Source organism: Diceros bicornis, chromosome 37, assembly GCF_020826845.1.
Source record: "Diceros bicornis minor isolate mBicDic1 chromosome 37, mDicBic1.mat.cur, whole genome shotgun sequence".
Taxonomy (NCBI): Eukaryota; Metazoa; Chordata; class Mammalia; order Perissodactyla; family Rhinocerotidae; genus Diceros; species Diceros bicornis.
In genome coordinates this window covers 32,291,324-32,363,412 of record NC_080776.1, presented here as the reverse complement: position 1 = coordinate 32,363,412, position 72,089 = coordinate 32,291,324, and positions in this window count along the sequence as shown.

The following is a 72,089-nucleotide window of genomic DNA, read 5'->3' as shown; positions in this document are numbered from 1 at the left end:
GAAGATTTGAGCCCCTGGAGCCATTTAAAATTTAGGAGAAATCAGCCATGAAGACCTGGACACCACCCTCAAGGGCAGTTCCTTGCCTTGGTCTGTGTGGATGTACGGTGAAGGAGGGTGCTCCTAGGCCCCAGTGGGTGTCAGAGTCCCTGGCCCACACCACGTGTTGTCCAGCCCGTCCCCAACACCTCCACTCGGCCTGATGGAAGAGGAGACCAGTAACCAGTGGGGTGCTTACCTGCTCCCCAAACCTGCTGGTCCAAGTTGCACTGCAGGGATTCCAAAAGAGCAGAGGATGTTTTGGGGGGCAAAATAACATGTTCCATCTGTCATTCATTGCTCCTGACTAGACACAGTTCGTCTTTACAACTGAGACCAAATGGATGGTGAAGGAGTCCTGAGAGGAGAGGGGATGTTGGAGATGCATGACAGCTATTGCTGGGTTAGCCGGTGTCAGCAACACCAGAGCACCCTTCCTGTGACCCCATTCACTCCCATTCAGCTCTGTGCTCTCTGAAGTCCCAGGAAGCAGGGGCCAAGGCTGGGGCCTTAGGAGTCAGACGGGCCCGACCAGCTATGTGACCATGGGCCAAGTGCCTCCTGGATAGGGGGACTCAGGGAGACATAGTATGTGCCGATGCTCACTTATTATTATTCTTCTGATTGCTGTTGTCTTTCCCCACCCCAGACGAGACGCTGGGCTGGATTCAGTGCACCTGCGTCTATGGAGTGTCTGCCTGTGGCAGGTGCCAGAGGGGCAATGATGAAAAGGATGCTAAGGAATACTTTAGACCCATCGCAGGCACCACTCAGGAGGCGTGGGAAAGTAGAGGGTGGAGTTCTCAGGAATGGATTGAGTCTTTAGAATATTTGTCCCCAAATGTCCTTAAATAAGACAGACTTTTGGTGCTAAAGTGCTGCATTATTAAAACAACATGACAAAATAACCCTATAGGAATTGTGTTCACGGGTTTCCATATCTGAGGGTCTCATCTTTGCAGGGCCTTGATCGAGTGTCGGGTCTGAGAAATACCAGACTTGCTGCCAGTGGCTGAGGACCCAGATGCCAAGATGTGGGGCTCTGAGCCTGCTGGCTGGACAGGACACACTGCTAGCACGGGCTGTCTATGGGCATCCGATCCTTTCTTAACCTACTTGGTGTCAACACCCATACTCTCTAGTTTTGGGGTGAGACTTTTTCTAGCAGTGACAACTTGGCCCTCAGCTTCAAAAAGTATGAACCAAAGCATATGCTTGCCTTTTGAAATGCTGGGGCCGAAGGCTCTGTGGCCGCCCCATTTGGCCGCACTCTTCATTCCCACACTGGAACATTCACGCTATGTCTGCAAGAACAAGCTACTCCCTACACATGCAATACAGCAAAGCCTTTTTTTCCAGGAACACACATGACATCCAGAGAGCTCATCATGGAGACACTGGGACCCCAAGGGGTTTGACCATGTAGAGTTCATCTTTCCTGCAGACATAACATTTCTATTTCTCCCTTTCTACCCCTGTTACCTTTTTTTGGTTTCTTACTCAGTTGAGTCCCTTGGGAAGTGGCTGCTGAGCTGTGTAGGAGAGCGAGAGGGGTGTGGGGGCTGATGCCTGATATGAAGGAGAAGGAAGCCCAAAGAGGCAGGAGACCCTCCCAGGAGCCTCACTGGCCCAGCAGGGAGGTGGGAGCCATGGCTGCCCCTGGAGGAGCCTACAGAGTGGAAAGGGCAGCCCAGCACTCCTCCCCAAATCTCCCCATGTGCTCCCTCCTGGGGCACTGCCACCGGTGGCCTTCAGCCAGCTGCTGGTCTTGCAGCTCAGTGGCGAGCTCTCTTGTGAAGAGGCTCTGAGCGGTGCTCTGTGAGGACAACACAGCCCATCTGCCATGTCATGTGTGCAGGTAAATGCCCCTGCTCACCTTTGGGGAGCAGATTCTCCGGGTCCAGGAAATGTCCCTCCTGAGGGGACACTCAGAAGAGGGAGGTCAGTGATCAAACCACAGCCCCGACCTGCTGCAGCTGGTCCTGGGGCCAGTCTGACTGTCACTGCCTCACCTCAGCTGTCCCTTCTCAATGCTACTCACCCCCTGAGACCCCCTCATCTCAGTCGTTCCCCGGGTGGGTGATGCCAGACTTCCTCCTGCTCACACGCTGGTCAAGAGGGCGGTGCATGTCCACTCATGGTCACTATGCCTAGGAGCAACTGGTCTGCACATATGAGCTGCTTGCCCACTGAAATCTAGTTACGAAAGTGTTGGGAAGAACCATCTGGAGCAGGAGTCACGCTGGTCTCCTCCCAGAGGAACTCAGTTTGAGTCTGCCCAGCACTTCAAAGGCCCTGCCATCCAACTCAGCAGAAGGAAATGACCCACAGCCAAGAAGCTGGCCCTGTGGGGGCTCACTGACCTCAACCCTAACCTTGCTGGGGTCAGCCTTGAGGGGTCCCAGCCATAGGTGGGGTTTGCAAAGGCCACTAGGCCAGCTAAGGTCGCTGATCACTGCACTTTTGCTCCACATCAAGTTCAGAAAGTCCACTCAACTCCTCCACTGCCCCTTCTGAGAGGAGCAGCCCCCGGCCACACCTCCTCCATCCACTGTCTTAATCCAGAATACTTTCATCACCCTATAAAGCTTCCTAATGCCTATTAGCGGTCACTTCTCACTCCTCCCTCCCTTCCCCACCCTCTGACAAACACTAATCTACTCCCTATCTCTATGGATTTGCTGACTCGGGACATTTCTTATAAACGGAATCCTACAATATGAAAATACCTAGCATGATGTTGTGAAGGTTCATCCATGTTATAAGTGTGTGTCAGAACTTCATTCCTCTTTATGGCTGAATGATATTCCATTGCATGGAGAGACCACCTTTGGTTATCCATTCTTCCTTTGGTAGACAGTTAGGTTGTTCCCATCCTTTGGCTATTGTGAATAATGCTGCAATGAACATGCTCATTCATGGACTTGTCTGAGTCCCTGTCGCAATTCTTTGGATCACACAAGTTTTGTAGGCTCTCAATGCACCTTCCAGGAGTTTTCTATTTCCCTTCACAAGCTGTACGTTTCATTGTCTTACTGTCTGGCAGACCCAGTCCAAGGACACTGGAAAGCTAGTTTTGCCATTGATCTCAAAGTGCAAGGGTCACAGGGGTGAATTTTTTCTTTATGAGCATCTGGACCAATGAGGGTAATTGACTACAAATACCAGAGGAAACTCTAGCTAATTTAAGCAGAAATAAACTACAAGGAGATGATCCTATAGTTCACAGAATTCACAAATATCTGGACAATCAGCCTGGAGAATGTGCAGGAAGCAGGGGGCAGTGGGACACCCCAGCCCCACCCTAGGAAGAGCCCAGTCAGTAGGCCACCTTGGGCCTTCAGACATGGGGCTGAGGCCACAGGTATCATTCATTGGGATCTGCGCTGTGTTAACACAGCTCCCTGACAACACCTTGATTTCAGACACTTGGTCTCAGAACCGTGAGAGAATGTTTCTGTTATTTTAAACCACCAACATTGTGGTGATTTGTTACAACAGTCCTAAGAAACTTACACACACACACACACACACACACACACACACGGGCCAATCTCAAGCACAGAGGCAGTGCTCTCCACATCAGGCTGAATCACAACCCATTGAAACGCCCACTTGAAGACTGGAGAACAACTCCTGCACATGGTCCTGCAGGGGCTGGGCCAGGTATCTTCACATAGACACACCTCCTATACCTTTTCTGTGCAGACCAGCCCTGCCTCCTTGTCTACTGGACAACGGGACGCCTTCTTGACTCAGCTGAAGTGGTGTTGCTCAAATCACCAATTTCAACAGACCACTGTTGTTTTTCTAATTCACGCAGGTTCCCTCTGGAGGCTCTGGGGAGGATCCATTTTCTCACCTTTTCCAGCCTCTAGAGGTCACTGCATCCCTTAGCTCCTGGGCTCCTCCTTCAACTTCAAGGCCAGCAGTGTCCAGCAGAGTCCTCCTCACATCACATCACTCTGACTCTGCCTCCGTCCTCACGTCTTCTCTCCTCTGACCCTCCTGCCTCCCTCTTCCACTTGTAAGAAATATGATTACTCTGGGCCCACCTGGACAATCGAGGATGGCTCCCATCTCAAGGTGAGCTGACCAGCCCCTTAATCCATGAGCACTTTCATGTCTCTTTGCCTTGAAACCTAACATATTCACAGGTTCAGGCCCTTGACTGGATGGGAAGGGCATTGCATGCAGTGTTGTAAGAGAATCAGTGAGGATCCGTCTCTCTGACATGAACAATTCCAAGGGCCTCTGCGTGGGGCAGTGCACACAGAATGCAAATATACCTTCCTGCCTACAGCAGTCATGGATGGAGTCATTGGTGTGTGAGGAGCCATGAAAGGGGAACACAACAGGGTGGCTGACCCTCCTCAGGAGCAGCTGGAAGAAGTCTCAAAAAAGAGAGCCCTGAGCGTTGTGATTACCATATGCGTGATGCACCCCAGTAGGGGTGCAGCATGGTTGGGGCTGGAGGGTTCACAGAAGGTTATGGGGTCTGGTAAAGTTGGATTCACTCACCCCTTGGAACAAGAACTTGGTAGCAGTGGGAATGTTCTGGAGCCTTCCCCCTGCCATGCCCTGACACACACACCTACACATGCACTCACACAGAGACACATATGCAGCACAATATGCACACACAAAGACACATACACAACTCTGCACATGCACACACTCAGAAGACACACATGCACACATGCGTCTACGCACATACACATGGATATGTGGGGGCACAAAAGACATATATGCACTTGTACACATGCTGCATATAAATAGAAAGAAATATATGCACAGAGAGTCATGTGTACACAGGCATACCCACATGCACACAAACACACAAATGCACCCACACATGCACAGGAGCAAGATGATGCCATTTGCATTTGGTAGAAAGTTCTGGGAGCAGAATGGAGGAGGAACGAGGGGCAGGGAAAGCAGAGACCACTCAGGGTGTGTCAGTCAGTGCAGTCACCCCAGTACTCATAATACTGGAACGGGGGAAGGGCAGCAGTAATAGAGGGAGGAGGTGGATTAGGGTCGTGTGTGGGGCCAGCAGACCTGGTGGTATGGGTAGCAGAGATGAAGGTCAATGTGGTCTCCCAGGGTCACTGGGGGCACTGATGGGAATACAGAACACAGGAGCCTGGGTACATTTGAGGGAAAGGAGATCAATTCAGCCTGCAAGGGGTGAGGGGGCTGCAATGGGAGCCATGGGCATACTGGTGGGGACATTTAGAGCAGGCTGGACACTTTGCTTGTAGTTCAAGAGGTCTGGTAGGAAAGGGCAGGGTGGCGACATCAGCTCCAAGGCTGGAGCTGGATCCTGGACTAGGAGCAGCTCTCTCAGAGGAGCTTGGAGTGACGGGGACTGGTCCAGGATCCCTGGGGCTGGGGCAGCAAAGACCATGGGAGTAGGGAGTACATACGAGGAAGCCATTGCTTTATCTTGCTAGCACTTAATGCAGAGGTGTACTGCTTCCCATTCTGATAACATTCTCCCTTCCAGATAAGCTTTCTCAGAAGAAATCAAACCCAAGAGTAATGATGGCTAATTATGCAGAATTAAGAACATAAATTCACAGGATCCCCCCCCAAAATGATTTAATCACCATCTACATGGCAAAATGAGGGGCCTTTATGAAGATGAGGGAGGGGCAGGATCCTGTCTCCAGGTCAGCCCAGGGCCAGACAGGTAAGCAGGGAGGAGGTGTAGGGTCCCCCACCCAGCCCTGCAGCTGTCCCTTGTGACTGCTGGACTGAGTCTGCTCTTCGTGCTGTGAGCTGAGGGACCCAGTTTATTCCTACCCACACTGTGGAGGTCATTTGAGAGTCTCTGGGAGGGCTGGGCAGTGGGCATGTGTGTGTCCCAGGTCAGCCACCTGCACTGGGTTAGGGTCTCAGTCCTGTTGTTCAGAACCCCAGGTGGACTTGGGCCAGAATTTGCTCTCTTCTGTCTTTGATGGTGTCTCCCAGGCAGAGCGGGACATCTTCCTGCCCAGCAGGGGAGAGGGGAACTCAGTGAGGCCTTGGGCAGATTTCCATCCACAATGGGTCCTTGCTAACCCCTTACTCCTGGTGAAGTTAGAGCCAAGTCAGGTAGCCTTTCTAAGACATAGTTTCCTCAGAGGCCAAAGTCATGTTTTGGAAGAAACTTTGCATATTTTAAGCCCATCTATAAATGTGAGGACTGTTGTCCCTATTATGTGTTTATATTTTGCTAGACTACTGCGCTGGGGTTGCCTTTAAAAATCAAACACATTGTTACAAAACGTGTTATCAACTTCAAAAATCCATGGTGCTGTTGGAACAATGTTTGAGGTCTGCAAATATCTAGGTGCCACCCAGTCCCTAGTCACTATCTTCCCACAGGGACCGTCACATCCTCACCTCCTTGGGACCCCTCTGTGCCTCTTGTTGGTACTTATGTGACCTGGACATCCCTGACACTCAGGCCTGGGCTCCAGGCATCCCCAACTGTACAGTACAAGGTTCCTGCCCCCTGTCTGCCCACTTGCCTCCCTATGCCCACTGTCCCTCTCTGGGAGCTGGTCAACTTGCCGGCCTCAGTCTTGTCCACCCAGGCCTGAGGACCCAAGTTTCCCTCTCTTTGCCTTTGCCTTCTTAGATGCCCGTGTCTAGGTCCTCCCTCTCCCCTACCCCTGAAAAGACTGGTCTCATTCAGTCCTGAAAGTTGTCCTCAGCCTCTCAAGGAAAGTGAGTCCCAGCAGACCCAGGAGTGAGGTGACAGCTGGTGCTGGGAAACCAGATCCTGGTGGTAGGTCACACCCAAAACCTGGGGAATATCATGCAATGTGTACTCACTATCAGAATGAAACTGTACTTGATTTCAGGGCAAACGGTTTGGCAATAGTAATGGTTAGAGGACCTGAGGCCTTCAATGGTGTCAGGACAAAGGAAAGTCTGGACATATAATCATCGTAATGTTCATCCCATGTTCCTCAATTAAATGAATTGTCGGATGGATGCTGGCTGGCTGGATGATGAATGGATGGATGAAAGGGTAGTTGATGCAAGGATAGTGAGTGGGTGGGTGAATGGATGGATGGATGGATGGGTGGATGTGTGGTTTACAGTTGGATGGATGGATGAGGGATAGATGAATGGATGAATGAATGTTGGATGGATGGATCGTGGGTGGATGCATGATGGATGGATGGATAGATGGATCGATGGATACCTATGAGGCCAGGATTAATAAAGCACACATGGACACCTCTAAGGTAATGGGGTCTAGATCCACTTGACCATCACTGTGAGCTCCATGCACAATTGCTCCATCCTCTCCTCTTGCTTGCTCACACCTTACTTGATCTGGATTGGGGGCATGTCCAGTTCTGAGAGGGATCCAATTCCTTTTGGAGTTCTCCTCTCAAAGGGCCCATTACCTGCCCCTCCCCTTCAGGATCTTAGGGCCATGGCAGCTCCTATGGAAATCTTACAGGACGTTTCCTATTAGTGTCAGCTTCCTCTGCTGATCAGATGGGAGGGTGAACCCAAGTGTGGGGACACATGGCTGTTTGCCTCCCACAACTCCCTCAACCATTTGATCTCTCTTTCCCTATTTCATCCAACTTCACAGTCCATATTCCTTGAGCTATGCACATCTGCTCCGATGTTAGTCATTTTAGAGACATCTGGGCTCAGTTCTTTCAGTCTTTTACATTTTTCTCCCTAAAGCCCTTATTACAGACATCCCTTTATTCCAGCTTTGAGGAAAATGGTATAGAAAGCCCTGGGCTAGACCAGTAACCTCGAGGAAAAGTGGCATCAGCCGTGCTGCCATTCAGCTTCACAATGAACTTCAAGGTCATTTGGTTTTCAAGATGCTCATCATGCGTGTGTTCTTCCTTCCCCTCCCACTTCCAAGCTCCCCAATCCTGAGCCTGGGGTCCTGGAAACAGGCCTCACCCCCCACCTGTGCTCTGGGGCCAGGTCGCAGCCTGCCAAGTTGATCCAACATCCTCTACATTATTAATGTGCTGGTTTTTCTAGCAGACTCAACACAACAAAGATGATGGTGATGGTAACGAACGTAACGGTGAGTCACCATCGTGTACTGAGAACTAATTCTGGGATGGTTCTCTGAAAAATACTTTACCCAACTTACCTCATTCACATCTTGCAAAAGCCCTGTGCTGCGGGTGCTTGAGGAAGGGGAGTCTTTGTACTTCTCATGTGAGCTAGGAATTCAATAGATTGATAGGTATTGGTGATCTCTGAGCCTGGAATATAAGCTTTGGACTGGCTTCTGTTGAGACAAACAACAGAGGTCTCTTGTCTCCAGGACAGGTGGGCAAATGGGCAAGGGGCAGACAGTATCACTGTCATCCTGCTGTAGCCGGTGGGGACCAGGTAGGCTCACCTGTCGGCTCAGCACTGTAAGTGGGATGGGCGGGGGCAATGGTCGGGATATTCCCCACAGTAGGCTGACAGCCTCTTCAGGATCCTGTTGGGCGCTGTCAGCAAGATGAGTTTTATGAGTCCTTAGAATAGGCCTGAGGGGGCAATTCTGAACGTCTGTTAATGAGAGGCCAAAATTCCCATCCTTCAGGGGCAAGAGGAGTTAGTCGGGAGGTTGTATGTTCCGTAGATCATTCTCTCTGCCCACCACACTTCCTGTGTGTTGTTTTATAACATCCTGGTCTCTGGAAACACAAAGAGAAATCAGATGGAGTCTTCAGCCCAACCTTCACCATCTCCTTGAGCAGCAGATGGACCAGCTTGTCCCAAGAGGGATGACAGTCCTGCCACCTGCAGCCCGCAGCCTCATCATGCTTGAGATGGGAGGACTTCACCAAGGAGTGTGTTCCTGGCTGAGATTGGGGGAGGAGGAGTTTGTAAGATTCATTGGACAATCTCCTGACCGTTCATTCTATGGGGCCACATTGGTACTTCCTGGGGACATTGGTGGGGGAGGTCGTGGGGGTCCGTGAGTTCAGAAGATCATGGCAGTGGAGGCTGATGAGAGGTGATGGAAGGGGCTACAGGATTGACCCTATCGTTTAATTTTGTTTGAGTAAAGATGGTGCATAACCCCAGGCCAGGCAGGGGTTGGGCCAAATGGATAGGCTAGTGGCACTTCCTTGGGTTGGGGGAGGCGGGATGGGGGTTGAGTGAAGAATGAGGAGGGTGCCTTTTGGTTTCAACAGTCGGGGCTCACCCCCTGGAGACCTTGGGATGCTTCTATCACCAGAACAGGGCTCCAAGGTGGCTTCTGTTGTCCAGGAAGCACAGCGGATGCAAAGTGTTTAAAGTGCCCTTTGTGGAATCATCACCTCGAAATTCAAAATCTGTAAGTGGCCACTGGCTCAGCTGCATGGAGGGCCTGGGCTTCCAGGGGGCAGCATTTCTGCAGGAATGTGCCAGGTGACCACCTAGACTGTGAGTTTGGATGAGGACTCATGTGATAGAGCCCCCCTCGCCTGTCCCTTGAAAACCTCAGATCATCACCTAGGGAGACAGTTTTCCCTCTACTGCTCAGAGCCATCAGTCATCTCGGCTGGTCCCCACACACAGCTCGTGTTCTTTCCACACCATATCCACGAACCGACTTTCTCCAGTTTCCCAGAGCCCAGACACACTCTTTGCTGGGCAGCCCTCCACCTGTGAGCCTTTCTCACTGAAACTGGCCCCATCCCCAGGGACAGGACACCTGTGCTTCCCCTACCTCACAGGGTCATCACCCTCAGGGGACACGACACCATGCTGATACAGTTCCATCATCTTCGCTTATTCCACCCAGAGACCCAGTAAAGAAATTTGGAGCTCAGGTCAGCTGCTCCTAAGCTCCCTGCAGCATATGGGAGTACTTGTCCAAACAAGCCTCAGGGAGCCTTGGCTGATGGCAGTGATCTGAGGCCAGCAGAGAGACGTGGAGTGGACAGCATCCCTGCCAGCCACCAGACACGTCTACTCTGTACTGCTGGGGATCTGAGCCTGCATCCCTCCTGATCTCGCAGCTCCCTGCACTGGGGCCTGCCCCACCCTGTTCTCCCCCCTTCAGGCATTAAGACCCTCCCCAACTGCATGAACCCCCAACAAGTCCAACATGGCCCTAACCCATGTCGCTTCCAGCGTGGAGACCCATCATCAACAGCTGGTTCATCCTGGAGAGGGACCATGGCATCGCTTACTTCCAAGACAAGATGAATAACCAGGACATACAGATGATGAAGCTCTTCAGTGGGGGTCTCCACAGGGCAGGAGGGGCCTTAGAGGCAGTCGTGTGGCCACACAGAGTGGGCTGCCTACCTGGGCCAGCACATCTAGCAGCTGCACTGAGCCTGTGGGCCAAACTGCACCCTGTGCACTGATGGGGGAGTGTTTGTCTGTGTGTTCACCTGTGTGTGCACTTCGAGGTGTGGGTGTAAGGCCGCACTGTCTGTCTCTCCACCACCACTGTGAATCGACCCCTTTTGGTCACCCTGCATCCACCCAGATGATCTTTCTGGCATCCTGGAACCTCAGGCCCTGTCCTCCGCCCACCTTCACTCAACCCCCACCACCCACTGCCCTGGCATCACTCTGCGCATTTAACCATCTCCACCATGACCGACACCCCCATTTATGGCCAGTTCACTCTAGCCACTACCCGCCAGTGTCTCTCCAGCCCACCCACTGAAGGTTCCCTACCCTGATGAGTCCTCAGCCCACTGGGTCTCAGTCTGCCAACCTTGCTCCACGTTCGCTTTCCTTCCCCTATGTCACGTCGTTCCTTCCTCTGCACACAATGAGCTCCAGGACAGCCCCACGCTCCTGTCCTGCAGCTCTGTCCCGTTCCTTCCATGGTCCTGGCCAAGTGAAATCCACCCTGGGACCCAGCTCTGCACCTTCTCTGCACCTGCCCCAGCTGTGAGAGGGGCAGAGGCTGGTGCAGAGCGAGGGCTGGTCCCACCGTCACATTATGAAGGCAGACCACAAGGCCCCTTGGTCCTGCCCGCACCCCTCCCAGTGTCCTCAGGTCACCTCACTTTTCCCCGCTCTAGGTGCATTTCACATGTCCCTTCTCTCCTCACCATCCACCCCTGCTTCCCTGTGCAGGACAAACCTTTACTGCAAACAAGGCTGAGTGCACGGATTGTGCACACTGCAGTGTGCACGGCTCGGTGGAGCAGGATGTGGGTATGGTGTGCACACATGTTGCCAGCTGGGAGAGGGCTGAGGTGCAGCTTATGAGACTCAGACTCCCCTAGGGAGAGGTCAGACCCCGGTGGCTGGGAGAGGCAGACACCTTGGAAGTGACAAGGGCCACACCAAGGGACTGTCCCCTCTCCAGGATGAACATCTCAGGGGGCTTCAGGTTCTAATGGGCCAGGCTGGGAAGATGGGACTACACTCAGGAGGGGCTGGTGGCTGATTCAGGTGAGGGGGAATCGAGTGTAAGGTCACTGGCTCCTGGAGGCCGGGCACTGACAGCTTGAGCCCCCTCCTCTTGGTGTGGTCCCCCTGCAAGCCATCAAATGCAGGGATGTCCCTCATGGAGGGGCTTTAGCAGGGTGGACAGAGCACCCCTGAGCCCAGGGAGTTCCACACCATCTCATCCACAGAGGGCAATTCTCTGCTTTCCCGGTCCAAGGGTACCCTTTCATGTGGAGTCTTCAGATAAGGGGACCACCCCAGGGGCCTCAGCCACTCATGCGGCTCCTTGGCTCAGGTGGCTCCTGTCCCAAATAGAAAAAAGTACAATGAAGAAAATAGACAGGACCCATAATCCCACCACTATATCCACCTCCCCTAACTGCCAGGACTGGTCCTTTGGGTTTGAGTGTGGATCAAACTGGAAAATTCGTTTTTGCCTTTTCATGGCATTTCCATCACCCTTCTGACTCTCCAATGTCCTCGCTGGAAGGACTAACCAGCTAGAGATCACCCGGTTAGTTAACCTCCTGTATTTATAGAGGGACAGGAACCGAGATGGGGAAGGAAGGAGGAGCCCCAGGCCTTTGACCCTTCCTCCTGCACCTCAGCATCAGCTCTGCTCTGTCCCCTCACCCTCACCTGGAGCATGTGTCTTGACTGGATCCCCATCCTGCTCCTCCCTCCGCCACAGGCCATCGTCCACCAGCTCCCCAGCCCAAAGACTTAAGGATGGCAAGAACAACTACAAGAGCCATTATTTATGGAGTTCTTGCGCTGTGCCAGCAAGGAGTTAATTGTCTCACTGAGTAAGAGAGAGGTTCCAAAAGTAACCCATTTTACAAATGAAGAAACTGAAGCCCAGAGAGTTAATCTCATGGCCAGGGTCTCTGAGGTAGGAAGAGGTTCCATCCAGGATATGAATGTAGACCCATAAGTCTGGAGTCTCGCACTAACACGTATACTTTGGGACTAATCAGTAAAAAAGTTTATAATCATGAGATTGGATTTGCAAGTTGGAGCATAGCATACATACCAGCAAGTACAGAAATCATACTTGCATTGATCTGTGAATTATCCAAAGGGAACACAACCGCTAACCAGTACCCACAAAAAATAGAACATGACTAGCCCTCCAACGGCCCTCTTATGTGCCCCTCTCAGGTCACTGACCTCTCTCCCCCAAGGGGAACCAATATTCTAACTTCTGAATTTGTTTTTCTTGTCTTTGAACTTTATTTAAATGGAATCATACAGAGTGTCTTCTTTGGTGTCTGGCTTCTTTCATTTTGCTTGTAAGATTCATCAATATTCTTGAATGTGGCTGTATTTAGTTTTTATTTCTGTATAGTATTCCACTATAAAACATATAACCCATTTTATTTATCCATTCCACTACTGATGCGGGATGAGTTGTCTACAATTTGATGATATGTCAAAAAATGCTGCTCTGGACAACTTGTACATCTTTTGGTAAACATATGAACATATCTGTGTTGGGTATATACCTAAGCGTGGAATTGTTGGGTTATAGAGTATGTGTACGTCCACCTCTAGGAGATACTACCAAAGAGTTTCAAAGTGGATTAAACAGTTTGCACTCCCAGCTGTGTATAAAAGTTCCAGTTGCTCCGCATCTCCACCAACGCTTGGTGCCGTAAGAGGTTTGATTTGAACCGTGTTGGTGTATGTGTAGTGGTAGCTCATTGTGGTCTTAATTTGCATTTTCCTCCTGAGTAATTACGTGGAGCCCTTTTCCATTTCATTGTTCCCATTTGGTTATCGTTTTTTTGAAGTGCCTTGTAAAATCGGCCCTTTTTTTCTGGTGGATTGTCTGTAATATTTTTATAAATTTATGCAAGTTAGTTAAATATCCTAGATAAGAGTCTTGTGTCAGATAAATAAATGGCAAGTGTTTATCCCCTTTGTGCCTGCTCTTTTTCCTCTCTTAAAAGTTTCTTTTCACTGACAGTTCTCATTTTTAATAATTTCCTGTTTATCTTTTTGTTCCTTATGTTTACTATTCTTTGTGTTCTGCGAAATCTTTGCATGCCCCAAGATGTTGAGACTGTTTTCCTAAGGTACCTACTAGAGAAGTTATTGTAAAAACCCCCGTTTAGATTTAAAATTCACCTGGAATTGATTTTTGTTGGTACAGCCTGTATGGAAAACAGTGTTTCTCAAAGATTAAAGATCAGAGTTTTCTCAGAAGATTACCAATGGAACTCTCATGTGATGCAGCAATCCCACTACAGGGTATAGTTCCGAAGGAAATGAAATCAGTATCTTCAAGTGATATCTGCCCTCCCATGTTCACTGCAGCACTTGTCACAATGTTACCGAACCAAAATGAGTTCCCTATTTGGTGAGTTGAAATCAAGGCCTTTACCAGAAGTAGTTCTCACACAAAGTGCAATTCATTTGCCGCAAATAAGGGGACCATAGGGAATCACTTCCAAAGCTGTGGCTCTCTCAGCAAGGGAAAGCAAGTGCCTTTTAATTTTGGTAGGGAATAAATATTCAAAAGGAAAGTTTCATCATCACGTATAGAGGTGGGTACAAGCTATCCCAGGCGTTGTTTGAAAACATGCTTTCTCGTATATTTCATGTTATGCTAATAAGGATTAAGCTCCTCCTGGGGTGGAGATCTTAACACTAAAATGAAGCAAAAGTAACTTTGGACACTTCTTGGCCCATCTGTGCAGACGTTGCTTTTGCAGTGGGGTTTGGACTGGTTCAGGGTGGTTGGTGATTGCGTCTCTTAATGTAACTTAGAAACAACTTTGAGAAAGAGTTAAGGGGCCGGCCTGGTGGCATAGTGGTTGGGTTTGGGCGCACCGCTTCAACAGCCTGGGGTTCGCAGGTTCGGATCTCTGGAGCCGACCTATGCACCACTCATCAAGGCATGCCGTGGCAGGCGTCCCACATATCAAACGGAGGAAGATGGGCACAGATGTTAGCTCTGGGCCAATCTTCCTCACCATAAAGAGGAAGATTAGCAACAGATGCTAGGTCAGGGCTAATCTTCCTCACCAAAACAACAAAAAAGAAACAGTTAAGTGCTTTCGAAACTGCCTTTGAATTACTCGGGGCAGTTAGTTGGTGACAACAATAGCCAAGATATGGACACAACCTAAGTGTCTGCTGATGGATCAATGGATTAAGAAACATTACATGTATCTACAATTAAATATTAATTAGCTTTAAATATGAGAGAAATCCTGTCTTTTCTGGCAACACGGTTGAACTTGGAGGACATTATGCTAAGCGAAATAAGTCAGACACAGAAAGACAATCACTGCATGATCTCATTTACATGTGGAATCTAAAAATGTCAAACTCGTGGAAACAGAGAGTGGAATGTGGCCACCAGGGATGGAGGTTGGTGGGTGCAAGGGGAATGGGAGATGTTGGTCAAAGGGTACAAACTTTCATTACAACATGAGGATGTTCTCAAGATCTAATATAGAACGAGGTGAACAGAGTTAATAATAATGCATTTTATACTCAAGAGAATTGATCTTAAGAGTTCTAGCATTAAAAAAAGGGGGAGTTATTACAGGAGGTGACGGAACTGTTTGTTAGCTTGATTGTGGTATTCATTTCACAATGTGTACATACATGAAATCATCACATTGTAGACCTTCAATATATACAACTTTTCTTTGTTAATCTTACCTCAATACAGCTGGAAAAATGTTTGTGCTGACTTCAGAAAATGCTTACGAATTAATGTGAATGAGGAAAACAAGAAGTGAAAGCACAAATGCAGCAGGGCCTAGGAGAAAATTTGCTAAATGTTACCCATGGGTGATACTGGCCTAGAGCAAGTTGACTCGAGGGAAGCCGTGTTGCAACTTAGAGTAACGTCTGACTAGCTCACTCAAGCTCTGTGTGTTTTACCTTGCACATAGCCTAGGAGATAAACAGCTCTCGGAAATAATCCTGGCTGACACACGTACCTCCCAAGAGTGATAGATGATAACTTTATTCTTTTGAGTTTCTTAGGAACATGACGACCTCCTCAGGAAGAACATCTATGCCGGCATCCATCATCGATGACAACTGAAAGACCTGGTGTGATGTCTCCAGTCTCTGATGCCAGATGGTCAATGTTCCTGAGCCCCCTCACAGCCCACTAGTCCCTATAGAACTGCCACAGATTATGTTTAAGATGGTCTCTGGGACATGAGTCCATCATCTTCCGATTGTGCTAGCTAATCGAGTAAATCCCTTTCCTCACCATCGACTCATCTTGTGATTGATTGGCTTCAAGGTTGCAGCAAGCAGAAGGAGCCTTTGCTCGGTTACACGGGCAGGGATTAGCAGCGATTATTAATTTCTTCTTTACACCTTTCTCAATTTCTCACGTTTTTTAAAAGCACATTCACTTCACCAGGAGAAAACCAGCAGCAATTGTGAGTCACAACAAAAGGTGGAGAGATGAGAGTGTGCACCCCTATCCCTCCTGGCCCCAGGAGGGCTGGAGGGAGAACAGTGGGCAGTGCAGGCAGCCCTGAACCTGCTTGTCCCAGGGTCTCCTTCCCCAGAGCCTTTCAGGTGTCCACCAGGCCCCACCAGTGTGGCTGCGGAGCTCCTGCTGCAGGTGGCCCCCATTAGGGTGAAGTCTAGCTGAGTGGTGGCCTCTGAGTGACCAGCAGGACCTGCTTTGTCATCTTGGTCACAGGTGGGCAGGACCGAGAGGGTTGGTAGCTCAGTTGGAGAGGGGTGGTGGGAGGCTGGACAGGGGCTGGGGCAAAGTAGAGCAGGGGCCTGGGAGGGAGTCCCAGCAAAGGAACCAAGGGTTGGCCAAGGGGTGGGGCTATGTCTGAGAGATGCTGAGGAGCACAGGGGGGTCACTGGGGCTCAGGGAAGCTGCCCAGGGCTGACAGTGACAAGAGTCTCCCTCAAGGTCACACAAGGCCCCTGACCCTGTGGCCTTCAACCCAGCTCCAAGGCCAAGGGGATCCTTTCTTAGAGAATGTGAAAGGACCAGAGCACTCTGGGGCTCTAAGTGTTTCAAAGTCTTTATTAATATGCTCCAAGTGCAGAGCGCCCATGCCATCAGGGACCAGCCACCTGTGCTGATTAGGAGCACCTTCTTTATCCCCAGTGACCAAACGAGGCCAGAGCTAGAATGTCCTTCCCCAGTCTTCCCAGGGGTTCTCACCTTGGCACCCTGGGTGTGGGTGGGGGTGGTGACAATTCTTCAGTCTGTGGCATGTTCTGCCCCCTTAAATGGCAGTGCTCTCCCCCGTTTACCGGAACAGCCCAAAGAGCCTCCACACATTTCCCAAAACCCGGGAGACACTGCGCCTCCCAGGGCAGGGTGAGAACCTGGCCAAGCTCAGCAGGTAGAAACTCCAGGAACACTTTTCCTGACCCTCAGTTCCACACCAGGTGTACTTGCTAGCTGAAGGAGGGCATTGGTGACACTTTTTGCACCTCCAACTCCCCATATGACATGGGGACAATGCTGCTCCCAGGGTGAGGATTCTGTGCCGTTGAATGAGATCAGTGCACGTGCAGCAGGCAGTGCAGCGGTAGTTGTCAAGGTGAGTAGAATCAACACAGGGAGGGCAGATATGGAGACACGACTGCACCTGCTCCTCCAACTCACCTAAGGATAAAATGTGGTAAAATTCATGCCTTCCCACTCATCTAAAATACCAGCGCCCACCTTGAGCCCTTATCCTGTCCTCCCCACAGCCCTGTGAACTCTACTCTGGGCCATTCATGGGACCAGGGAGTTCTGGGACTCAGGGCCAAGGTTTTCCCTGAGATTTCACATCTGGGTGGTGGTTAGGGAGGGCTCTGCTCCCTTCTGCTCTGTGCTTGATGCAGGACACCTGGGGCAGCCCTGAGCTGGACCATCAGTGATCTGAGGCTGTTCTCCTTCATTCTGCTGGGCTGACAAGGAGACCTGCATCTGGCAAGCTCAGCCATCTGCGCAGGGGTGGAAATCCCCGTCAGCAAAATGCCAGGGCTGCCAGTGCCATTCTCTGCTTGACGCCTCAGCTCTCCTGGGCACCGCCATCTTGCATGAACTTTGCCCTCACTCCCTAGTGGAAGAGCCCATGGCCACGGTTCCTACTGGCTGAAGGCAAAGGCACCGAGGGCAGCCAATAGGTAAGGGAGGCCTGAGGAGTGAGTCCTGTTGGTGTTGAGCATCTCTGGGCCCTGGCTGGACAGACAGGTGCACGAGAGGGCAATGGTGTTCCTGGGCCAGGCTGCTGAGAGGCGGAGTGAGTCAGTGACTGGAGCCCCCACCTGGGCTCCCGGGTGTGTCTTTGCATCTGTGCCTCTCCCTGGTGAGGAAAGCTCACACCCTCTGCACCACCCTCATACCTCACCCCTCCCTGCCACATCCCTGTACATTCCAGAGTGGTGAGAGCTCAAGGAGGGGAGAGTGAGGGACGGGGGAGCCCTGACAACCCCTTGTCCCTCACCCCTAATTAGAAACATGTGCTCTGGCTCAACCCTCAACATGGCCTCCACTGGGTCCCAAGAAACCCCTTTCTCCATCAGCCCCCAACCCTAATCCATCAGAGAGATGTGCAGTGCCACCTCTGCACCTCCTTCCTCCACGGAGGTCTCCAAAGCCCCCCAGTAGGTGCTGCCCATGCCACTGCCCTCAGCCCAGGGCACACATCTGAGCTGGAGAGGCATGCAGACCTCTCCTCTCCAAGATTCAGGGGGTCCAGAGGCCCCCAAGAATCAGAATTCTCCCCCTCCCACCAACTCCAGGCCACAAGCCCCTTGAGGGGAAGGAGGGATCCAGGTGACCCAGAGCTGCCCACTCTGGCCTCTCCCACCAGGCAGCATGGCCTCGGGGCCCAGTGTAGTGTCCAGAAGAAGATGAATGGTCTTGTGTTCCTTGTCCCCTCTGAGGGGACAGAGGAGGCCATGGAGGTCAGGAGAGAAGGCTCTGGGGAGATAGGAAGGGCCAGGATCCCACCCCAAGCCAAGGCCCCATTTGCCTGATAATCAAAGACGAACCGGCCCACCCACCTGGCAGCATTTCCCTGGAAGAACTTTAGGAGTCCCACGGCCACCCTGGGCCGCCTTTCTGAACCTCTGGATCTGGATGTGGGGACAACTAGGGCCCTTGCCGGCCCCAGCTAAGAGAGGGGCCTTGGGGAGAACTAACATGAGAGCAGAGCACTCCAGCCCCGTGACTGAGGAATTTTTGATGCCAATCTCTGAGTGGACACTGGGCAGGGGTAGGAAGAAAATACTCCCAATATATCTGTGCCTACTGTATGCCAGGGCAGGGAGCAGACAGTCAATGCTGTCACATTCGTGGAGGAATGAAGTTGGTGTCGCTTCGTGAGCGGAGCCTGCGGGAGGATGACGGAGTCTCCCAGCAGTGGAAAGAAATGAGCTTTGGCCTTTCAGGTTCCTGGATACTGTGCTGAGGGAGGGGCAGCAGCCCTCCATTCACAGAGGCCTCCTGGGAAGGGAGAAACCAGGGTGGTGGACGGTGGTCGGCCCAGCAGAGGGCAGGCTTGGGAAGAGTGGCGGGGCTGTCCTGAGGGGAGTGGAGCCTTGCTAAAGGAGAGACCCCTTCCCACCTCTCAGACCTATCCAGCTCTTTTCTTTCTTTCATTTTCAAATTAGAGGCAGCAAAAGGACAAGCTTAACTGTCTCTCATCCCCTTTCCATACCTTCAGCTTTGATGTTCAGCCCTCCCATGATGCCTGCTCTCTCGGGAAGGTAAAGGCAGGAACTGGTGGCTGAGGCAGCCTCTGTCCTTGAGGCCGGTGACACCAGGAGCGACCAGAGTGGAGGTAGGAGCCTGCGGCCCGGCCCCTGGCATCTGTGGGCAGCCTGGTGGTGAGGGAGTTTGTGGCTCTTGCTTCAAGGTGGTGGGAGGCTGTGAGAGTCAGGAGTGCAGGGTGGTCCCTGCCCTGGGGGCAGGACAGTGTTCAGTGGATGGCCACACGTGTGTTCATATACACACATGTATGTGTGAGCATGTACCATGTCATCCACATTAGTGTGTGTGAGCACACATATGTAGAGCCCAAATCCTAGCTGAGGGACTGACCTATCCAGTATTTTGAGGACTCGGTAGCATTCTTACCCGGATGCCACATGTGGAATTGATGGTGGTGTGGCAGGCCTTGCATGCAGGACTGCCCCAGCCCACTTGACTGTGTAATTCTGCCCTGTGGTGGGGGCAGAGGTGTCCCCAGTAGGGGCTCTGCTGTGCTCTGTGAGGCCTGGCAGTCCATGCAGCCCAAAGGGGCTAGGCCGACTGAGCCGGCTCTTCAGAAGCATGCAGTCCTCAGGATACTGTTCACAGGGAGAGGTTTTGGGTGCTGGTGCCCCCTCCCCTACTGCGGCTCGTCCCTGAAGAGGGTCCAGCAAAGTTGGAGCAGGAGTGGGAAGGGGGTTTGAAAAAGAGGCCAAGTCGATGTCCCAAGTCACAGGCCAAGCCCAGTGCATCTCCCTGTCCCCTGCCTCAGTTTATCTTTTCAGGAAATGGTCCAGGGAAGAACTGAGCATGGTGGGCTCCGTGCTGGGGTCGGGGAGTAAGAAACAAAATCCCACGCCCCCCTCTTGCTCTATGCCAAGATCATTTCCGTTACCCTGAGATGGGGTGAGGGGATGTTGGGGGTACAGTGGGACTCTGGGGGGCCTTGCCCTGCCCAGGACCTCGTCTTCGGGGGTCTGGCCCTCACCTGGCCTGCCCCAGGTCACCAGCTGTAGCAGTGGCACTTACATCTGTCCCAAGGTCTGGAGAGGGGAGAACCGGGCAGCCTTACACCCTGGTGGGGACCCTCACGCTTTCTTTCTTTCTTGAAGAAACACGAAACCCTCAAGATTCATGTACTGTGTGATGGAGAGAAACAAATACCAAATGTTCCCCCAAAAAGACAATGTATTTTGTACTTTGTAAAGTGTTAATTAAAACGGAGAAAAATATCATGTTGGCTGAGGACGTCTGATTTTGTGCTGCTCCAGGGCCACATCTCATCTCTTTCCTTCTCCATTCCATGGTCGAGGAACATGGCCAGGGGCTGGGAGGAAGGCAGAACAACCTTCCCGTCCACACCCAGCATCTGAGAGAGGGCACATCCCCAGAGCGAGAGGGGCTGTATTAGTTACCTGATGCAGGGTAACGAGTTGCCCCAAACACAATGGATTAAAATGATTGTTTACATGTCACCGTTCCTGTAGGTTAGGAATTCGAGAGCAGTTTGAGCAGTTGTGTCAGGGTCCCTCAGGAGGCTGCGATCATCTCAAGTCCTGGCTGGGACTGCAGGATCTACTTCCCAGATGGTTTATTCACAGGGCTGGCAAGTTGGGCTCAGCTGTTGGCAGGGAGCCTGTTCCTCTCCACATGAGTCTCCCCATGGGGCTGCTTGAGTGACCTCACAATACGGTGCCCGGCTTCCCCCAGAGCAAGGGATTCAAGGGCCAGTATAGGAGCCAAAATGGTTTTTTGGCCCCGAGCCTCAGAATTCACATGCCTCTGCCTCCACCGTACTCTGTGAGGATACAGCCCCGCTCTGATTTGACACAGGAGGAGAACACAAAACGGTGTGAAACCAAGAGGGCAAGATCACTGGGGCCATCTTGGAGACCGACTGCTATGCCCATCCATCCTCCCAAACATCTGGCTTAGGTGGGCCTGGGGGTCAGGGGGCCTGCGGGCAGGACAGGGCCTTGCTGGTGGCAGGCAGAGGATCAGGGGCTGGATTCCGGGCCACAGGGCCTCTGGCCCAAGTCTGGAGCCCTACTGTGGATGTCACACCCCCAGGGAGGTCCCTGGTGCTAGAAGCCCAGGAGGTGATGCCTCTCGACAAGATACCCTGGGGGCACGAGGGAGGGCTCCATGCCCAGCGTCCCTCCTACAAGGGCTCTGGTATTTGGTTCCTGCCCTTTTGGCAAGTAGGCACTGGGGATGCCAAGGCAGGACAGAGGTCTTGGACCTTGGACACCCTTCACTGCCCCTCTCTGACATTTTCCACGGAGGGCCGGTGTGACCAGGGCAGGGCTGAAGACCTGAGCCTGCACTGAACCCCACCAACCTCCATCCCCACCCGCCTCACTCCCGCCCGCAGGACAAGCAGACCTGGTGTCTGAAGGGAGTGACAATGGGGCTGAAGCTCTCTCACCACCCTGAGCCCAAGAAAGTTCTGGATGCTGTGAATGCTTTCCCTTCTGGGTTACTCAGACTACGCCCCCCTCCTTCATTCAGAGACCCCATTGGAGCTAGGACATCCACAGTGACTCTTGATGTCCCCCAAACTCTCAAAAGTTACAAAGGCCTCCAGAGCCCGACCTCCCTTTCCCACCACTCACTCACAGTCGCTGTCACTCAGGCGGTGCTGGACCTTGTGCCAGGTGCTGGGGACCCCGAGGAACCTGCTGTGGCCCCTGCACCTGAGTCTCTCTAGGAAGTGAGAAGACAGGGAAAGGAGCTATTCCAGGGAGTGCAGGGCCAGGCTAGACCACAAGGGTGTGCTGTGCCCAGGGGTAGGGAATGACCACTGTCCAGCAGTAGGGGGCAGACCAAGAAGCCAGGACATTAGGGTTGAGCTTGGTAAGATGGGGACCCAGCAGAGGGAGGAGCAAAGGCGCAGAGGGTGAGAGGGAACCTTGGCTGGAATGGAGGAGTGTGGCGGGGGAGGGAGGAATGGATGGGGCAGGTAAGGGTTGAGGCTGAAATGCAAGGTGGGTGCTCAGGTCCGCCAGGGGCCTCACCCTCCTACAGGCCATGGGGAGCCACTGAGGACTTCCACGCAGGGGACAAAACTTAGCATCTGAGTGGGGGTCTGCGTTATGAAGAGGGCTGATAGGAGGAGGGAAAGGGTACTGCCAGGGTCCTGGCCTCAGTTCTCAGGAGGGGTCCCTGGCTGGTTCAAGTGTCTTCTGTGTGCAGAGTTGGGGTGGTGGGGGCAGTGGCGCATGCAGGGAACCAGCAGATGTCCAGCCAACCCTCAGAATCATGACTTTGCCTCCCCGCCCCCAACCAGGGCATAATTCCTCCTGGACCAGCTCTGGCTGCTTCTTGGCAGGTTCTCACCGCAGCTCACATTCGGATCCCCAGGGGGGTTACCCATGCCAGGACTCCACCCCCAAGAGTCTGATTCAGTTTCTCTTGGATAAAATAACGGTTTAAATCTTCCCCCATCCTCTCTCAAAAGGTAACGTAAGGAACTGGGCCACAGGAGGAAAAAGCAGCATCTGTGGTCACATGGCCCCCCTGGTTTTATCATGTGACATTCCACTGGGGGGGCGGGGGGGCTCATGATGGTGAAAACGAGCTCTCCAAAGGGAATGTGTGAGATGAGATGGTGGGGGTAGTTGTACCACATAGACAATACACTAAAACCACTGAACTGTACACTTTAAAATGGTCTTAAGTTATGTGACCCACATGTCAATGTTTTAAAAATATCGATGTCATAGAAAAAGCAACAGGAATGGATGCTGGGCGTGAAGGATGGCCAAGAAAGAATGTGAGTTATTCTGACACTCTTGAGGGTTAAAGGAAGTCCCTATCAACATGGCAGAGGCAGCACAGAGAACGAGGAGGAGGACGGAGGCAAGAACCCGGAGCTCCCACGTCACAAATGTTGATGGGGGAGCACCTCATTTGAGCTGTTTTTCCAGGAGCTCTGGACCTGAGCTGACCCAGCGGGAAGCTGTGCAGCATCAGCGAGACCCAGGCCCATCTGCCACCTTGATGAGCATGGGGCACCGGGAGGGTCCTGATGTCCAGGGAGAACCTCAGAGAGCAGGCAGAGCCTCTGAGGAGCCTGTAGGGAACAGCCCGTGTTGTCTTCAGGGCAATTAATACTCGGTGTTTTGGACTCAAGATCACTGAGCGTGTCATGAATTACGTGGTAAAAGTGTCCAAACTTAAAAAATTAAATGAAGGCCCCAGTGATCCCACTCCTTAGGTATACACTCGAGAAAACTGAGAAGACGTTCATACAGACACTTGTATGTGCATGATCCAAAAAAATAAAACGCTGGGCCAACGTAAAACTCATACATGAAGTTCTGGCATTATTCATAATTGCCAAAAATTGGAACCACCCAAATGTCCACCAACTGTTGAATACGGTACATCAAAACAATCAATCAGTAACCTCCCAGATGATTCTATCATACAGGCACGGTTGTGAGGCCCAGGGTGAGGCGTAGAATCTGCCCAAAGGAATCCCCTCATGAACAAGGCCTCCTTCGGCTGCTCTGGGGGCAGGCGACGTCGTCTTGATTTCCTAGTTTGAGGCCAGACTCATTAGATGCAGCCTGCCACCCGATGCACCAGCTGGAATGAACGCGTCCTTCTCACCACTGCATCCCCTGCACATGGCAACTCCTGGCGTACAGTCAGACAGGAACAGGGACCCAATCAGGCCTTTGCTTCATCTTCAGTGTTCTCCCGCTGTAATGAGGGTGGATGACTTAGCTGTGGAACAGCTTCCGGTCATGAGCCTGAGCCTGTTCAGTTTCCGTCTCTGAGGGTGGACTCACACGGGCCATTTTTCTGTTGGGCACAGATTCCTGTGCTCTTCTCTGGCAACAGCTGGCACCACCCTACCAGAGCGACAGCAAGACCAAGTCTCTCCGCTCCTCATGAGCAGCCCCCACACCAGCTACATCCCACTTGTTTGCCTCCCTAGCAAGACAATGGACTCCTGGTTCGAGGAGGTGACCACACTCTCGGGATTTTTCCTTTTAAACTTGACTGCTCAGCATGCCCTCAGTGTGGCCCCAAGAAAATCACAACGAGAGGGACTCCAAGCACTGTCTCCAGCTCAAGCTCAATCTGGGCTGTTCCGTGTGAAATATCAAGGTTTGTGTGGAAGAAAGGCTGGGCTTCTTGGTCGCCACAGCATGAGCACCTGAGGGTAGCTGGGTGATGCACCCTGGGAGAGAGAAGGCAAGTGTGGGCTCCTTGGGGGAGGGGATACATTCCTGGGGCTCAATCACAGGGCAGGGCTGGCCCCAGGAGAATGGAGGCCTCACAGAGCCAACCCAGTCCTGGGGGCCACCCCCAAGGCCATCTGAAGTGGTCTCTGGGAAGGTCAGGCAGCATGGTTAGGCCGAGGCACCTGAGCAGCTCCCATGCAGCCCCTGCGGGGACAACGGCCCTCAGAAGGTGTGAGTAACTCTGCTGCTTGCCAGGAGGTGCTGGGACCTGAGCATAATGTGAGAGAGAACAGTGTGGATCTTCAGAAATGCAGCCCGAGTGTCTACCCTGTGCCAGGTGCTCAGTGAGACTGTCACCTGCTGTGCCAAGTCAGAGCACTCTTCCTGCCGTGTGGTGCTCAACGTCTGACTGTGTCACATGAACACAGTGAGTACACAGTAGGTGTTTCCTGACCTCGTGAAAATGTGAGACAACCACATATTCAAGAAACAAGCATGATCAGGACAGGACTCTCCTGAGTGAGTCAGGGGCGGACCTGACGAAAATGGCAGGCCAAGTGTTTTGGATTCACTGATGTCAGGGTCTGCCTGCCAGCAAGCGGGGCCCCGTCCCCGCCAGAAATCATCATTGAGTGGCAGCCTGTACGCCAGGCATGTGGTCAGGGAACAGAAGACCGAGACCCAGGCCCCTGGGAACGGCTAGCCACTGAGGGAAACTGTGGTGGCCACCGTGTGACGAGAGTCCGTCCACCTTCTCAGGCCACACCTGCCACTCGGGCTCTGCACTGCCCTCCTCTACAGACCCCAATACATGCAGAAGTACAGAGGCTGAGTGTAAGAAGTCAGGACAGCCAGAGGACACGTCGGAGTGGCCCGTGGTCACTGCATTCAGGGTGTCCTCACACACTCGCTGAAGTGACAGGAGTTCGGAGCCTGCAGACAGACTTTTCGCAGGAAAAAAAAGGATAAATTATAGCAACGAAGCTAATGGTGTAGACAGTTTCTGTGTGTTTGGACCTGCCGAGGTCACAGGGAACCAGGAGAGCCAGCGGCAGTGGGAAAGCCCAATGGAAACAGCCCCTGAAACACCAAAGTGCCTCGAAACACTCTGCAGTGGGTTTTTGAAAGATAAATCCTTATTGTATTTAAATTATATATTTCTTTTGATTTTTACAAGTGTTTTTTAAAAATGCTTTTCACAATTTCAAAAGACATTATTAAAATCCAGCCCGCAAAGGAAATACTTAGGCCTGTGTGTGCACACGGTTGCATGCGCACACACACGCTCTATCCGCAGTCTTTCTCTGGAGGGTACATGAGAACCAGAACCGGTGGTGCCTCTGGGACAAGAGACGGGAGACTTAGTTTTCATAAGACAAGTTGTACCAAGCACATATGTTTTGTGTTCAAAAATATCAATAGCTTTGTTTGGAAGAACTGACTTAGTAAACAGTAAGATAAACTACAATTTAAGAAAGAACCCTTTAACTCTGAAATGAGCCTTTTGGTCTAATTGCATCCTCCCCGGTATGAAAACCATTATTTTTCACTTTGGTGGCTGCGGTAAGGCACTCTAAATATTAAATATCCTGCTTTCTTTTAAATGCATGTAAAACATTCCTCCAAACGGGCCTCTGCAAACAGCTCCTGGCACGCCAGCTTTGTCATTTCAAATCTTTCCCCATTGGGAGTAATGTTTTACAGCTCCTATACTGGCCCTTGAATCCCTTGCTCTGGGGGAAGCCGGGCACTGTATTGTGAGGTCACTCAAGCAGCCCCATGGGGAGACCAATGTGGAGAGGAACAGGCTCCCTGCCAACAGCTGAGCCTAACTTGCCAGCCCTGTGAATAAACCATCTGGGAAGTAGATCCTGCAGTCCCAGCCAGGACTTCAGATGATCACAGCCTCCTGAGGGACCCTGACACAACTTCTCAAACTGCTCTCGAATTCCTAACCTACAGGAACGGTGACACGTAAACAATCATTTTAATCCATTGTGTTTTGGGCAACTCGTTACCCTGCATCAGGTAACTAATACAGCCCCTCTCGCTCTGGGGATGTGTCCTCTCTCAGACGCTGGGTGTGAACGGGAAGGTTGTTCTGCCTTCCTCCCAGCCCCTGGCCATGTTCCTCGACCATGGAATGGAGAAGGAAAGAGATGAGATGTGGCCCTGGAGCAGCACAAAATCAGATGCCCTCAGCCAACATGATATTTTTCTCCGTTTTAATTAACACTTTACAAAGTACAAAATACATTGTCTTTTTGGGGGAACATTTGGTATTTGTTTCTCTCCATCACACAGTACATGAATCTTGAGGGTTTCGTGTTTCTTCAAGAAAGAAAGAAAGCGTGAGGGTCCCCACCAGGGTGTAAGGCTGCCCGGTTCTCCCCTCTCCAGATCTTGGGACAGATGTAAGTGCCACTGCTACAGCTGGTGACCTGGGGCAGGCCAGGTGTGGGCCAGACCCACGAAGACGAGGTCCTGGGCAGGGCAAGGCCCCCCAGAATCCCACTCTACCCCCAACATCCACTCACCCCATCTCAGGATAACGGAAATGATCTTGGCATAGAGCAAGAGGGGGGCGTGGGATTTTGTTTCTTACTCCCCGCCCCCAGCATGGAGCCCACCCTGCTCAGTTCTTCCCTGGACCATTTCCTGAAAAGATAAACTGAGGCAGGGGACAGGGAGATGCACTGGGCTTGGCCTGTGACTTGGGACATCGACTTGGCCTCTTTTTCAAACCCCCTTCCCACCCCTTCTCCAACTTTGCTGGACCCTCTTCAGAGACAAGCCCCAGTAGGCGAGAGGGCACCAGCACCCAAAACCTCTCCCTGTGAACAGTATCCTGAGGACTGCATGCTTCTGAAGAGCCGGCTCAGTCGGCCTAGCCCCTTTGGGCTGCATGGACTGCCAGGCCTCACAGAGCACAGCAGAGCCCCTACTGGGGACACCTCTGCCCCCACCACAGAGCAGAATTACACAGTCAAGTGGGCTAGGGCAGTCCTGCATGCAAGGCCTGCCACACCACCATCAACTCCACATGTGGCCCCCGGGTAAGAATGCTACCGAGGCCTCAAAATACTGGATGGGTCAGTCCCTCAGCTAGGATTTGGGCTCTACACACATGGGCTCGCACACACACTAATGTGGATGACATGGTACATGCTCACACATACATGTGTGTATATGAACACACGTGTGGCCATCCACTGAACACTGTCCTGCCCCCAGGGCAGGGACCACCCTGCACTCCTGACTCTCACAGCCTCCCACCACCTTGAAGCAAGAGCCACAAACTCCCTCACCACCAGGCTGCCCACAGACGCCAGGGGCCGGGTCGCAGGCTCCTACCTCCACTCCGGTCGCTCCTGGTGCCGCCAGCCTCAAGGACAGAGGCTGCCTCAGCCACCAGCTCCTGCCTTTACCTTCCCGAGAGAACAGGCGTCATGGGACGGTTGGACATCAAAGCTGAAGGTATGGAAAGGGGATGAGAGACAGTTAAGCTTGTCCTTTTGCTGCCTCTAATTTGAAAATGAAAGAAAGAAAAGAGCTGGATAGGTCTGAGAGGTGGGAAGGGGTCTCTCCTTTAGCAAGGCTCCACTCCCCTCAGGACAGCCCCGCCACTCTTCCCAAGCCTGCCCTCTGCTGGGCTGACCATCATCCACCACCCTGGTTTCTCCCTTCCCAGGAGGCCTCTTTGAATGGAGGGCTGCTGCCCCTCCCTCAGCACAGTATCCAGGAACCTGAAAGGCCAAAACTCATTTCTTACCACTGCTGGGAGACTCCGTCATCCTCCTGCAGGCTCTGCTCATGAAGCAACACCAACTTCATTCTTCCACGAATGTGACAGCATTGACTGTCTGCTCCCTGCCCTGGCATACAGTAGGCACAGATATATTGGGGGTATTTTCTTCCTACCCCTGTCCAGTGTCCACTCAGAGATTGGCATCAAAACTTCCTCAGTCACGTGGCTGGAGTGCTCTGCTCTCATGTGAGTGCTCCCCAAGGCCCCTCTCTTAGCTGGGGCCGGCAAGGGCCCTAGTTGTCCCCACATCCAGATCCAGAGGTTCAGAAAGGCGGCCCAGGGTGGCCGTGGGACTCCTAAAGTTCTTCTAGGGAAATGCTTCCAGGTGGGTGGGCCGGTTCGTCTTTGATTATCATGCAAATGGGGCCTTGGCTTGGGGTGGGAGTCTGGCCCTTCCTATCTCCCCAGAGCCTTCTCTCCTGACCTCCATGGCCTCCTCTGTCCCCTCAGAGGGGACAAGGAATACAAGACCATTCATCTTCTCTTAAACACTACACTGGTCCCCGAGGCCATGCTTCCTGGTGGGAGAGGCCAGAGTGGGCAGCTCTGGGTCACCTGGATCCCTCCTTCCCCTCAAGGGGCTTGTGGCCTGGAGTTGGTGGGAGGGGGAGAATGCTGATTCTTGGGGGGCTCTGGACCCCCTGAATCTTGGAGAGGAGAGGTCTGCATGCCTCTCCAGCTCAGATGTGTGCCCTGGGCTGAGGGCAGTGGCATGGGCAGCACCTGCTGGGGGACATTGCAGACCCCCGTGGAGGAAGGGTGTGCACAGGTGGCACTGCACATCTCTCTGATGGATTAGGGCTGGGGGCTGATGGAGAAAGGGGTTTCTTGGGAACCAGTGGAGGCCATACTGAGGGTTGAGCCAGAGCACATGTTTCTAATTGGGGGTGAGGGACAAGGGGTGGCCAGGGCTCCCCCGTCCCTCACTCTCCCCTCCTTGAGCTCTCACCACTCTGGAATGTACAGGGATGTGGCAGGGAGGGGTGAGGTATGAGGGTGGTGCAGAGGGTGTGAGCTTTCCTCACCAGGGAGAGGCACAGATGCAAAGACACACCCGGGAGCCCAGGTGGGGGCTCCAGTCACTGACTCACTCCGCCTCTCAGCAGCCTGGCCCAGGAACACCATTGCCCTCTCGTGCACCTGTCTGTCCAGCCAGGGCCCAGAGATGCTCAACACCAACAGGACTCACTCCTCAGGCCTCCCTTACCTATTGGCTGCCCTCGGTGCCTTTACCTTCAGCCAGTAGGAACCGTGGCCATGGGCTCTTCCACTAGGGAGTGAGGGCAAAGTTCATGCAAGATGGCGGTGCCCAGGAGAGCTGAGGCGTCAAGCAGAGAATGGCACTGGCAGCCCTGGCATTTTGCTGACGGGGATTTCCACCCCTGCGCAGATGGCTGAGCTTGCCAGATGCAGGTCTCCTTGTCAGCCCAGCAGAATGAAGAACAGCCTCAGATCACTGATGGTCCAGCTCAGGGCTGCCCCAGGTGTCCTGCATCAAGCACAGAGCAGAAGGGAGCAGGGACCTCCTGAACCACCATCCAGATGAGAAATCTCAGGGAAAACCTTGGCCCTGAGTCCCAGAACTTCCTGGTGCCATGAATGGCCCAGAGTAGAGTTCACAGAACTGTGGGGAGGACAGGATAGGGGCTCAAGGTTGGCGCTGGTATTTTAGATGAGTGGGAAGGCATGAATTTTACATTTTATCCTTAGGAGAGTTGGAGGAGCAGGTGCAGTCGTGTCTCCATATATGCCCTCCCTGTGTTGATTCTACTCACCTTGACAACTACCGCTGCACTGCCTGCTCCATGTGCACTGATCTCATTCAACGGCACAGAATACCCACCCTGAGAGCAGCATTGTCCCCATGTCATATGGGGAATTGAAGGTGCAAAAAGTGTCACCAATGCCCTCCTTCAGCTAGCAAATACAACTGGTGTGGAACTGAGGGTCAGGAAAAGTGTTCCTGGAGTTTCTACCTGCTGAGCTTGGCCAAGTTCTCACTCTGCCCTGGGCGTCACGGTGTCTCCCGGGTTTTGGGAAATGTGTGGAGGCTTTTTGGGCTGTGCCAGCGAACGGGTGACACCACTGTCATTTAAGGGGGCAGAACATGCCACAGACTGAAGAATTGTCGCCACTCCAACCCACACCCAGGGTTCCGAGGTGAGAACCCCTGGGAAGACAGGGGAAGGACATTCTAGCTCTGGCCTCGCTAGGTCACTGGGGATAAAGGAGGTGCTCCTAATCAGCACAGGTGGCTGGTCCCTGAGGGTATGGGCACTCTGCACTTGGAGCATATTAATAAAGACTTTGAAACACTTAGAGCCCCAGAGTGCTCTGGTCCTTTCACATTCTCTAAGAAAGGATCCCCTTGGCCTTGGAGCTGGGTTGAAGGCCACAGGGTCAGGGGCCTTGTGTGACCTTGAGGGAGACTCTTGTCACTGTCAGCCCTGGGCAGCTTCCCTGAGCCCCAATGACCCCCCTGTGCTCCTCAGCATCTCTCAGACATAGCCGTGCCCCTTGGCCAACCCTTGGTTCCTTTGCTGGGACTCCCTCCCACGTCCCTGCACTCCTTTGCTCTAGCCCCTATCGAGCCTCTCACCACCCCTCTCCAACTGAGCTACCAACCTTCCTCGGTCCTGCCCACCTGTGACCAAGATCACAAAGCAGGTCCTGCTGGTCACTCAGAGGCCACCACTCATCTAGGCTTCACCCTGATGGGGGCCACCTGCAGCAGGAGCTCCGCAGCCACACTGGTGGGGCCTGGTGGACACCTGAAAGGCTCTGGAGAAGGAGACCCTGGGACAAGCAGGGTCAGGGCTGCCTGCACTGCCCACTGTTCTCCCTCCAGCCCTCCTGGGGCCAGGAGGGATAGGGGTGCACACTCTCATCTCTCCACCTTTTGTTGTGACTCACAATTGCTTCTGGTTTTCTCCTGGTGAAGTGAATGTGCTTCTAAAAAATGTGAGAAAGTGAGAAAGGTGTAAAGAAGAAATTAATAATCACTGCTAATCCCTGCCCGTGTAATCGAGCAAAGGCTCCTTCTGCTTGCTGCAACCTTGAAGCCAATCAATCACATGATGAGTCGGTGGTCAGGAAAGGGATTTACTCGATTAGCTAGCAAAATTGGAAGATGATGGACTCATGTCCCAGAGACCATCTTAAACAAGTACATAATCTGTGGCAGTTCTATAGGGACTAGTGGGCTGTGAGGGGGCTCAGGAACATTGACCATCTGGCATCAGAGACTGGAGACATCACACCAGGTCTTTCAGTTGTCATCGATGATGGATGCCGGCATAGATGTTCTTCCTGAGGAGGTCGTCATGTTCCTAAGAAACTCAAAAGAATAAAGTTATCATCTATCACTCTTGGGTGGTATGTGTGTCAGCCAGGATTATTTCCGAGAGCTGTTTATCTCCTAGGCTATGTGCAAGGTAAAACACACAGACCTTGAGTGAGCTAGTCAGACGTTACTCTAAGTTGCAACACGGCTTCCCTCGAGTCAACTTGCTCTAGGCCAGTATCACCCATGGGTAACATTTGGCAAATTTTCTCCTAGGCCCTGCTGCATTTGTGCTTTCACTTCTTGTTTTCCTCATTCACATTAATTCGTAAGCATTTTCTGAAGTCAGCACAAACATTTTTCCAGCTGTATTGAGGTATGATTAACAAAGAAAAGTTGTATATATTGAAGGTGTACAATGTGATGATTTGATGTATGTAGACATTGTGAAATGAATACCACAATCAAGCTAACAAACAGTTCCGTCACCTCCTGTAATAACTCCCCCTCTTTTTAATGCTAAGAACTCTTAAGATCAATTCTTTTGAGTATAAAATGCATTATTATTAACTCTGTTCACCTCGTTCTGTATTAGATCTTGAGAACATCCTCATGTTATAATGAAAGTTTGTACCTTTTGACCAACATCTCCCATTCCCCTCTCAACCACCAACCTCCATCCCTGGTAGCCACATTCCACTCTCTGTTTCCATGAGTTTGACGTTTTCAGATTCCACATGTAAATGAGATCATGCAGTGATTGTCTTTCTATGTCTGACTTATTTCGCTTAGCATAATATCCTCCAAGATCAACCGTGTTGTCAAAAAAGACAGGATATCTCTCATATTTAAAGCTGGATAATATTTAATTGTAGATACATGTAATGTTTCTTAATCCATTGATCCATCAGCAGACACTTAGGTTGTGTCCATATCTTGGCTATTGTTGTCACCAACTAACTGCCCCGAGTAATTCAAAGGCAGTTTCGAAAGCAGTTCACTGTTTCTTTTTTGTTGTTTTGGTGAGGAAGTTTAGCCCTGACCTAGCATCTGTTGCCAATCTTCCTCTTTATCCTGAGGAAGATTGGCCCAGAGCTAACATCTGTGCCCATCTTCCTCCGTTTGATATGTGGGACGCCTGCCACGGCATGGCTTGATGAGTGGTGCATAGGTCGGCGCCAGGGATCCGAACCTGTGAACCCCAGGCTGTTGAAGCGGTGCGCCCAAACCCAACCACTATGCCACCAGGCCGGCCCCTTAACTCTTTCTCAAAGTTGTTTCTCAGTTACATTAAGAGACGCAATCACCAACCACCCTGAACCAGTCCAAAACCCACTGCAAAAGCAACGCCTGCACAGATGGGCCAAGAAGTGTCCAAAGTTACTTTTGCTTCATTTTAATGTTAAGATCTCCACACCAGGAGGAGCTTAAGCCTTATTAGCATAACATGAAAGGTAGGGGAATGCATGTTTTCAAACTACTCCTGGGATAGCTTGTACCCACCTCTATACGTGATGACGAAACTTTCCTTTTGAATAATTATTCCCTACCAAAAATAAAAGACACTTGTTTTCCCTTGCTGAGAGGGCCACAGCTTTGGAAGTGATTCCCTATGGTCCCCTTATTTGCTGCAAATCTGTTGTACTTTGTGTGAGAACTACTTCTAGTAAATGCTTTGATTTCAACTCACCAAATAGGGAACTCATTTTGGTTCGGTAACATTGTGACAAATGCTGCAGTGAACATGGGAGGACAGATATCACTTGAAGATACTGATTTCATTTCCTTCGGAACTATACCCTGTAGTGGGATTGCTTCATCACATGCGAGTTCCATTGGTAATCTTCTGAGAAACTCTGATCTTTAATCTTTGAGAAACACTGTTTTCCATACCGGCTGTACCAACAAAAATCAATTCCAGGTGAATTTGAAATCTACACGGGGGTTTTTACAATAACTTCTCTAGTAGATACCTTAGGAAAACAGTCTCAAGATCTTGGGGCACGCAAAGATTTCGCAGAACACAAAGAATAGTAAACATAAGGAACAAAAAGATAAACAGGAAATTATTAAAAATGAGAACTGTCAGTGAAAAGAAACTTTTAAGATAGGAAAAAGGGCAGGTACAAAAGGGATAAACACTTGCCATGTATTTATCTGACACAAACTCTCATATAGGATATTTAACTAACTCGCCTAAATTTATAAAAATATTACAGACAATCCACCAGAAAAAAAGGGCCGATTTTACAAGGCACTTCAAAAAAAACGATAACCAAATGGGAACAATGAAATGGAAAAGGGCTCCACGTTATTACTCAGGAGGAAAATGCAAATTAAAACCACAATGAGCTACCACTACACATACACCACCATGGTTAAAATCAAACCTCTGACGGCACCAAGCGTTGGTGGAGATGTGGAGCAACTGGAACTTTTATACACAGCTGGGAGTGCAAACTGTTTAATCCACTTTGAATCTCTTAGATAGTATCTCCTAAAGGTGGACGTACACATACTCTATAACCCAACAATTCCACGCTTAGGTATATATCCAACACAGATATGTTCATATGTTTACCAAAAGATGTACAAGTTGTCCAGAGCAGCATTTTTTGGCATATCATCAAATTGTAGACAACTCATCCCGCATGAGTAGTGGAATGGATAAATAAAATGGGTTATATGTTTTATAGTGGAATACTATACAGAAATAAAAACTAACTACAGCCACATTCAAGAATATGGGCCGGCCCCGTGGCTTGGTGGTTAAGTGCTCGCGCTCCGATGTTGGTGGCCCGGGTTCGGATCCCGGGCGCGCAACGAGGCACCGCTTCTCCGTCCATCCTGAGGCAGAGCCCCACATACAGCAACTAGAAGGATGTGCAGCTGTGACATACAACTATCTACTGGGGCTTTGGGGGGAAAAATAAATAAATAAAAATCTTTAAAAAAAAAAGAATATTGATGAATCTTACAAACAAAATGAAAGAAGCCAGACACCAAAGAAGACACTCTGTATGATTCCATTTAAATAAAGTTCAAAGACAAGAAAAACAAATTCAGAAGTAAGAATATTGGTTCCTCTTGGGGGACAGAGATCAGTGACCTGGGAGGGGCACATAAGAGGGCCGTTGGAGGGCTAGTCATGTTCTGTTTTTTTTTGGGTACTGGTTAGCGGTTGTGTTCCCTTTGGATAATTCACGGATCGATGCAAGTATGATTTCTGTACTTGCTGGTATGTATGCTATGCTCCAACTTGCAAATTCAAACTCATGATTATAAACTTTTTTACTGATTAGTCCCAAAGCCTACGTGTTATTGCGAGACTCCAGACTTATGGGTCTACATTCATATCCTGGATGTAACCTCTTCCTACCTCAGAGACCCTGGCCAAGAGATTAACTCTCTGGGCTTCAGTTTCTTCATTTGTAAAACGGGTTACTTTTGGAACCTCTCTCTTACTCGGTGAGATAATTAACTCCTTGTTGGCAGAGCGCAAGAATTCCATGAATAATGGCTCTTGTAGTTGTTCTTGCCATCCTTAAGTCTTTGGGCTGGGGAGCTGGTGGACAATGGCTTGTGGCGGAGGGAGGAGCAGGATGGGGATCCAGTCAAGACACATTCTCCAGGTGAGGGTGAGGGGACAGAGCAGAGCTGATGCTGAGGTGCAGGAGGAAGGGTCAAAGGCCTGGGGCTCTTCCTTCCTTCCCCATCTCGGTTCCTGCCCCTCTATAAATACAGGAGGTTAACTAACCAGGTGATCTCTAGCTGGTTAGTCCTTCCAGCGAGGACATTGGAGAGTCGGAAGGGTGATGGAAATGCCATGAAAAGCCAAAAACGAATTTCCCAGTTTGATCCACACTCAAACCCAAAGGACCAGTCCTGGCAGTTAGGTGAGGTGGATATAGTGGTGGGATTATGGGTCCTGTCTATTTTCTTCATTGTACTTTTTTCTATTTGGGACAGGAGCCACCTGAAAGAAGGAGCCACCTGAGTGGCTGAGGCCCCTGGGGTGATCCCCTTATCTGAAGACTCCACAGGAAAGGGGGCCCCTTGGCTGACGAGAGCAGAGACTTGCCCTCTGTGGATGGGATGGTGTGGAACTCAATGGGCTCAGGGGTGCTCTGTCCACCCTGCTAAAGCCCCTCCATGAGGGACATCCCTGCATTTGATGGTTTGCAGGGGTACCACACAAAGAGGAGGAGGCTCAAGCTGTCAGTGTCCGGCCTCCAGGAGCCAGTGACCTTACACTCTCTTCCCCCTCAGCTGAATCAGCCACCAGCCCCTCCTGAGTGGAGTCCCATCTTCCCAGCCTGGACCATTAGAACCTGAAGCGCCCTGAGATGTTCATCCTGGAGAGGGGACGTCCCTTGGTGTGGCCCTTGTCCCTTCCAGGGTGCCTGCCCCTCCCTGCCGCCTGGGCCTGACCTCTCCCTGGGGGAGTCTGAGTCCCAGAAGCTGCACCTCAGCCCTCTCCCAGTGGCAACATGTGTGTACATCATGCCCACAACCTGCCCCACCGAGCCACGCACACTGCAGTGTGCACAATCCATGCACTGAGCCTTGTTTGCAGTAAAGGTTTGTCCTGCACAGGGAAGCAGGGGTGGATGGTGAGGAGAGAAGGGACATGTGAAATGCACTTAGAGCGGGGCGGAGTGAGGTGACCCAGGGACACTGGGAGGGGTGTGGGCAGCACCGAGGGGACTTATGGTCTGCCGTCATGATGTGACGGTGGGACCAGCCCTCGCTCTGCACCAGCACTGCCCCTCTCACAGCTGGAGCAGGTGCAGAGAAGGTGCAGAGCTGGGTCCCAAGGTGGATTTCACCTGGCCAGGACCATGGAAGGAACAAGACATAGCTGCAGGACAGGAGCGTGGGGCTGTCCTGGAGCTCAGTGTGTGCAGAGGAAGGAAGGACGTGACGTAGGGGAAGGAAAGTGAACGTGGAGCAAGGTTGGCAGACGGAGACCCAGTGGCCTGAGGATTCATCAGGGGAGGGAACCCCCAGTGGGTGGGCTGGAGAGACACTGGTGGGTACTGGCTAGAGTGGGCTGGCCATAAATGAGGGTGTCAGTCATGGTGGAGATGATTAAATGCGCAGAGTGATGCCAGGGCAGTGGGTGGTGGGAGTTGAGTGAAGGTGGGCGGAGGACAGGGCCTGAGGTTCCAGGATGTCAGAAAGATCATCTGGGTGGATGCAGGGTGACCAAAAGGGGTTTATTCACAGTGGTGGTGGAGAGACAGACAGTGCGGCCTTACACCCACACCTCGAAGTGCACACACAGGTGAACACACAGACACACACTCCTCCATCAGTGCACAGGGTGCAGTTTGGCCCACAGGCTCAGTGCAGTTGCTAGATGTGCTGGCCCAGGTAAGCAGCCCACTCTGTGTGGCCACACCACTGCCTCTAAGGCCCCTCCTGCCCTGTGGAGACCCCCACTGAAGAGCTTCATCATCTGTATGTCCTGGTTATTCATCTTGTCTTGGAAGTAAGCAATGCCATGGTCCCTCTCCAGGATGAACCAGGTGTTGATGCTGGGTCTCCACCCTGGAAGCCACATGGGTTAGGGCCATGTTGGACTTGTTGGGGTTCATGCAGTTGGGGAGGGTCTTAATGCCTGAAGGAGGGAGAACAGAGTCGGGGAGGCCCCAGTGCAGGGAGCTGCGAGGTCAGGAGGGATGCAAGCTCAGATCCCCAGCAGTACAGAGTAGACGTGTCTGGTGGCTGGCAGGGATGCTGTCCACCCCAGGTCTCTCTGTTGGCCTAAGATCACTGCCATCAGCCAAGGCTCCCTGAGGCTTGTTTGGACAAGTACTCCCATATGCTGCAGGGAGCTTAGAAACAGCTGACCTGAACCCCAAATTTCTTTACTGGGTCTCTGGGTGGAATAAGAGAAGATGATGGAACTGTATCAGCATGGTGTCGTGTCCCCTGAGGGTGATGACCCTGTGAGGTAGGGGAAGCACAGGTGTCCTGTCCCTGGGAATGGGGCCAGTTTCAGTGAGAAAGGCTCACAGGTGGAGGGGTGCTCAGCAGAGTGTGTCTGGGCTCTGGGAAACTGGAGAAAGTCGGTTCGTGGATATGGTGTGGAAAGAACACAAGCTGTGTGTGGGGACCAGCCGAGATGACTGATGGCTCTGAGCAGTAGAGGGAAAACTGTCTCCCTAGGCGATGATCTGAGGTTTTCAAGGGACAGGCGAGGGGGCCTCTATCACATGAGTCCTCATCCAAATTCACAGTCTAGCTGGTCACCTGGCACATTCCTGCAGAAATGCTGCCCCCTGGAAGCCCAGGCCCTCCATGCAGCTGAGCCAGTGGCCACTTACAGGTTTTGAATTTCGAGGTGATGATTCCACAAAGTGCACTTTAAATACTTTGCATCCGCTGTGCTTCCTGGACAACAGAAGCCACCTTGGAGCCCTGTTCTGGTGATGGAATCATCCCAAGGTCTCCAGGGGGTGAGCCCCGACTGTTGAAACCAAAAGGCACCCTCCTCATTCTTCACTCAATGCCCATCTCGCCTCCCCCAACCCAGGGAAGCGCCACTGGCCTATCCATTTTGCCCAGCCCCTGCCTGGCCTGGGGTTCTGCACCATCTTTACTCAAACAAAATTAAACGATAGGGTCAATCCTGTAGCCCCTTCCATCACCTCTCATCAGCCTCCACTGCCATGATCTTCTGAGATCACGGGCCCCCATGACCTCCCCCACCAATGTCTCCAGGAAGTACCAATGTGGCCACATAGAATGAACGGTCAGGAGATTGTCCAATGAATCTTGCAAACACCTCCTCCCCCAATCTCAGCCAGGAACACACTCCTTGGTGAAGTCCTCCCATCTCAAACATGATGAGGCTGCGGGCTGCAGGTGGCAGGACTGTCATCCCTCTTGGGACAAGCTTGTCCATCTGCTGCTCAAGGAGACGGTGAAGGTTAGGCTGAAGACTCCATCTGATTTCTCTTTGTGTCTTCAGAGACCAGGATGTTATAAAACAACACCCAGCAAGTGTGGTGGGCGGACAGAATGATCAATCGAACATTCAACCTCCTGACTAACTCCTCTTGCCCCGGAAGAATGAGAATTTTGGCCTCTCATTAACAGACTTTCAGAATTGCCCCCTCAGGCCTATTCTAAGATCTCATAAAGCTCATCTTGCTGACAGCGCCCGACAGGATCCTGAAGAGGCTGTCAGCCTACTGTGGGGAATATCCTGACCATCGCCCCCGCCCATCCCACTTACAGTGCTGAGCCGACAGGTGAGCCTACCTGGGCCCCACCGGCTACAGCAGGATGACAGTGGTACTGTCTGCCCCTTTCCCATTTGCCCACCTGTCCTGGAGACAAGAGACCTCTGTTGCTTGTCTCAACAGAAGCCAGTCCAAAGCTTATATTTCAGGCTCAGAGATCACCAATACCTATCAATCTATCGAATTTCTAGCTCACATGAGAAGTACAAAGACTCCCTCAAGCACCCGCAGCACAGGGCTTTTGCAAGATGTGAATGAGGTAAGGTGGGTAAAGTATTTTTCAGAGAATCACCCCAGAATTAGTTCTCGGTACACGATGGTGACTCACCGTTACGTTCGTTACCATCACCACCATCTTTGTTGTGTTGAGTCTGCTAGAAGAACCAGCACATTAATAATGTAGAGGATGTTGGATCAACTTGGCAGGCTGCGACCTGGCTCCAGAGCACAGGTGGGGGGTGAGGCCTGTTTCCAGGACCCCAGGCTCAGGATTGGGGAGCTTGGAAGTGGGAGGGGAGGGAAGAACACACGCATGATGAGCATCTTGAAAACCAAATGACCTTGAAGTTCATTGTGAAGCTGAATGGCAGCACGGCTGATGCCACTTTTCCTCGAGGTTACTGGTCTAGCCCAGGGCTTTCTATACCATTTTCCTCAAAGCTGGAATAAAGGGATGTCTGTAATAAGGGCTTTAGGGAGAAAAATGTAAAAGACTGAAAGAACTGAGCCCAGATGTCTCTAAAATGACTAACATCGGAGCAGATGTGCATAGCTCAAGGAATATGGACTGTGAAGTTGGATGAAATAGGGAAAGAGAGATCAAATGTTTGAGGGAGCTGTGGGAGGCAAACAGCCATGTGTCCCCACACTTGGGTTCACCCTCCCATCTGATCAGCAGAGGAAGCTGACACTGATAGGAAACGTCCTGTAAGATTTCCATAGGAGCTGCCATGGCCCTAAGATCCTGAAGGGGAGGGGCAGGTAATGGGCCCTTTGAGAGGAGAACTCCAAAAGGAATTGGATCCCTCTCAGAACTGGACATGCCCCCAATCCAGATCAAGGAAGGTGTGAGCAAGCAAGAGGAGAGGATGGAGCAATTGTGCATGGAGCTCACAGTGATGGTCAAGTGGATCTAGACCCCATTACCTTAGAGGTGTCCATGTGTGCTTTATTAATCCTGGCCTCATAGGTATCCATCGATCCATCTATCCATCCATCCATCATGCATCCACCCACGATCCATCCATCCACCATTCATCCATCCATTCATCTATCCCTCATCCATCCACCCAACTGTAAACCACACATCCACCCACCCATCCATCCATCCATTCACTCATCCACTCACTATCCTTGCATCAACTACCCTTTCATCCATCCATTCATCATCCATCCATCCAGCATCCATCCGACCATTCATTTAATTCAGGAACATGGGATGAAAATTATAATGATTATATGTCCAGACTTTCCTTTGTCCTGACACTGTTGAAGGCCTCAGGTCCTCTAACCATTACTATTGCCAAACCGTTTCCCCTGAAATAAAGTACAGTTTCATTCTGATGATGAGCACACATGCATGATATTCCCCAGGTTTTGGGTGTGACCAACCACCAGGATCTGGTTTCCCAGCACCAGCTCCCACCTCACTCCTGGGTCTTCTAGGACTCACTTTCCTTGAGAGGCTGAGGACAACTCTCAGGACTGAATGAGACCAGTCTTTTCAGGGGTAGGGGAGAGGGAGGACCTAGACACTGGCATTTAAGAAGGAAAAGGCAAAGAGACGGGAACTTGGGTCCTCAGGCCCGGGTGGACAAGACTGAGGCCGGCATGTTGACCAGCTCCGAGAGAGGGACAGTGGGCATAGGGAGGCAAGTGGGCAGACAGGGGGCAGGAACCTTGTACTGTACAGTTGGGGATGCCTAGAGCCCAGGCCTGAGTGTCAGGGATGTCCAGGTCACATAAGTACCAACAAGAGGCACAGAGGGGTCCCAAGGAGGTGAGGATGTGATGGTCCCTGTGGGAGGGTAGTGACTAGGGACTGGGTGGCACCTAGATATTTGCAGACCTCAAATATGGTTCCAACAGCACCATGGATTTTTGAAGTTGATAACACGTTTTGTAACAATGTGTTTGATTTATAATGGCAACCCCAGCACAGTAGTCTAGCAAAATATAAACACATAATAGGGACAACAGTCCTCACATTTATAGATGGGCTTATAATACGCAAAGTTTCTTCCAAAACATGACTTTGGCCTCTGAGGAAACTATGTCTTAGAAAGGCTACCTGACTTGGCTCTAACTTCACCAGGAGTAAGGGGTTAGCAGGGACCCATTGTGGATGGAAATCTGCCCAAGGCCTCACTGAGTTCCCCTCTCCCCTGCTGGGCAGGAAGATGTCCCGCTCTGCCTAGGAGACACCATCAAAGACAGAAGAGAGCAAATTCTGGCCCAAGTCCACCTGGGGTTCTGAACAACAGGACTGAGACCCTAACCCAGTGCAGGTGGCTGACCTGGGACACACACATGCCCACTGCCCAGCCCTCCCAGAGACTCTCAAATGACCTCCACAGTGTGGGTAGGAATAAACTGGGTCCCTCAGCTCACAGCACGAAGAGCAGACTCAGTCCAGCAGTCACAAGGGACAGCTGCAGGGCTGGGTGGGGGACCCTACACCTGCTCCCTGCTCACCTGTCTCGCCCTTGGCAGACCTGGAGACAGGATCCTGCCCCTCCCTCATCTTCATAAAGGCCCCTCATTTTGCCATGTAGGTGGTGATTAAATCATTTTGGGGGGGGATCCTGTGAATTTATGTTCTTAATTTTGCATAATTAGCCATCATTACTCTTGGGTTTGATTTCTTCTGAGAAAGCTTATCTGGAAGGGAGAATGTTATCAGAATGGGAAGCAGTACACCTCTGCATTAAGAGCTAGCAAGATAAAGCAATGGCTTCCTTGTATGTACCTCCCTACTCCCATGGTCCTTGCTGCCCCAGCCCCAGGGATTGTGGACCAGCCCCCGTCACTCCATGCTCCCCTGAGAGAGCTGGTCCTAGTCCAGGCTCCAGCTCCAGCCTTGGAGCTGATGTCGCCACCCCGTCCTTTCCTACCAGACCTCTTGAACTACAAGCAAAGTGTCCATCCAGCCTGCTCTAAATGCCCCCACCAGGATGCCCATGGCTTCCATTGCAGCCCCCTCACCCCTTGCAGGTTGAATTGATCTCCTTTCCCTCAAATGTACCCTGGCTCCTGTGTTCTGTATTCCCATCAGTGCCCCCAGTGATCCTGGGAGACCACATTGACCTTCATGTCTGCTACCCATACCACCAGGTCTGCTGACCCCACACACGCCCCTAATCCACCTCCTCCCTCTATTACTGCTGCCCTTCCCTCGTTCCAGATTTGTGAGTACTTGGGTGACTGCACTGACTGACACACCCTGAGTGGTCTCTGCTTTCCCTGCCCCTCGTTCCTCCTCCATTCTGCTCCCAGAACTTTCTACCAAATGCAAATGGCATCATCTTGCTCCTGTGCGTGTGTGGGTGCATCTGTGTGTTTGTGTGCATGTGGGTATGCCTGTCTACACATGTCTCTCTGTGCATGTGTCTTTCTATTTGTATGCATGTGTACACGTGCATATATGTCTTTTGTGCCCACACATATCCGTGTGTATGTGCGTAGACGCATGTGTGCATGTGTGTCTTCTGAGTGTGTGCATGTGCAGAGTTGTGTGTGTCTCTGTGTGTGCATATTGTGCTGTATATGTGTCTGTGCATGAGTGCATATGTATGTGTGTGTGCCACTGCCTGGCAGGGGGAAGGCTCCAGAACATTCCCACTGCTACCAAGTTCTTGCTCCAAGGGGTGGGTAAATCCACCTTCACCAGGCCCCATAACGTTCTGTGAACCCTCCAGCCCCAACCATGCTGTTCCCCTGCTGGGGTGCATCACGCATATGGTAACCACAAAGCTCAGGGCTCTCTTTTTTAAGATGTCTTCCAGCTGCTCCTGAGGAGGGTCAGCCATCCTGTTGTGTCCCCCTTTCATGGCTCCTCACACACCAATGACTCCGTCCACGACTGCTGTGGGCAGGAAGGAATTTTGCATTCTGTGTGCACTGCCCCACGCAGAGGCCCTTGGAATTGTTCATGTCAGAGAGATGGATCCTCACTGATTCTCTAACAACACTGCATGCAATGCACTTCCCGTCCAGTCAAGGGCCAGAACCTGTGAATATGTTAGGTTTCAAGGCAAAGAGACATGAAAGTCCACATGGATTAAGGGGGCTGGTCAGCTCACCTTGAGATGGAGCCATCCTCGATTGTCCAGGTGGGCCCAGAGTAATCATATTTCTTACAAGTGGAAGAGGGAGGCAGGAGGGTCAGAGGAGAGAAGACGTGAGGACGGAGGCAGAGTCAGAGTGATGTGATGTGAGGAGGACTCTGCTGGACACTGCTGGCCTTGAAGTTGAAGGAGGAGCCCAGGAGCTAAGGGATGCAGTGACCCCTAGAGGCTGGAAAAGGTGAGAAAATGGATCCTCCCCAGAGCCTCCAGAGGGAACCTGCGTGAATTAGAAAAACAACAGTGGTCTGTTGAAATTGGTGATTTGAGCAGCACCACTTCAGCTGAGTCAAGAAGGCGTCCCGTTGTCCAGCAGACAAGGAGGCAGGGCTGGTCTGCACAGAAAAGGTACAGGAGGTGTGTCTATGTGAAGATACCTGGCCCAGCCCCTGCAGGACCATGGGCAGGAGTTGTTCTCCAGTCTTCAAGTGGGCGTTTCAGTGGGTTGTGATTCAGCCTGATGTGGAGAGCACTGCCCCTGGGCATGAGATTAGCCTGTGTGAGTGTGTGTGTGTGTGTGTGTGTGTGTGTGTGTGTGTGTGTGTGTGTAAGTTTCATAGGACTGTTGTAACAAATCACCACAATGTTGGTGGTTTAAAATAACAGAAACATTCTCTCACGGTTCTGAGACCAGGTGTCTGAAATCAAGGTGTTGTCAGGGAGCTGTGTTAACACAGAGCAGATCCCAATGAATGATACCTGTGGCCTCAGCCCCATGTCTGAAGGCCCAGGGTGGCCTACTTACTGGGCTCTTCCTAGAGTAGGGCTGGGGTGTCCCACGTCCCCCTGCTTCCAGCACATTCTCCAGGGCGATTGTCCAGATATTTGTGAATTCTGTGAACTACAGGATCTTCTCCTTGTAGTTTATTTCTGCTTAAATTAGCTAGAGTTTCCTCTGGTATTTGTAGTCAATTACCCTCATTGGTCCAGATGCTCATAAAGAAAAAATTCACCCCTGTGACCCTTGCACTTTGAGATCAATGGCAAAACTAGCTTTCCAGTGTCCTTGGACTGGGTCTGCCAGACAGTAGGACAATGAAATGTACAGCTTGTGAAGGGAAATAGAAAACTCCTGGAAGGTGCATTGAAAGCCTACAAAACTTGTGTAATCCAAAGAATTGCGGCAGGGACTCAGACAAGTCCATGAATGAACATGTTCATTGCAGCATTATTCACAATAGCCAAAAGGTGGGAACAACCCAACTGTCTACCAACGGAAGGATGGATAACCAAAGGTGGTCTCTCCATGCAATGGAATATCATTCAGCCATAAAGAGGAATGAAGTTCTGACACACACTTATAACATGGATGAACCTTCACAACATCATGCTAGGTATTTTCATATTGTAGGATTCCGTTTATAAGAAATGTCCCGAGTCAGCAAATCCATAGAGATAGGGAGTAGATTAGTGTTTGTCAGGGGGTGGGGAAGGGAGGGAGGAGTGAGAAGTGACCGCTAATAAGCATGAGGAAGCTTTATAGGATGATGAAAGCATTCTGGATTAAGACAGTGGATGGAGGAGGTGTTGCCAGGGGCTGCGCCTCTCAGAAGGGGAGGTGGAGGAGTTGAGTGGGGTTTCTGAACTTGATGTGGAGCAAAAGTTCAATGATCAGTGACCTTAGCTGGTCTAGTGGCCTTTGCAAACCCCACCTATGGCTGGGACCCCTCAAGGCTGACCCCAGCAAGGTTAGGGTTGAGGTCAGTGAGCCCCCACAGGGCCAGCTTCTTGGCTGTGGGTCATTTCCTTCTGCTGAGTTGGATGGCAGGGCCTTTGAAGTGCTGGGCAGACTCAAACTGAGTTCCTCTGGGAGGAGACCAGTGTGACTCTTGCTCCAGATGGTTCTTCCCAACACTTTCGTAACTAGACTTCAGTGGGCAGGCAGCTCATATGTGCAGACCAGTTGCTCCTAGGAATAGTGACCATGAGTGGACATGCACCGCCCTCTTGACCAGCGTGTGAGCAGGAGGAAGTCTGGCATCACCCACCTGGAGAACGACTGAAATGAGGGGGTCTCAGGGTGAGTAACATTGAGAAGGGACAGCTGAGAGGAGGCAGTGACAGTCAGACTGGCCCCAGGACCAGCTGCAGCAGGTCTGGGCTGTGGTTTGACCACTGACCTCTCTCTTCTGAGTGTCCCCTCAGGAGGGACATTTCCTGGACCCGGAGAATCTGCTCCCCAAAGGTGAGCAGGGGCATTTACCTGCACACATGACACGGCAGATGGGCTGTGTTGTCCTCACAGAGCACCGCTCAGAGCCTCTTCACAAGAGAGCTCGCCACTGAGCTGCAAGACCAGCAGCTGGCTGAAGGCCACCAGTGGCAGTGCCCCAGGAGGGAGCACATGGGGAGATTTGGGGAGAAGGGCGCTGGGCTGGCCTTTCCACTCTGTAGGCTCCTCCAGGGGCAGCCATGGCTCCCACCTCTCTGCTGGGCCAGTGAGGCTCCTGGGAGGGTCTCCTGCCTCTTTGGGCTTCCTTCTCCTTCATATCAGGCATCAGCCCCCACACCCCTCTCGCTCTCCTACACAGCTCAGCAACCACTTCCCAAAGGACTCAACTGAGTAAGAAACCCAAAAAAGGCGCCAGGAGTAGAAAGGGAGAAATAGAAATGTTGTGTCTGCAGGAAAGATGAACTCTACATGGTCAAACCCATTGGGGTCCCAGTCTCCATGATGAGCTCTCTGGATGTCATGTGTGTTCCTGGAAAAAAGGCTTTGCTGTATTGCATGTGTAGGGAGTAGCTTGTTCTTGCAGACATAGCGTGAATGTTCCAGTGTGGGAATGAAGAGTGCGGCCAAATGGGGCGGCCACAGAGCCTTCGGCCCCAGCATTTCAAAAGGCAAGCATATGCTTTGGTTCATACTTTTTGAAGCTGAGGGCCAAGTTGTCACTGCTAGAAAAAGTCCCACCCCAAAACTAGAGAGTATGGGCGTTGACACCAAGTAGGTCAAGAAAGGATCGGATGCCCATAGACAGCCCGTGCTAGCAGTGTGTCCTGTCCAGGCAGCAGGCTCAGAGCCCCACATCTTGGCATCTGGGTCCTCAGCCACTGGCAGCAAGTCTGGTATTTCTCAGGCCCGGCACTCGATCAAGGCCCTGCAAAGATGAGACCCTCAGATATGGAAACCCGTGAACACAATTCCTATAGGTTTATTTTGTCATGTTGTTTTAATTATGCGGCACGTTAGCACCAAAAGTCTATCTTATTTAAGGACATTTGGGGACAAATATTCTAAAGACTCAATCCATTCCTGAGAACTCCACTCTCTACTTTCCCACGCCTCCTGAGTGGTGCCTGCAATGGGTCTAAAGTATTCCTTAGCATCCTTTTCATCATTGCCTCTCTGGCACCTGCCACAGGCAGACACTCCATAGATGCAGGTGCACTGAATCCAGCCCAGCGTCTCGTCTGGGGTGGGGAACAACAACAGCAATCAGAAGAATAATAATAAGTGAGCATCGGCACATACAATGTCTCCCTGAGTCCCCCTACCCAGGAGGCACCTGGCCCATGGTCACATAGCTGGTCGGGCCCGTCTGACTCCTAAGGCCCCAGCCTTGGCCCCTGCTTCCTGGGACTTCAGAGAGCACAGAGCTGAATGGGAGTGAATGGGGTCACAGGAAGGGTGCTCTGGTGTTGCTGACACCGGCTAACCCAGCAATAGCTGTCATGCATCTCCAACATCCCCTCTCCTCTCAGGACTCCTTCACCATCCATTTGGTCTCAGTTGTAAAGACGAACTGTGTCTAGTCAGGAGCAATGAATGACAGATGCAACATGTTATTTTGTCCCCCAAAACATCCTCTGCTCTTTTGGAATCCCTGCAGTGCAACTTGGACCAGCAGGTTTGGGGAGCAGGTAAGCACCCCACTGGTTGCTGGTCTCCTCTTCCATCAGGCCGAGTGGAGGTGTTGGGGATGGGCTGGACAACACCTGGTGTGGGCCAGGGACTCTGACACCCACTGGGGCCTAGGAGCACCCTCCTTCACCGTGCATCCACACAGACCAAGGCAAGGAACTGCCCTTGAGGATGGTGTCCAAGTCTTCATGGCTGGTTTCTCCTAAATTTTAAATGGCTCCAGGGGCTCAAATCTTCCCCCGGTGGCCCTCCCATGCCAGGGTGCAAGGTTTTCCAGTCTGATGTCTACAGCCTGCAGGGCTGCGTTTGGGCTCTTGATGGTCACCTGGATGCCACAGCAGCAAGTAAATCCCAGAAGGAGGTGAGGAGCTGTGAGAACGAAGGCTATTTTTGTTCTGACATGTTAATTTTGTAAACGTGTATGAGCTGTGCATTAGACACCAACTTTTAGTCACTCTCATCTGATCTTTCCACGTTTTTCTCCCCTCCAGATAACTCTTGTGTTGTCAAGCTACCAGACCATAGTAGTGTGTTTCCTCCTTCCAGGAGAGGTTCCTCTGCTGTGGGGTCCCACCTTGCCTATGGGTTCAGAAGTCCAAAAGAGAGATTGTGTTTTGAGTGAGCTGTCAGTGTCTCTGCATTCTGCCTCTGTCTTCCCCGGGCGAGGTTGAGCTGAGGCATGTGGAGCATCCCTGGGGCTCAAAGTTCACAGAGACTGGTACCCGACACCTGTCCCAAGGCTCTAAAGGCAGAGACTGGCCAACTCCCAGGTCCTCAGGGCCACAGGGAGCTGTGTGAGGCTGTGCATGCTTCCCAAGCACCAGGGGTGAATGCTGGGAGGAGGCCCAGGCTGAGCTGTCTTCAGGGGGACTCTGCCTACGATGAGAGTGAACCTCAGAGGCCAGGCCTGAAGGACTGTCACAAGCTGTCAGCTCAGAGCACCATCACCTCTGTCCGGGGCTTGAGGACAGAGACCATCAGCTGGGGGGTGGTCTGAAGACCCACAAAAGCACTTCCTTAGAAATGGGGTAAGCATTTGGACCTCCACTGAGCCCAGTGGGCACCCAAAAGAAGAGTCAAGAAGGATTTTGCTTCTCTCTTGCCTTTCCTCTGTGGCTCGTGCTGGCCCCACAGGCTCATTTGGAAACCTGGTACGTGTGGGTGAGGGACAAGTACAGCAGCTGCAGCAGCACTGGTCTTTCCTTCTGTCCTGCTCCCTGCCCAGCTCCTGCCCCTCTGGTAACAGGACTAATGGGGACAGACTCTGTTCTTCTGCTCCCTGGTGTGGGCATCGGCCTGGAATCATGTTTTAAACCTGTTACTTTCCCAGTAAATGACCAGGTTAAGTATCTGAAGAGGTTGGAAGGGACTAACGGCCAGACATAGTTGGGTATGAGCTTGGACTTCTTCCTCTCTTCCTCCTGCAAAACTCACAGTGGTGGTCCCCAGGCTCACTGGCAGAGCCCAGGCAGGAGTCTCTGCAGGCTGGGGTGGGTGTCCACTCCTCGCTCAATGAGAAGGGTGGAAACCAGGTTGGCATCCAGGCAGGGTGAGCCACCAGCCAGATAGCCACCATGGACAGGCTGCTTAGAGCTAATGCCCCAAAGTACGTGATCATAGAGCAGGGCGCCCTTGAAGACTCCAGGGAGGCAAGGCCAGTGTGCGCTTCAAGTTGAGCTTCAGGTGCTGAGAAAGACAGGTGGATGGCACCCACAGACGCAGATGTGGCAAGAAAAATGAAGAGTCGAGAGCCAGGCAGGGCAGGGCACACTCAGAACTGCAGGACAAATTCCCTTTGATGCTACTACATGCAAAACAACATGTATCAGTTTCTCTGAGACTAAAACAAGCGAAATCAGATGTTCTGTGCTGCTGCGGCTCCAAAGACTCTCTGAGGCACCACATGTGAAATGTGGCCTACAAAAGGCTGCTGCTGGCCTTTTGTAGGCCTCTCCAACCAAAAGTGAACTCGGGTCACCCATCATCATAGCTGCCATCCTGGGTGCTTGAGCCCACCTGGGGGACTGTGGGGAAAGGGAGGCACCCCAGAAGACAAGGAGGAAAGAAGGAAATAACTCCACCCTAAATCTTGCAGTTCTGCCCAGAAACCAGTGCTGAAGTGACATTGCCCATGACCGGCTTGCACGTGCAGCCTCCACACTCATGCCACACACACTCTGGGAAAAGAGGAGGTGTGCGATAGGAAGATCCCTGCTACTTGTTCTAAAACTGATCAAATGTCTTAAAGCACTTAGTGAAGACTAACTAACCGCTCTAAGATTTCTGATGGATTTTTCTTTATAGTTTCAATCTCTTTTGTGAAAAAATTCCTGATTTCATTGAATTGTCTGTTTTCTTATATTTCATTGAGCTTTTTTATGATAGCTATTTTGAATTTTCTGTCATTAAGGTTATACATTTCTGTGCTTTCAGGGTTGATTTCTAGGTGCTTGTCGTTTTCCTTTTGGTCTGGAGATTTAATATATTTCTTGAAAATCTTTTCATGTGATTACATGTGGATCTACCTTATTGTTTCTAATTGCTTTATAATATTCCACAGCATAGAATTACTATAATAGTTTTAGTGTAAAACTCATAGAAATAGTGATATTTTTGAAATTTAATTTTTTTAACAATATTTTCTTTTTTTAATGACGTTTGAGTGTGGTTTTGTTTCCTTGAAGTTGGAATTTTCTTTTTCTCTCTGTGTTATGGTTGGTTTCAAGGAGGAACATGAAGCTTCTTTGGTCATTTCAGCCAGGTGTCTTCATTTATTTACTCGTATCTTTGCATAATCTAATTCCAAAGAAATTATGTTGTATTTGGCAGCATTTGGGAACTGTTTTATTGAAGAGATTATGAAATGTAGATTGATTTGTACTATTCTAAGCAGTCACTTGTATGACTGTTTTTGGAAGTTTGTTTTGTTTTGTTTTTTTGTGAGGATGATCAGCCGTGAGCTAACATCCATGCCAATCCTCCTCTTTTTGCTGAGGAAGACTGGCCCTGAGCTAACATCCATGCCCATCTTCCTCCACTTTGTGTGGGACGCTGCCACAGCACGGCCCCAGAAGTGGTGCCTCAGTGTGCATCCGGGATCCAAACCCAAGCCGCCAGCAGCGGAGCGCACGCACTTAACCACTATGCTGTGGTTCCGGCCCTGGGAGAGTCTTCACTGTACACATACTTGTGCATTGAGACTTTTGAACTTTAAAATTATACCACTTTTGATTGTTACAGTGTCTTTTTAAACAGAAACATCAATTTTAAGCGGTTTCTATGAGACAGGAAGCAGATACCATCCCTACTGGGACTAAGCACTGGTACGATTTAAGTTGCATGAGAAGTTGATGATTGTCTCTAAAGTACCATTGTTGCTACTAATATTATTACTACTACACTTACAACTCTGATAATGATACTAGTAGTATAGTAACAAAAATATTTATTAAGTATTTATGTGCCAAGCACTTAGCATAGTGGTATCTCATATATCTAAATAGGCATTTTTACAATATCATCATTTACTTTCTCATTATTGATATTACACAATAAGAGTCACGAATAGTCAAACCATGGTATAAGCAAAAGGTTAGAAACAAGCATTTGATTTACAAAAAGGAAGCTTTCCCATTCCTTTGGAGCTTCCTTAAACCTTCTTGAAGGAAGACAAATGCATCCTCTTGTGGGTATCACCAGTACTGCTTCAACTGGTTGACATAATTAGCTGTGTGACTTTGGGATATTAATAAATGTCTTTCAGCCTGCTTTCTTACAGTAGAACGGAGACAATATTGCTTACCTTGTAGGAATGTTAGGGTGAAATGAGAAAATATACATAAAGTGCCTGAGAACTTTTAGGTATTTAAAGTGAGCAACTTGAATTTTACCCATGTATAGCAATATTATCAACTGGGTTGGAGGAGAAGACATGTTCTCCTATAGAAGCCTATCAGAATTTCTTTTATTTTTTATTTTTTTGGTGAGGAAGACCGGCCATGAGCTAACATCCTTTGCCAACCTTCCTCTCTTTTTTTTTGCTTGAGGAAAATTGGCCCTGAGCTAACATCTGTGCCCATCTTCCTCTATTTTGTATGTGGAATGCTGACACAGCATGGCTTGACGAGTGGTGTGTGGGTCTGTACCCGGGATCCGAACCTGCAAACCTGGGGCCACTGCAGCAGAGCATGCAAACCACTACACCACTAGTCATCAGAATTTCTGAGTGGGGCCTTTTTAAAATTATATATGATCTCCCCCAAATGGACATTCTTTTCTCCTCTTTTTCTTTCCTCCCCCTCTCAACTCTTGAACTATGGCTATGTCAAACAACTTTTCCTGATGAAAGATTTTTATGTTGGGATAGAGTGGAAGAAAGCTTGAGAACTTTTGATAAAAGTAGTAGTTTCCAACTTCCCTGTATCAGATCACTTGGGGATCTTTATCTAAGCATATTCCCTGGCTGAACTGCCTAACAGAAGTTCTCAAACTCTAGTATGCATGCACAAGAAGTACAACTTCCTTTGGATTGCTGATAGTGAAAGGGAGAAGGGAGGGGGAGAGAGGAGAGAGATGAGTTTTGTGTTTAAGAATGAAGAATCCAGTTGACTTTCTGTACATTTTTAAGGGTCGCATTCTGCTTTACTATGTCTCCTTGTAACTAACTACTCGCATCTATGCATTGTGAAAGATTGGATCTGTGAAGAAAAAATCACAGGGACTGACGCCCTGTTAAGAGAAATGCTCCTGACTAATAATGCCAAAAACCACTCTCCTAAACAACTCCAAGAAGGTATAGTAGATTGATACTCCTTTTTCCCCTTTAGTAGTGCAAAGAGATGTTAGGCTCATTGAAATCTTAAAATCATGCAGAATTTCCCTGGGGGTATAATAATGTTTTCGTGAATATAATTTTAATAATTCTCTTTGAGTTTAAGGAGTTTTAACCATTTATTTCTGATATGCTTGTATCTGTTACCTCATAGGTCCTACGTTATATCACTGAACAGGTTGTGTGAAAGGTCGATAGAAAGAAGTCAGAAATAAGGGCCATGGAATAGAGCAACGTACTTGTGGTTACTGGATAGTGTTCTAGATCACCACTGTCAAATAGAAATAAGACGCAAGACACACATATAATTTTAACATATAATTTGAAACGTTCTATAGCCACATTCATGTAAAAAGAAAGGCAAAATTAATTTTAATAATTATTTCTTTTAACCCAATATATCTAATATATTATTACATCAGGTGCTCAATATAAAAAATGATTAATGAGATATTTTACCGTTGTTCCATACTAACTCTTAGGAATCCAGTATATATTTTATACTTACTGCACATCTCATTTTGGACTAGCTACATTTCAAGTGCTCAACAGCCAGATGTGGTTAGCGTCTGTTCTATTGAAGAGCACAGTATTGATATTATTGAATAACAGAAATCTGCTGAGTGGTTATAACCTATAAACGGGGCCACCCTTATATGTATCAACAAATTCCAATCTTTCAAATGAATGTGACTACCAAAGGCAATACTTGTGTATATTTTCATATTTCAATCCATTTTTAAAATTTTTCTGAATCACCAAGGAAATGAACCTTGTCTTTGGGTCACTAATGTGATTTCTTAAATGAGATATGTTTTGTTCTTTGTGAAATAACTACACCTAAATGAATTTTTCTTAAGGTCCTTATTTTAAGTATGGCCAAAACTATGGCTAGGATTGAAAGTTTTACGTTTAGAGCAACACTGTTTTCTTGATTTGTTTGGCCTGTAGTCTGATAGAGCAATGTTACTTCTTATTTGGTAAGCTGTATAGAATTTAGATTATGACTGCTAAGTTTCCCCTTTAGCATTTTCAGCTGTCCCAGTAAGACATATGGAAACGATACAGATTCTAGAACGCTTGACTCTACTCTCTGCCAGTGAACTTATAACATATGCAGAAGTATTAACATCCAATATGAACCAGCTATTGAATTCAGGGGTTCTGTGGAGAATGCTTCAAACAGTCAATAAACTATGGATGGTTCTTAATACTGTGATGCCTAGAAGGTAATTTCAGTGTATTGTTACACGTAATAGATAAGTGTATAGCAGTGATTATATACAATAACCTAAACTTAATGGTTGAAAAAAGTTGTTGAGTGTTTAACAATATAAATCCCCTCTGAAGACTACTAATTAAAGAGTCATTATAACTTTCAGAAAAAGCATAAATTTGATCTTAAGAAACAGAGAGAAACTATAAAGTATTTCCAACTTGAGAAACTTCTTTAAAGTGAGTTTTCCTCTATAGGCATCTGTCATTTGTGGTTAATTGTGATTTAGATCACTGTGGTGTCTTGCATCATTGTGGTGGCTCCAAATTTTGCTGCACATTAAAATCACCTGGAGAGCTGTTAAAACTCTTGATCCCCAATTGTAACCCATGCCAATTAAATCAGAATGTCTGCGGTTGGGAGTCAGGCATTAGTATATTTTTTTAAGATTCCCCAGTTGATTCCATTATGCAGCAATGTCTAGAGAACACTTGATTAATTATTTCTTCTTTAGTCAAATGGGTCTCTGCTGGTCCATAGATTGCATCAGAAACACCTGGTCAGCTCTGAAAAACAGGATACTGGGCTGGCCTTCCCTGAGATATCAGATGCTTAATGTTCAATCAAGTAATTTCGATGTGAAAAATAAAAGCATACACAAAAAATACTGTAAGAATTTTCATATTTTTAAACAAGGCAGTTTTGTAGTCTTCTAAGGTTAAATACAGCGGTCCTGTGTTGTTTTGTTTTGTTTTATTTTAAATTGAGGCTTTGGAATATTTTATGTGAGTAGGAAACCTCTAGGAGTTCAGAAAAGGTTGAAATAAATGGTTTCTAACTAAATGCAGCACACATTCTTGGATCAGTTTTCAAAGACTGGTCAAAACCTGCTGTGTTTAAATAATAACATGCTGTTTTTCATCACATTCTTTGATGATGTAAACAAAATCTGTAACTATATTAGTAAATGTTAATATTCATGTATTTTAAGTTAAGTTTACAAAATTTGTCACAATGTGATTTTTTTATTCAAGTGAAAACAGATGTGTGCAGCTATTTTGAATATCGGTTTATAAACATTCATATTCTTTATCAAATGAACTTGTAGTATTTTGTGTTTTCTTTCACTACTGTTCACCTGAAAGGAACAGTTCAAGGGACTGGAATCCAGGACTGTCTGGATCCAGAGCCTACGTGTATCCATTTCTGTTAACGCCCCACACGTCAAATGGCCATACAAGGCTAGAGTCGGTTGAGAGCCTTAGGAATTGAGCGGAGGAAAATCGTAGTAGTTTCCCTGGAGCAGTTACTTAAACGATTTGATATTTAAAAAAATTATAAAAGCAGAATAAAAATTTGAAGATATTTTTAAGTATTGATAAATTATCCTTCATTCCACTGTTTTAACAGTAAGTTACATTTTTTATACTTTCCCTCTATCTTTGCTTATGCATATATATTTTCACAGAGTGGAATTCATAATACCCAGTAGGGGGTCTGCTTTCTTTCATTTAACTTTATATGAATTTTTTTTGGCAAGTTGTTTAGTTTTGATAATTATTTTATTAGCTTCATAATGATCAAACTGATATATCATAACCGTATAAGGTGCTATTACTAGACAGGGAGGTTGATGACTTTTTTCAGGATTGCAGTAGGCACTGTTATCAACTGAGGTATTTTTACTTTTTCTTTCTTTTGATTACTCTTTGAGGATAAATTTTTGTTCCTGAGATTACTAAATTAAAAGGTAGAATTTATCTTTAGCACTCTACATTTTGCAATTGGGGAAGATGCAGTAAAACTGAAAGGGAGGCAAACAAATCCACTCTCCTCCCGCTGCTCCCCTTGCAGCAAACCTCTCCCCAAACTAGTTGCTCAAACTTGAGAAACTGTCTCAGGTTTTGCTTTTTTGAGACACTAGAACTGGAGCCAAGCTTAAGCTATTCAGAAATTGACAAAATCACAATTTGGAGAGATCATGATTAACTCCCTACCTTCGAGGAAGCTGAAGTGTACTTCGTGGCAAAGAAGAACAATGAGGTTTTAGGAGGGACAGAAGGCAGATGAGCCTTGATGGAGCAGAAGAGACCGGGGCGGGAGCGCTCTAGAGCGTTGCTCTGGTTGAAGTCGCTATCCGGGGAAGCCTGGAACATCCTGAGATTCTGAGGCCAGTCGTCAACCAGCCTTCTCGCCTGGCAGGGCTCAGGCATCTGGCAGTTCCCGCCTCCGTCTGTGCCACACCCGGGCCGCCTTGAAGTTCGGAAACGTGAGCTGAGCGGCACTGACAGACGCTCTGGGAAGAGCCCGGCCAGGCTTCAAAGGGTTTCCTTTCGGTTGGTCTACACACCTGAAGAATAAGACTGCGAGTTTCCAAGGAAACGGATGCACGGGTTAAGTCGCCAGTTTCAAAATCTCAAAACGGAGAAGATTTTCCTTTAAATCCTGCGGTCTGCTCGCGTCCTTCGCTCTTGAAGCGTTCGCCTCCGGGCCACCAAATACTTTGCGTCAGTTTTTATTGGGGAAGCTTCCCTCGGGGGCCAGGGTTCTCGCCCCTTAACCTCGTGCCAGGATTGGTTGCTTGGTTTCTGCTCTGGCGGGTGATTGGGTGCTGGGAGTCGAGGGGGCGGGAGGCGGGAATTCGTCCACAAGAGCGCTGGCGCGAGGCCTGGAGAGAGCGGAGGAGGGAGCGGGTGAGGCGCCGGAGTCAGCGCTGGGCCAGGGAGTGGCAGCCCGGTGAGGAGGCGAGAGGTTTGGGGCCTCTCCTCTCTGCCAGGCTCCGCAGTGTGTGCTCGCAGATACCATTTCCTTTTCTCCCGGGACTCGGAGCCCTGGCAGCGCTGCCTCAGTTTTCCTCAGAACAGGCCAGCCTGTCTCTCGTGGGGCGGCATGCAGCCTGCCCGAAGGGAGCCTTCTGCTCTCGCCTGGCCGCCATGCGGGCCGTCGGCATGACCGCGTCCCCGGGCCTTGGGGGTCTGAGCACGCGGAGGCCGGAGGGAGCTTGTCCCCGACCCCCAGGGAGAGGCCCCGGGCCCCCTCGGCCCCCCGCTGTCTCATGACAGCAGCTTGTCCTTTATCCCCTGGGGGATTGTGGCGATTGCAGACGGGATGGATTTCTAGTCTGTATCTGAGGAACTAGCCAGCATTGCGTTATTGGCTGGGGTGAAGGGGTTCGAGTCCACCAAATCTCTTCTCAAGAGTTGCACAGATAGAATCACAGAATATTAGAACTGGGAAATACCTTAGAATAGTGGTTCTTAGCTTGTTTTGGAACACATAGGCTAGGGGTCAGGGTATAATTGGCTTCATAAGCTGTTGAATTGCTCTTTTAACCATCCCTCCATCCCCAGGTCGAATTTGCCATTTTTTCACTATTGCAAGGAAGTCCTCAGTTGATAACAGTGCATATCAGTCTCCCCTCTGTTTTCAGTTATTTTATTAGGATATAGTTCTGGGAATGAGAAATCCACGGACTTTCTGTTCAGAGAAACGCAGTCATGTACCAAGATTTCTGCACGCAATAGCAAGAGATCACAGTCTCCGACTTCCGTCTCTGGATCCTAGATTAAGCATAGGTGGTTTAGAAGAGGTGGGGATTAAAGTAGATCACCTCCTCTGTGTCAAATACTGGAGTTTAGGCACGTTCTATCCATTAACTTACTTAATTCTTAACTCAATGCCTGGTTAATTGTCGTCAAAACTCGATCAGGTGGATAATCTTATCTCCATTGCACAGATGAAGAAACAGACTGAGGTTCAGTGATTCACACAGTGGGACTCACACTTAAGCTTGCTTTACTCCAAAGCCCATCTTCTTTTCATTATACCCTACTGACCTTTAAATCAGAATTATCAAGCACCTACTGTGTGCCAAGGCATTTTCTCCCTTACAACAGTTTTTCAATTAGGGATTATTACAGATAAGGATCTTAGTCTAGAGAAGTGAAGACATGATCAAAGAAACACATCTGAGTTGTGGGAACCTGATCTAGAACTCGGACTTCTACCTCCTGGTCCACAGCTTTGGCAGAGTAGGGATACAAATCCGGATTTGTCAGATTCCGAGACATGTTCTCAACCACTGTGATGCTTAAGACTAGGAAATTCTTTTACTTGCACTTGTTTTGTTTATACATTTAGGAATCTCCTTTTTATTTCTAGACTTCTGTCCTACTCTAGTTGGGTATCTGGTTTTCTTTGAATGGCATTGTTTCAGTCTTGATTTTCATTTCTGCTGCAGTTAGGAATCTAAGTAAACAGGAAAGCATGACTCTTTAGTGTGGTCTGAATGTACAGTTGGTGGGGTGAAGATGAACTTTCCTTGTAAAGCTTGTCCATCATAGCTTGCTATAATGAATTCTGCAAGTATCTTTCAGCAGTTCAGTCTTCATTAAGATAAAGATGCTGATAATTCATAACGTATACTGAATCTGTGACTACATTCATTTTCTCAGATAGTAAATGGATTGAAAATATTTGCTGGGTTCATGGAAGAACATGTAACCTTTCGAAAAATAATCCTGATCGTTATAATCAGTATATGGTTAGGAGGCAAAGGAGAATATTCTGAAAACTATTCTCAGCTCATTTGGCACTTCTATTTACTTTACGGAATTACTACCTTCTACAAAGTATTTACTGTCTTTTACACAGAATACTATATTTTTCACCATACTTTTTGAGATGTTTCAATCATATAGAAAATTAATAGACAAATGAGTAAGCCAACATTCCAGAGTTGTTCCATCTTAATATTTTGCCATATTTACTTTATATCTTGTTTGCAGGTAACATTACTAGTATGCTGAATTTATTCTTTTTCTTTCCTGGACGTGTTGTTATACTTTTGTTACATATGTATGTATCCATAAACAATATAGAGCATTACTTTACCTGTTTTTAAACTTTGTACAATGATATGATACTGTACCTATATTTGTTCAGAAGTGTTTGGAGTTGCTTAACATTATTTTTAAGAAGTAGCCTTATTGATTGTTAATCTATTTTAATTGCTGTGTAGTATTCCATTGTATGAATATACCAGAATAATTTTTATCCATTTTCCTTTTGACAGACATTTAAGTTGTTTACATTCTTTTGCAATTCTAAACAATCCTGCTATGAACTTTCTTATGCATGTTTCCTTATGTTCCTGTGAGAAAGGTTTTGGATATATACATAGGACTGGACTTCCTGGTGTTGGGTATCTTCAACTTTGCTAGAAATTGTTAATTTCTGTCCAAAGTGGTTGTAGCGATTTACACTCCCCCTAGCAGTATCCTCCATTAAGTTTTCATCCAAGATATTAGTGTACTCTAGTTTTACAGAAATGACGGTGCTTGCATCATTAAGGCATAAATTGCTTTGTTCATTTGTTTTATGCCTATATGCTTTTAAGTCCAACATAATTTTAGAGAGAAAGATAAAGGAATAAGGTCTAGATTGAAATAAATACTAATTCTCCCTTTTGCTATTGCTATGTTCCCTCAAGTACAACCTTACTTCTTGTTGTGTTTGTACTTGTGATGGAGACAGACCCTAATGAAGTAAATTGTTTACTGATTTTTTTTTATTGTTTTTGTGTCAATAGATTGCCCGAGGATTAAAAAGTAAGCAGCATTGTTTGTTGGAGAACCCTACAGAAGGTGGGAAAAGCTTAGTCTTACTTTGTGCTGCTTTAGCGTGGCAACAGTCTCTTCTTCGTGGTAAGTATTTGGTTGATATATTCAGGTTGATTATTGGGACTTGAAAAAAATATAATAAAGTACTTTTTATCCAGAATGATTCATTTAAAGAAATAGCAGTAACTAAGAATATACTTTTGGTCTTTCTTTTAATCCTCCCTGCTTGATATTTTAATAAGTCTCAATATAAACGAATACTCAAGTGGTTGTGCCTTTGTTACATTATTAATCTTTGACTATTATCTTTTTGTAAGTTATGCAAATTGATGATAACTTCTCTATAAATGTCTCTGACATCATAAGTGTTTCTCTCCTGTCCTAATTTGATGCTACAGATAGAGTGACCAACTGGTCCAGATTTGCCAGGTACTTTCCCAGGTTTAGCACTGAAAATCTTACAGCCTGGGAAACCTCCCAATCCTGGGCAAATTCGAGTGGTTGCTCACTGTAGCTGCAGAGGATGATTAATGTTTTTTTGAATTAGAAATATTATAAATAGAGGTTCTTTCACTGTTAGGGAAGCTAGCGGATGAAAGCTTAAGCAAAAAAGCTGAAGTACTGTTGTCATGTCGTTGTACGTGCCACTCAAAGAATTTTACAAACGATGGCGAGGACCGAGGAACTTCACGTCACTTCAACAGTCCAAGTACACCACGTTCTGAAAGAAATGGCACTTCATCAACTTGTCAAGGTAGGTTATATTTTTGCCTGGGTCTGTTGGTATGTGTAATAGGAACCTTCATTACTGTTGTTATGAGACCTAATTTGATAAATTTGATGAGCATAATTGATTAGGTACCTCCAGCTAATTTCTCTGGAATTAATTTTAGATAACACAAGAGTGGTCAGAAATCCTTGGACTACTTTATTATTGGCTTGGCTTTTAATTGCTTTGCACATTTTGCTAGCTTAAATCATTTTTTGAAGCAGGCATGGCAAAATAAATGACATTCAGAAATTGATGTTATTTGTAGGCAGGATTGTTAATTATAGGTTAGAATTTTAGAAAACATTGATTTGTATTGTTAGACAAAATCTAGTTAGCCTCATTCATTCTGGATAACTTTGCATGAACTTCTGAAGCCAGTATCCTGCATGAGGATGAGATATGTTTTAGGCATGATCCTTGACTAGTTCTAATTAGGTTTATTTAGGAGAAATATATTAAGAATAACGTAAGACTATTCATTTTTAAAAAATATTTCTCTGGCTTTGACTATATGGAAAAGATTGATCGTTATTTGTCTAAGCCAGAAACCTAGGAGACATCCTGTACACATTGCTCTACCTTATTTCTCCGTGCAAATCTCTATCTCCATTGACAACTCCCTGGTCCAAACTACCATCTCTTGTTTAAAGCATGCAATAACTTCTTTTCCTGCTTTCACTCATGCCATTCTTTAACTAATCACTGGCAGGGAGAAAAGAGGTGGCCATGACTGACTTAAGTCTCAACAGTATCCACTTCCTAAAATCAAGAATGGAGTCATCTTCCTCTAAAGCACATGACTATGTGTGGAGGAGGGTGGCTGCAGGAACCCAAGTGTGATTCTCTTAGGAGTGAGGAAGAGGAGATGGAATAGTTACTGGAGAGGTGACCAATAGTGTTGTCCACACTGTTTTGACCCTTAGGCCTTTTGACTTTCTTTCCATTCCTTCAAAGGAACATGCTTTCTTCTGCCTCAGAGCCTTTGCTTATGTTAGTGTCTCTTCTGAGGAAAGTTACATCTTCAATTTGTTATCCTCCTCTTCCATTAGGTGTTGCTTAAATGTCGCTTCCTTGAGGGAGCCATACTGACCTTTCCGTTAGATCAGATTTGGTTTCCCTGTTATTTTGTGTCATCTCACTGTGTTTGTCTCCTTGACAGCACTTGTCTGTGAAGTTTTTATTATCCATGTGTCTGTGTGCATCTTTTATTAATCTCTGCTTCCCCTAGCAGACTGTGTTCTCCATGAGGTCAGGAAACATGTCAGTTTGCTCAGCATTGTAACCGTGGAACCTAGCAGAGTGCTTGGCATATAGTAGGTGCTAGATAAATATTTGTTGTGTGAATGAATGGAGTTGATTTTGAGCTAATTATAAGAACTCTGGTTTACAATATTTATATGCAACCTGTATTATTTTTAGAAAAGGTTTATTGAAATATACTTGAGAAAACAAACTGCATTTATTTAAATGGTATGCTTTGATAAGTTATGACCTCCACCATAAGGTGTACCTCCATGAAACTTTCAGTCAGTGTCAAGATAGTGAACATATCCATTACCTTCAAAAGTTTTCTCATACACCTTTGTTATCCCTCCTTCCCACCCCTCTGTGACTTACTCTCCCCAAACAACCACTGATTTGCTTTCTATCACTATAGATTAGTTTGCATTTTTGAGAGTTTATATAAATGGAATCAGACAATTTGTACACTGATTTTGTGTAGCTTCTGTCACTTAACATAATTCTTTTGAAATTCACCCATATTGTGTGTATCAATAGTTTGTTCCTTTGTGTTGCGGAGTAATGTTCTGTTCTGTGGATATACTACAAATTGTTTATCCAGTCAGGTGTTGATGTATATGTGAGTTGTTTCTAGTTTTGGGCTATTACAAATAAAGCTGCTATGAACATTTGTATGTAAGTCTTTGTTATGGACATGTGCTTTCCTTTTTATGGGCAAATACCTAAGAGTGGAGTGAGTGGATCACTTATGTTGAACTCTTTAAGAAACTTCCAAACTGTTTCCCAAAGTGTTTATACATTATACCATTTTACATTCCCACCAGCAGTGTCCAAGAGTTCCCATTTCTCTACATCTTTGCTTACACTTGGTATGGTCAGTCTTGTCAGCCATTCTAATATGCATGTAGTGTTGTATCTCATTGTGGTTTTAATCAGCATTTCCCTGATAACTTATGATGTTGATCATCTTCTCCTGTGCTTATTAGCCATCTGTATATATTCTCTGATAAAATGTCTATTCGAATCTTTTGCCTGTTTTTTTTTTCTTATTGTTAAGTTTTGAGAGTTCTTTATATATTTTGAATACAAGTGTTTTTCTGTCAAATATAGTTTTAGGTTTTACCGTTAAGTCTAAAATCCATTTCGAGTTATTTTTGGTATATGGTGTGAGGTATGGATCCAAGTTCATTTATTTTGCCTATGGATATCTCATTGTTCAGCACCATTTATTGAAACGGCTATGCTTTATCCACTGCATTGTCTTTGTGCCTTGGTAAAAAATCAGTTGTCAATATATACACAACTTGCATTTTAACATGTTTAGAATAATCTCTTGAAGCATCAGATGTGGTAAATCAGGATTGTATTCTTTATATTTTTAAGCAAATTCTTTAATAAGATATAAGCTAAATACAGAAAAGCATACAAATCCTAAGTGTATAGCTTGATGAGTTTTCACAAAGTAAACACACTCGTGTATCTACCACCTAGATAAAAATAGGACATTCCCAACACCCTACAGCCCCTTCTCATGCTCTTTTCTAGTCACTGTCCTTTCTCTGCACAGATATTTGCTCTCCTCCTTTCTGTCACCATTGATGAGTTTTGCCTCTTTATAGAAATGGAGTGATATCTGTACTCTTGATTCTGCGTACTTTTGCTTAACATTGTATTTTGGGGATTCATTTGTGTTGTTGCATATAGTAGTAGTTCTTGTTGTGGTATATTATTTCCTTCTATGAACATATCACAGTTTATTAATCCGTTCTGCAGTTATTAGGCATTTGGATGGTTTCTCCATTAGGCTTTTAATGCTTTTATGAATATTCTTGTTCATTCTTTTGCAAATAGGTAAGTATTTTCTGTTGGATATATCCCTAGGAATGGCATTGCTAGTCATAGTGTATGGATATGTTCAGCTATAGTAGAGACTGCCAACATTTTCCAAAGTGGTTGAACCAGTTTATACAACCCCTTCACTACATCCAGTAGTATGTGGGAATTACGTTGTTCAGCATTCTTGTTAACACTTGATATGTCCAGTCTTCTAAAATTTTAGGCATTCTGGTGCATGGATGGTGTTCTCGTGAGTTTGAATTGGTATTTCTCTGGTGACTAATGAGGTTGAGAATTTTTATATATGTTTATTCGTCATTTGAATATTCCTTTTAGTGAATTGTCTATTCAGATTGCCCGTATTTCTATTGGGTTGTTTCTTACTGATTTCTATGAGTTTTTTTTTTTTTTAATATCTTCTGGCTATGTCTTGTTTCTTTATAACTTTGTATTTTAAAGACTTAACCCCTCCAATAAGCTTCCTGCAAATGTCCCTGCTATAGAGAACAGGAAGATAAGCCTTTTGGTATATGCAAATAATATGATTTTTTTTTAATGAATTGGGGTAAATCTCATTTGGCACATGGCAGTTCAGTTTTTCTAAAACTAAACTATTGTTTTTGGTAGACGTTCCCTGGCTTTTAATGGGCCCATGCAAATTTGCCCCTTGATTTATTTGGGACAGGGTTTCTCAAAAGTGGCACTATTAAAATTTGAATGGGATAATTCTTTGTTGTGGCAGCTGTCCTGTGCACTGTGGGATGCTTAGCAGCATCTCCCAGGCCTCAACCCACTAGTGGCCAGTAGTGCCTACCCCCCACTTTGTGACAACCAAAAATGTTTCCAGAAGTTGCTGAATGTCCCTGGGGTGGGAGGTGGGGGTGTTAAAATTGCCCCGGTCGAGAACCACAGATCTAGATTGGTTTTGTGGGTATTTTACCAGTTTGCCAGGAAATTACAGAGCTCAAAATTACGTGTGTTTTCTAAAATACATATGGAAATACAAAAGACTAAGAATAGCCGAGATATTTTTTAAGGAGCAGGTCAAGGTGAAAAGACTTGATCTATGAGATATCCTGATTTATTATATATAAAGCTATAGTAACTAAAGCACTTTGCTATTAGCACAGTGTTAGACTAGTGGAAAACAGTAGAGAACCTAAATCCAGTTCCACGTGTATCCAGAAACTTGATTCCTTTCAGTAGAAGTGCTCTTACAGAGCAGAGGGCAAAGGAGGAGCGTATCTTTAAGTGGTCCTGGGACTATTAGATATCAGTATGGAAAAAATTCAAATTGAAACCCTACTTTACTCCATACACAAAAATCCATTCCAGGTAGATTAAAGACCTAGGAATGAAAGGCAAAACTATTAAGATGTTAGAATATAGTGGTTTTCAAACGATGTTCTTAAGAGTCTTAGAAAAAACATGGCTTGTAGTGGGAATGGGACAGTGGATTAGGGAAGTTCTAGGTCTTGCGTGCTCTTTTGGAAATTTGAAACGCTATTTCTTAAAAAACTGTAGTCCTCCTCAGAAAAGGCTTGAAAACCTGTGCTGTGTGGCATAGATAGTCTTCTGTGTTTGTGCAGACTCAAACTTGTTTTTTTTTTTTGAAAATAGTATTGGACTTGCTTATAGGGCTTTCTCCCCTAATAGTCTGTAAATCCTTCAAGGCCAGGGACTGGTTTTTTTTTTCATTGTTTTTCCATGGGGTCTGGAATTGTATGGACTCAATAATATAAATGCTTGTTAAATGAATTCAAGCACTGGGAGTGGAGGGAATGTATAGAGAAGAGCAGAGAGGAAGGAAGGTACTTTGAAGAACACTCTCAGTTACAGAAAGGGAGAAACCACTGTATTGCAATAGTTAAGAACCGTGTTACAGACATTAAGGAAAAAGCAAATGCATTTATTCTGTTGCAAGAATACAGAGTGTTATGTTTGGCTGTATACCTAGAGGTTATGCTTATAGATTTTAGAATCAGACAGCAGGAGTCAGTCATATCTAGGCTCTGCCTCTTACTAGCTAAACAATATTGGGCATGAACTTGACTTCTTTAAAACCTAGTATTCGCACTTATAAAATGGGAATAATATTATTCGGTGATTTAAGATGTCATTGATGACCTTAGATAGAGCTTTCCGGATTGTGGGATTAAAAGCTAGATTATAGGAGCTTGATTCTACTATATTGTTAAGCCTAAAGAACATTGAGAAGCTCGGTAGGAAACAAACATTGAGACGCTGTAAAGAACGATTTTTATAGAAATGAAATACATTTTCTTGAGAGAATCTTACAGTTATATTTTTTAAGCCACGTTATTGGGAGTGATCTACAAAAGCATAAAGATACAATTGGACTTTCCTGTTGAAAGTATATTTCTCAAAATGTTTGCTATATCTTTGTTAAGGTAAACTGAGTAGTAAAGTGCTTTTAAACATGTTGAGCATTTCATGTTTTAAAGTATGTTATGAAATTTTTAGAAATAAATCATACATCTCGATTACAATTTTTTTCCAGAAAAATTTCCTGGAGCAAACCCTGATGGCCTAGCAGTTAAAGTTTGGCACGCTCCGCTTCAGCGTCCCAGGTTCAGTTCCCAGGCACGAGCCACACCACTTGTCTCTCATTGACTATGCTGTGGCGGTGGCTCATGTAGAAGAACTAAAAGGACTTACATGTAGAATATAGAACTATGTACTGGGGCTTTGGGAAGAAAGAAAAAAGAGAGGCAGATGGGCAGCAGATGTTAGCTCAGGGCAAATCTTTCCAAGCAGGGAAAAAAAAAAGAAAATAAAAATTGCAGAATTGTAAGTTATTTATACTCATTTTTTATGACTTCTTGTATAAGACTCTCCTGAAAAAAACTATACTGGCTGCAAAGCTATCTGCCGATAAACAGGTATCCATATGGAGAGATGAAAATGGTGATTTTCAAGAAGAGAAGAATTCAACCCTTATAAACTACACAGCAGGTAAACAGAATTTGTTGGCAGTGAAATATTCCCGTTAGTTCTAGTAGAACAAGGTAGCCAAGCATCAATCAAGATTTCAGTGGTGCTTGTAGAGAGTAGTTGGGTCATGTCACAGACGTAAATTGTAAATTATTGTAACTTCATTTTATATAGTTACTCATTACAAAGGAGTTTATTATTATACTAGATTATTGAGGCTAACATCATTAAAATGAAACTGCATGGTGCTTTCTTATATAAGAGGAATTTGACAGTAAACTGTTTACTTAAGGCATATACTGATAGTATAGCTACTTTGTACTTTTCATTCTTCTGTTGTTTTGATCTAATAATGGCATTTTGGGGGGTCAAAATACCTTTTTTTAGAAAGCTTGATACAACCATACGCTGTCTTCAAAATCTTACTTCAAATAAAGCAATAGAGGCAAGTTGGAAGTAAAAGCATGGAATACATAAACAAAATAATAAGGGAATTATGGTGCCAGTTATCAATGGATGGCCCCTGTGTAACAACATCAGAGTGTTGGCCTCTATTGTCTGTTCTGCAATAATGGAGCTGCACCCAGTAGACATTTCTCTTTTGCACCTGGCAGGGGTTAAGCTTTGTCAGAGAAGGTTTAGAACAAAGAGCCTTCCATCCTAATTCCATGGTGCTTCCATTCTTTTCTTTTTCTTTCTCCTGCAGTACAACCAGCAGTGGCATAATTCAGGGGTGTCTACAGGGACTCACCCACAGTGGGTCATCCACAGTGGATTCAGTGCATCCTCTTGGATGGTTTAATAAGGAGAATGAGTGTTACCACTGCAAGTGGAATCCCAGTGAATCCAGTAGGCATCCCAGCCTCAGCCTACCTGCCCCTGGGAGGGGACAGGGCTTTCCTGTTTGCCAGTCTCAGCCTGCTGTTCCCTACCTGCTGAGCTCATCCCTGACCAGGGACTGGTACTGGTCTTGGGAATCACGACAATCTTCTCCACCATCCCTCTGCTGCAATCATTCCTTCTCCAACAAGGCCTGAAGGCAGCCTTGGCGAGGGGGTCCTCTCCCAAAATTGTTTCTTTCTTAACTACTGTAATTCTGGGCTATTCTCTATAGTTCCCTTTAAAGGTTAATGGTTAATTGTTCATTATATAAACTGTCCCTGCTCAATCTATTGGTTGGTTTCCGTGTCCTGATTGAACACTGATTCTTATCATTATTGATTATTTTATAGGGTGTTAGTGCTAAGGGGAAAAATGAAAGGGGAACAAGTTGGATAGGGAGTGTCAGGACAAGAGGATAGTTTATATTTTAAATGACATGGTCAATACAGCCTCACCAAGATGACATTTGAACACAGAATTAAAGATGGTGAAGAAGATGAGGCATGAAATCATCATGTGGAAGAGGATTCCAAGTGGAAGGAACATAGGGTGCAAGTCTACAGGTGGGAGAGTGCCTGGCATGTACCAGGAGCATAATGGAGGGCAGAGGGACTGGAGCAAATGGTACAGGGGATAACTGGCCAAAGATGATGTCAGAGAGAGCGTGGGACCAACTGTATTGGGCTTGAGGTCCATCATAAGGACATGAACTTTCCCCCTGAGAGAAATGGAGATCCCCTTGAGAGATTTCACAATGTCAGGGTGTGACATCTGGTTTTAAAGAGTCACTCCAATTGGTGCATTGAGGATAGATTGCGGGTCAAATATAGAGGCAGAGAAACCAGTTAGAAGGATACAGTGATAATCCAGGCCAGAACAATGGTGCAATGTGGTCCACCCAGCCATCAGGGAGTAACAGGGTGTGGACTTACATACCCACCGCAAGCAAAGAAAAAACTAGTCCAAATACCTGATATGATTATTTCACTAATGATCAGTCTACATATGCAGTGGGTGAAAGTCCACAAGGCCAGAGAAAAGCAACCTTCATATAAAGAAAAATTCTAAGGAACTGTAAGTCACACCACCTGGTACAACCACAGATTCTAGAATTATTTGAGATGCCAAGACAATGAGGAGGGAATAATCTTTTCAAAAAGTAGTGCTGGGACAGGTGTATATCCACATGTGAAAGCATAAAGGTGGACCCCTACCTCACACCATATACAAAAATGTTACATCTTCTTACCATCAAAGATGTAAATGTAAGACCTAAAACTATAAAACTCTTGGAAGAAAACATGGTCCTGGATTAGGCAATGTTTTTGTAATTATGGCACCCAACACATAAGCAACCAAAGGGGAAACAGATCAATTCAACTTCATCAAAAGTAGAACTTGAGTGCGTTGAAAGACACGATCAAGAAAGTGAAAAGATGACTCACAGAAGGTGAGAATATGTTTACAGATCTTTACATGTCTGATAAGGGTCTACTGTTGAGAATATATAATACAGTCTCCCCTCTCAACAATAAAATACAAATAGCACAATGAAAAATGGGCAATGCATTTGGATAGGCATTTCTCCACAAGAAATATATGCCTGCCTGGTGCTGTGCTGTCCCTGCCTGAGGCTGCAGTTCCTGTGCTGGCCATCAGGTGGCAGCCTCCTGTGTCAGTGGTGCCCACTGAGCTTTGCTGGAGCAATTGGAGAAAGGAGGATTCATGCAGAAGTCATGCTGACCCTCCGCCTGCCTCAGGACCCACTTGCACTTCCTATGAGTAGTGTTCCTCTTCACCTACTGAGTGGAGCAAAAGCAGGAAGGAGGGATCCAAGATGTCCCTATTTGTTCATTCGACAGCTATGTGCCAAGCCATCACCCTGGGCCGGGAGCCCTGGTGGGCCCAAGGGTGGTGCTGAAATCTACCCAGTGGTCCCTGCCCACCAGGAGCTCAGTCTGGAGGCAGATGGACAAAAGCACAAAATCAGAGACACGTGAAAGAGAAGAGCATGAACTGAATGAAAATAGTGTCCTGCAGGGAGGGCTGGGGTCTCACTGGGTAGGAGGGTCTGAAAGGCCTGACTGAGGTGACATTTGCTGTGACCAGAATGACATGATGACCCAGCGCTGCACTGACCTGTGATCAGCGTGCCAGGGAGAAGACACTGCTGGTGTGGAGCCACCCATGCAGAAGTGAGTTTGGCCAGAGGAGGTTACAGAGGTGGGCACTGTGGCTGCAGAGAGCCTGGAGGGGTGAGGAGGGAGAAGGGCAGGCCAGACCCGGGAACTGGCAGATGGTGTGAGGTGTCTCCTCCTCTCTCACAACACTGCTCCCCACCCTGCATCTTTAAACCACAAATATTCACTCTCTCTCCATCTCTGTGGACCAGGAATGCTGCACAACTGAGCTGGAGCCTCTGCTCATGACGACTTCCAGGTTGGGGCTGTGGCCTCCACTGAGGCTGGACCAGGGTGAGATGTGCTGTCAAGCTTACTCCTGTGGGCTCGGTCAGGATCAGCTTCACTGAGATCCGGGCTCCTTTCTTTCTGTTGGCCAGGGCACTCCCTTGGTTTTCTTCTGCGTGGGCCTCTGCATAGGGGAGCTCAGGACGTCCATGTATGTCCCCATGTCCAGGGGTTAGACAGACTGAGAGAGGGGAACAAGGGGAGAGGGAAGAGGGAACACAAGAGAGCGAGTGAGAGAGAATGACAGCCTCAGTGATGGAATCTGGGAAGGGTCATCCTGTCACTTGTGCTGGGTCTGCTGGTCAGGAGCCAGTCCCTAAGCAGTCAGTGGTCCAAGGGACATGTAGAACAGGCAGGGAGATCATCCCTGCAGGGGCACGCTGACCTTGACTCGACTGTCTTGGTGGCGAAAGTCTCCCTTCCTACCTGGGCTCATCCTGCGTTGATCTCAGATCCTCCTCCTTGGGAATGTTGCTCATCGCGGCCCAGGTGTACTCTCCTGGGTTCCCTGGGCTCCTGTCCCCTCCAGGAGGGAGATGTACACTGAAGGGGCTGAGGCCAGAGCAAGCAGGGATCACTCCACCCTCCCAGCTCATTTGCTTCCTTCCCCAGGAGGGCCAACTCCTCAGGAGCCTCTCCTCACTGCTCACCATCTTCTCTGCTCTGAGAGCACCTCGTTTCAGCCTCTGAAGAAGACCTGGGGAGAAGTTTCCAGGTGGGAAGGCCTCTCTCCATGGGAGCCCCAGAGTGGATAGGGACCTTCCACAGGGCTGGGCATTGTCCCCTCAGTCAACTTGGACTTCCTGGGAGGCAGCAACACCTGGGGGCAGGGCCTAGGCTGGTGGCAGGTCTCTAAGCATCCCCACAATGCCCACCTTCCTGGTCTCACCTGATTGGGCACAGGCCTGCACAAGCACACAACCTTTCAGAACCCCTGGGGTTATGTGCAGCCCATCAAGGCCGCAGTGTCTGTCTCATTGTGTGGTTGTCCGTCTCACCTTCCTGGTTGATTCGCTGCTCTGTTCTAGATCCAACCTCAGGCGGCTACAAAGTTGACCTTCCACGTCAGCTTGCCACTGAGATGGCTACTGTTTCCAGAAATGTTTAGGGGCCGGGCTTTGCCCACGCATGGCGACATCAAGCGGGCAACCTCAGACAGTGAAGCCATGCCCATTCAGGCTTGCTCCCCTCACAGGGCCGTCACACTGAAGGGGTGGGGACGGGACCTGCCCTGGGCAAAAACACCACGACTCTCACTGTTCTTCCCTCAGCTTCAAATGCTCCTCAGTTGGTTGTATGTCTTTGGTCTCTTCCCAGAGTTTGTTTTCTGACAGCGCGTCTGGTGTGATCATGGCTTTCCAGGAAGAGGATTGGCTAAATTCCTCACTCAACCATTTGGTGTGTCCTGCTGCCCCACCCCCATCACTTTCTAAAGGCGCATCCTTTCAGCAATCTGAGGATCCAAGATTGTGAGTCTGTGTCCTGGAGGGATTTTGAGAAGAGCTAGTGGGATGGCAGTATTGCAAAGCATAAAGTTTTGCTTCCAGAAAACTCTCTGGGGTCCTCATCATCTTGCTGTTTTGGAACTAAAGCCCTGAGATCTTTAAAAAGCCAGCAATGTTAGAACATGGACAGGACAAACAAAAGTCTCTGGGCTCCAACACCAACTAAAATATTCTGAATTTCTAGTAACCTGAGACAAGTGGAAGGGAATTGGGAGTGTGGAGTGGAGGGGCGGTTTGGGCCAACTACGCATCTGTGAGGAGAAATGTCATGCAGAGCAGCCTTTCTGTGGGCATAAGTGTGGGACATGTGTGCAGACCCGCGCTGCAGACATTGCTGCTGCTGCCCTTCAGTTCCCTCAGCCCACTTGAGTCCCTGCAGTCTCTGGGAGCCAGTCCCCAGAAGGCCCACAGTGTGCCCCTGGAGCACCTGCATCCACTCTCTGCCTGAGGGATCTCTCTTGCACCGGGAGCTTCCTCTCCTGCAAGCCTGTGCCAGCCTGTAGCACAGAAGCATTCATGACCCAGGGTAAACCCTCCACACACGAGGACAGAGCCAGTCCGGGTGGGATCTCGTCTCCCAACAGGACTAGGATGGATACTCACCTCAGTGTTCCCTCGTTAGGCCCCGCACTGGCTCTCCTCTTCCAGGATCCCTTCCCCATGGCCTCCCTCGGGCCTCCTCCATCACCTGCAAACAAACCACTTGCCCTACATCCTTGTCTGCTTTGGGGTCCCAAACCCTGCCAAGGCTCCACGCTGGCTGTTACTTTGAGCAGGTCGTCCAGCTTTCTGGACTAGAGCTTCCTCACCTGTAAGATGGGGACAAAAGGCCTGCCTCCTGGAGTCGTCAGAGGAGACACAGCATGGGAAGATGCAAACAAGTATACCAGGTGATCACCCAGTGAAAACACCAACCTTGCCAAAGAAACAGGAGCTCGTGAGGCTGAGAGAGGAACGCGGGCAGCCTGTCCAAACAACGTGGAGAGTCACTGACGAGTGTGGCCGTGCAGGGTAGGCCCCCGAACAGTGGAAGAGCCATTCAACAAGAAGGATGACAGGACAGAGGTTTCCAAGGAGAAAGATTTAAGTGTTGGAGGATCACAGAGGCCTTAGGAAAATCTTGAGGCCCTGGAACATGTTTACTGAAATGCTATTATTGGCGGGAAGAATGTGTTACAAATACCCAGTCCACTCTGGATTACTTCTCATTGGTTGTAGGAATGAGTGCACACTTATGATTAGAACCCACATTTTGTTAAATATAGGATATCTTTATTTTTCTTAACTTTTAATTATTTTTTTTGTCGATGAAGTGCCAAGCATGGGTTTTCTCCGTTCTTCTCTTTGCATGGGTGGCCTCTACTTTCAGAAGTGGATTCCTGGTGCTCATCACCCCTGCTAACCCGAGGGACAGCCCTCTTTCAGGTCACACAGTGGATGTGAGCTCCAGGTGGGCAGGGACAACGTCGGGTCATACTCACTGGTGAAGTTACAGTGCTCGGCCCATGGCAGGGACCAGAACGTATTGGGTGAATGAGTGAGTGAAACAATGAACGAATGCATGAATGAGTACATGAGTGCAGGAGTGAGTGAGTGAGGGAATGAGTGAAGGAATGACTGGGTGAATGAAGCAATAAGTGAGTAAATCACAGAAGCTGGATCCACACAGGAGGAACATTTATCTGTGGCGGGCTCACAGAGGGTCACAACACAAGCCCTGGACGGTGGCATGGCACATGTCCAGCTGTCCTTCCAGCGTTGAGCCTCCGTCACCTGCAACACAGTGTGGTCCTGGATCTTCTTCAGCTCCTCCTCAACAATGCTGAATGTTCCTGGGAGCAGGGCAGCACAAAGGGAACCTGAGGAGGGACTTCTCAGACCATGCGCCCTGGGGGAC